The sequence below is a fragment of the Morus notabilis genome, unplaced genomic scaffold (assembly GCF_000414095.1).
Source record: "Morus notabilis unplaced genomic scaffold, ASM41409v2 Scaffold437, whole genome shotgun sequence".
In the NCBI taxonomy this organism is placed as follows: Eukaryota; Viridiplantae; Streptophyta; class Magnoliopsida; order Rosales; family Moraceae; genus Morus; species Morus notabilis.
The window spans coordinates 756,097-814,347 of NW_010363915.1; the positions used below are offsets into that span (position 1 = coordinate 756,097).

A 58,251-nucleotide genomic window follows, 5' to 3' on the forward strand; every position below is an offset into this window, starting at 1 on the left:
TTGCAGCTAGAGACAACAGAACACGAACAGTGTTGATTTTGGCTACAGGTGCGAATGTCTCTGTGTAGTCAATCCCATAGGTTTGAGTGTATCCCTTCGCTACTAGCCTCGCTTTAAAGCGTTCAATTGTGCCGTCAGCTTTGTACTTCACAGTGTAAATCCACCGACATCCAACTATTTTCTTTCCTAGTGGAGGATCAACAAGCTCCCAAGTTTCATTCTTTTGTAGGGATTTCATCTCTTCATTCATGGCTGCTTTCCACCTGGGGTCGGTTAAAGCTTCCTGCACACTGTTAGGAATAGATACACTAGACAATTGATTAACAAATGACATATTTGATTCTGACAAACGGTGGTTAGATATGTAATGACTCATGGGATATTTGACTTTACTAGATAGGTCAGGTTCATATGTGGGTCTAGGGATACCTCTGGTGTGACACTGTGGTAACTGTCGTTTGTATGGCTCAAGAACACCTTCAGGAAGTGATTGGTATGATACGTCGGACAAAGGCAGCTCCACATCTTCAGTTTGTCGAACGAGAATCTCAGATTCAGGCAAACTTGCTTCTTGTGTTACTGGGTGTTCATCACCACTTTGATCCAACATTATACCACTTAAATCCAATTCACCCATCTCATGGTTCACTGGTCCAGCTTGTGAGTTGTCACCACTATAATCCATTGTTATACCACTTATATCCAAGTTGCTCACATCCTGGTTACCAGACTTTGACGATTCAGCTTTATTAGAAGTGGGATAATCATACTCTATAAAGTCGTAATCTAGAGTATGAATTTCCTTCTGGTACTCCCCCTGAAGTTCAGGCTCGGAAAAATACATTGTGTCTTCATGAAAAACAACATCCATTGTAATAAACATTCGACGTGTGGGAGGATGATAGCATCGATATCCCTTTTGATGAGCAGCATACCCAACAAAAACACATCGCAGCGCTCGAGGAGTTAACTTGTTGCGTTGATGCTTATGGAGGTGTACAAATACTACACAGCCAAAAACATGAGGAGGTAAATTTGATACGGCTGGGGCAACAATTGCTTCTGTGAGAGTTTGGAACGGTGTCCGGAAATCAATAATGCTAGAGGGTACCTGATTGATTAAATAGGCTGCTGAAGTAAGCGCTTCTCCCCAGTAGGATAATGGCATATGGGTGTCTATCAATGAAGCTCGAACAACTTCCAATAAGTGTCGATTTTTCCTCTCAGCAATCCCATTCTGTTGAGGTGTGTTAGAACATATTGTTTGATGGACTGTCCCCTGTGCTTCCAAATATTGTTGAAATTCAGTATTCTCATATTCTCCACCGTTGTCGCTGTGAAGAACTCGAACCTTTGCGTTATACTGAGTTTCAACCATTTTATGAAACTTTTGAAATAATAAGTTCACTTCTCTTGTCGCTGTGAAGAACTCGAACCTTTGCGTTGTACTGAGTTTCAACCATTTTATGAAACTTTTGAAATAATAAGTTCACTTCCCCTTTGGATTTCATCAAGCACAACCATGTCATCCTAGTACAATCATCAATGAACGTTACAAACCAACGTGATCCTCCCAAAGTAGTGACATTAGACGGACCCCAAACATCAGAATGTATAATCATAAAAGGAAGTGGACTTTTATTTAAACGTAAGGGAAATGAAGCACGATGGCTTTTTGCCAGTTCACAAACGTCACACCGAAAACTATAAATATCAAATTTTGCAAATAAACTAGGAAACACCTTTTTTAGATATCTAAAGGAAGCATGTCCCATACACCGATGCCATAACCAAATTTCCTCTTTTTTTTATTTTTTCTCCCCCTCATAGCTATCCACCGTCAGAGCTTATTGTAATTTGTCAGAACTTTTGGACACCAAGTCCAAGTAATAGAGCTTTCCCCGCCTAGTACCATAACCAATCGTCTTCCTGGTTTGAATGTCCTTAAACACAGAAAATTCAGGCCAAAAGATTACAATACAAGATAAGGTTTTTGTTATTTGGGAAACTGACAAAAGGTTATAATTTAAAGATGGAACAACTAAAACTGAATCTAAATTTAAGGTATCGGTGAGAGTTAAAGATCCTTCCCCAGATACTGGGGTCGAGGTTCCATTGGCAGTAGAAACAAACTTTTGTAAGGAGGTTTTAAGAGGTGAGACCTGTCTAGAATCAAATGTCATATGATCTGTTGCACCAGAATCAATTATCCATGCACTATTAAAAATAGGTGTAGAAATATTTAAAACCTTACCACCATTATCTGCAGCTATTACCAACGCCGAAGCTTTTTCAGCAATATCTTCTTTTGTTTCAACAACTGTTGCAGTGGATGTTCTGTTTTGATCTTTCTTGGACCGGCTATGATCCCACCATTCTGGATATCCCACCAGCTCGAAACAACGACTTTTGGTATTACCAGTCCGATTGCATTGGGTGCATTTGTAAGTGGACTTGTCAATACCATTGGTCGTTTTACCATTGTTGGGTCGTACTCGGTCTTGTTGATTCTGGTTAGGCTGGTTACGAGCCACCATGGCAGAAGCTTCAGATGTTCTGGACACGCCTTTCAGGGTGATAAGGCGTACACTCTCTCGTCAAATTAAAGAATAACACTCCTCCATGTTTGGAGCTGGGTCACTTCGCAAAATCTCTCGTCGGATTTGATCAAACTCCTCATCTAATCCAGCGAGGAATATGTGAACTCTTAATCGTTCAATGGATTTTCGGTATGCTGTGACATCATCAGGATCCTTCATGACTACCTTATCACGATAGTCCAACTCTTGGAATATTTCAGTGAGCTCCCCATAATAAACAGAGAGTGTTTTGCCTTGTTGTTTGGCAGTAAAGGCCTTTTGGTTCAAAGTGAACACTTGCAATTCATCAGTTCCATCATAGAATGCTTTTGAAATAGCATCCCAAATTTCGTAGGCAGTGGGTAAGCGTAAATAACGCCTCATAATTTCTGGAGACATCGACATCAATAGCCACCTTCTGACCTTTTGATTTTCAGCATACCATTTCTCATAGCCTTCATCCGATTCTGCAGGTGGCTTTATCTTGCCACGAATGTGGGAGATCTTGTCTCTTTCAGCAATTTGCATTTCCATCAATTGGGACCATATGTCATAGTTTGATTCGGTAAGGGTGATTCCTGCATTAAAGACTCCCTCGGACTGAACCAAAACCGGAATGGATTTAATCCCAAACAATTCATGATTTTTTTCACTCATTTTTTTTTTTAAGAATTAATAATACTACAAACGTGAGAACAAACTCTGGAAAGCAAAATTTATAAGCAATAAAAGACAAACTCTGCCGTTTTCCTGAGATTAATCACGAAGCATATGGCTTTGACTGAGAAACACGGAAACAACTCGGAAAGCAAAGAGCCGTGACGGGTGATGACGACGTCTGGCGAGAAGATCGGTGGAGGCAGCGAGTCTGGGCGACGAGTCTGATCGGCGAAGGCAGTGGGTCTGGACGCGATGTCTTCAGACGGTGGCGAGCGACGGCTTCCAACGGCGGGGATGGTTTTGATTTTAAAGATGGCTCCAAATGGAAGAACACGCAGGTATGGGTCTGAGTTCAAACCCCCGTAATTGCACTGTTTATCCCTATTTAAATTGTCATCACGTGTTAGGTCTTTAATATATCTCGGGCTTAAATATTCACGTGTTGGGCTTTCCAATTAATTTACCCACACGATTGCCTATTGTCTAGCCCACACGTGAGGGGGAGTGTTAAAGTATAAAATTATTGTTGGCCCACCTCCTAATAGCTTAAGCTTTTGGGATGGATTGGTAAACTTACACCCCTACCGTCGCTTAATTCTGACGTCCATCTTCATCGCACTCCGACATTGTCTCTAGGGATTGGAGGAAACAAATCCAAAGATTATCAAACTCTAAAAGCTTGACGATTCGAGCTCTAAGACTGGTAAATTAATCTTAAAACATATTCTTTTTTCTTTAAATATTTCTTAGAAGATTGGGATTTCATATTTATGTGTTTGATTTGAGAAAAAACAACAAGATTCATGTCATTTTGATGTTTTCTCAACCTAGAAAATTGGAAATTTCAAAAAAGAACGATAATTAACAGCAATGAGCAGACTCGGAAGACCGATCAAACTAGTTTGAAATTTTTTAACCGGTCCAAATGGTATTTCCAATTTGCTCATTTCTTGAATTCATAGTGATTTTATTTATTTCTAATTTTTTTGTCATTCTCTAATAGTAATATTTTTTTCATTATATTTATAGGAAAATGGCTGAGATTGTCATACATTGTAAATATGATGGGGAATGGAACAAGAAAGAGGATGACTTTTACAAACGGTGCTCGAGGAATAATGAAAGGAGTCTAGTATGATTTGACGATCCAAATAAAATGAAATTTTGTGATATTGTTAAGAATCGAGTAAGTATAGATTTGAAAGTGAGTTCTATTTCTCTTTTTTCGTCAATGTTGGAACCCGTACTTATCTTGGAAGATTTTGATGCTAAGTAATATCTTTTGGACCATTGTGCTTATATAGAAACATAGAAGCATGTTATAAATGTGACTATGACTTTCATGAAGATTGGATTCGATCGTTGATTTTGAATTTAAATTTTGTTATCATAATTCAATAAATTTAAGTGTTCGAAGCACTATTAATGAATTAGAAGTTCGATTTCCTCACGGAACTAAAGAATGGCATGATTGGTCTTTCTGATTCGTCCAGCAGACCGGACTGCGGTACACCCGATTTTCTCAGAACGAAAGAAATCATTTGGATGGAAAGTTATGTTTTATTTTAGATTTTGTGAATGATAATTCCATGAATTTATTAGCTAAGGTAATATTTTCACATCATTACTATTGTAACACTACAATTTTATATTAATTATATTATATTTGTCAATTTTTTCTATTTTGGATATTTTTTATGACTAAATATTTATTTCTTAAATATGTAATATGTTCTTACATGTATTTCTTTGCAATCATCTTATTTGATCACTTAGGTGGTTAATTTTTTTTTCCCAATGGTTAATGGCTTAATAGGTTGTCGTTAGTTTACTTTAGGAGTTACAACACAATTTCTTCTTTATTTTTCGGTAATTCGCTAGATAAATAGACTGCGCAATTTAAATTTATTAAGGAATGAGAATATGTTGACTATCAACTAAAAGCTCAATTTAATAAATTATTGTTGGCAAATCAACATTATGGTTCAAGTCCAATCTTATTATGAAGAAAGTTAATTTTTTTTTAACATGAGACTGGCAAATATGAATATAGATAATATAGAAATTATAGTGCTACAATAGTAATGATATGATAATATTACTTTGGTCAATAAATTTATGGAATTATCATATTACAAAATTTAAAATAAAATTGAATTTTCCATCCTAAAGATTTCTTTCGGACCGAGAAAACGGAGCGTACATCAGTCCGGTCTACTAGGCAGATCAAAAGACCGATCATACCGTTCTTTAGTCTGGTGAGAAAATAAGTCTTCTAATTCACATATAGTGCCCCGAACACTCAAAGTTATTGAATTCTAGTAGCAAAATATAAATTCAAGATCAACTAGTGAATTTAATTTTCATGAAAAATTGAGCTTTCCTTTCCAACCGAGCAAACTGGAGGGAAAATCGATCTTATACAGACGATTCATTTCTGTAACTTATTTGTAATTTTATTTTCTTCCCAATTTAATTGTGATTTTATTTTCTTTCCACTTTTGTGGATTTATTTTCTAATTTTCAGTAACCCCTAAACACTATAAATAGATGGGTGTGCTTAGCTTTGTTTTTCATTTAAGAAGTGAGGGAAATTTCAGAAATAAAAGTTCTATCATTTTTCAATTCTTTTTTCCATAGTTTTTCTTTCGGTAAGAGATGAGTGAGACATCTTTCTGTGAGTGCCACACAACTAAGGAAAAGACGAGTAAAGAGTGCATTTTAAGTCCTCTCATCTTTTATTTATTTCAAAATACCGTGTACCAAACTTTTATATAAGTTTAGTCATGCTTTTTTATGTAATTTTGTCATGCAATGTTTTGGTAGAATTATTTTATAAGTTAATCTTTTACTACAATATTGTCAAGAGATATATTATCAATTTTAGATAACTTATAATAATAATCTTTGTGGAACTAACATTAGGGTTTAATTTATTCTTTCCCTCGTCATTTCTAACATTTATTGTCCGCTAATTTGTCTTGTTTGTTATTTGTCACCTCCTTATAGGATCGACTGTCTATTCTGTGCTATGAAACTACTGCTTTAAAAAACTAGTTTAGGCATGAAACACTACGTCTACTGTACAATTCCTCAAAATAAATCCTTCAACTCATCCCAGCTGGAGATAGACTTTGGGTTTAGCATTCTAAACCATTGGTGGGCCAAATCCATCAAGTGGTTTCAGAAGGCTTGACACATGATTTCTTCAAAATAACCATGTAACAACATGTGCCCTGTATATAGCTCCAAGTGGTCGTCGGGATCTCCTCTCCATCATAGGGAGGAATCGACGGGGCCTTATATTTCTCTGTAAGGGGACGTGCCATAATCTCCGCAGTGAAAGGATGATCATGAACCTTTGTTACCGTTTATGCTTTTAGGAATAAATGTAACAATGTTCTTTGAGACATTTTGACTATTAATAAAGATTTATTTATTTCATATATCTATGTATTGTTCTCTTTATGTTCATATTAGTTGAATGTATGATAAGCAAACTGAAAGTCTGAGACTGTCATTCTAAATCTATAGGTCATGCATGTAATGTGAAGAACATGCGGAAGAAAAAAATCTAAAGATGATAGTCTAAATCATATGATCTACAATCGAGCGAATAAAGTTGGACGCTTTATTCATATTAAGATTGTTATGTTGTCTACTTCCTAATGGAGACGGCTTGTCTTGGTCGTCGGAGGTGGGACTCCATGGGTAGAGACATTGATATAGTTTCTAATGGTGAAATCTATATTGGGTCGGACCAAAGTTGAATTGTTTTAATTAATAATTCTGTTTGAATAAAACAATTCACTTTTGATGAATTATATGTTATCATCTTAATCCTGAGATGGATGATGAACCCATATGCTTGACTTGTATCCTTTGATGTACTAAAGGGAGACATTCTGACATTATGTAAAGGTACGCTTGTCGGTACATTGGGGGTATGACTCGTGTATGCGTAGATTCGTTATTCATAGATAGTGGAATCCATAGCTCCTATAAAGAGTCAATGATATCCTCTTATGCATTATCAGTGGATTGAAAAATACGAGCGCTCAGCCATTAGACTACTCTGTGTTATCTAATGGTTTCCTGTTTGTAATGGTACGAATAATGTTTTTCTGATGGTATTATAATGGAACATTAGATAACGTAATCGGAAAGGTAAAACGGAACTTGACCTCAAGTCGATTATGGATATCCTGTGGGGATGATACACTAATATATTGAGTCATGGACTAGAGCTAATCAGAGCTTTGTAAATACGCTATATAAATCGAGAGTGCAGCTCTAGGCTTTTAGTGGAGTAGCGCTAGAGTTTTATAATCATGAGACGGACTTGTTGGTTTACAAGTAGCGTTGTGATTATAGGAGCTTGATTTATATATGTCCATCGAGTCCTTTTGCTAGCTCACATAATTTCATGTAACGATACGGTGTATTTCCTACATATTGGTAACTTGTGTTATTTCCGTAAAAGATGGTCAAAGTTAATATGAGATTGATTAATTCATGAGTGATTTATCGGTGAATTAATTGATAAATTAATTCTAGATAAGTTAGTTGAATTATTGTTTTAAAAGTTGTTTAATATGGGAAGACTATTATATGACTGTTTTGATCAGGTAATTTCTCTATTGAGTTGCTTGAATCAAAATTGAGGCTCTATGCAAGTTTCCCGTGTTAAAAAACTAAGAAAACAACTTTCGTCAATGCAGACAGGTCAACCGGTCCGGTCGACCGGTGAGTTATAACATCTCTATTACCGGTCGACCGGTTGTAACGTAAAATGCATGTTGACGTGGCAAAATTGACTCTGGATGCGATTAAAACTTTGAGAAACCTAATTATTACGGAAGTATGACTTCCTAAACACTATAAATAGCCTATTAAGTCACTTTATTCATTAGATCACTTGAGAGACTTTTTGGAGGCTATTGATAAAAGATTCCTGAGAGGAAAAATTATTTAATTCTCAAGAACAATTTTTTCTTTAGCTCTCTTGTGATTGGAAGGAGATCAAGAATACCAAGAGGAGATTGAACGACGTATGTCCACCCGTACTCTGATCGTGGAAGCGAGAATAACAAAGAAGACCTATTGGTTGAGGCTCTTCTAGTTGCTGTTTGGAACGCTTTAATCTGTCAGACGTGCAGTTTCCTAAATCTCAAAAGGTATGATTTAGATCTTTAGTATTTATGTTATATAGCATCATGAACATGTTCTTGATTGGCTTTGGCATTGATTTAATTTTTTTAAAAATTCCGCTGCGCACTCGATGCTATTATTTTCCAACAACCTTCACTGGGGGAATGTTGACATTCACTATCCCTGTAACCTGCCCCAAATTCTTCTTTAGGTGACTCACTTGGCTTTTTACATCTTTCTTTAAACCCGCAACATCACCCACAAGTTTCTCCTCTGAGCATGCCTGCTCTCCATAATCTCCTTACTCGCAACTGTTGAGATTGCGAAGTCGACACTTTTTGAAGCAATTTTAGCATTCAGCCTGTTTCTTAGGTTTCCACCCTTATGCACCGATCCTGAGTCTTCTTGGTCATCATTGCCCTGGTTTCCTCGGGATGGCTCCCTTAGGGGAAATCATTGTCCATTTGCAGGAGCAACCTTTTCCTGGGCTCGTCTCCTAGCGGCGCTCTACTCACTTCCTAGCAATTTTGACAGTTAAGGCCTTATATTATTTTCCCTTGTATTTTGGACTCTCTCTAATCCCTTCTAAGACACCACGCTGGTCACCATTATTCTGGTTTCGGGCAACTGGCTGCGTTTGGTGGTCTTGGTTGAGCATCTTCAAGGGGAGGGATTGAATTTCTCCCATCAATTCGCTCTATGGTGGCCACCAAGTGTCTGACCATATTAGTTAAAGAATTCAGTTGCGCTTGCATCTGCACCCAATCTGGCTGAGGCACACTTGGTGTTAGAACCTCTTCATTCACAGCCACAGATTGATTCTCTAGATTAGGTTGATGTTCACCCCTTCCTCCGTTAGCTTGATTGCCTTGGTTCACAGAGTTTTCATCAATTTGGCTGCCTTGATTCGCAGCGTTGCTTCTTATTCTTCTCAGAGGCATGGCTTCAAGTCGATTTTTCTCACCGGAATTCTTTGCGCTAATCGGAGATTCTGGGTTCAGTCCCCAGTAGAGTCGTCAATTGTTGACAGTGAAAATTCATCAATAGAATAATAAAGAATTTATAAACGATTTGAGCAAATTAAATGATCTAAAACTCAATTAAAAGCAAAATTTAAACAAGAACACATAGAAGTTATAGTGGTTTACCCTCAATTCGCGAGCTACGTCCATTGTGGGGAGGAGAGAAATTTCACCATCTTTGGAGAAAGTACACGCACTAATGCTTAGAATGAGACATAAGGATTTTTTTACCTATAATCCTTTATTTATACCTTAGGTCACCGCCCTTAATTGTTTCCCTATTCAAATTCAAGGATATTTTTCAAAAGATAGAGATCACAAATTAGGACGATTTCTTTATTTAAATTTCATATTTCTATATTACAAATAATTAATCTTGGAGGAAATCTTTTGCATGATTATTTTTGCGTAGCCTCGACTCCGTAGATGCTTTCTTTATCTTCTTCGTTATCATCTATGAGTGTGGTCGACCTCATATCCCTTTCTCACAACGGTCAACCTCTTATTTATATCAGATGCTTTCTTATAACAGTTGGCTCTTAAGAATGCTACATGCTGACATGGCTCTTAAAGCTGCGTTGTACTTGATCATTCAATACTCTTCTTTATGGTCGTCAAGCCCCAATAAAGATATAATTTAGAGTTCGGCGTTTTACCCTACAACATACATGGTATTCAAGAATCCCAATTCTAAGCCACAAGATTTTAATGCGCCGTTTTTTGTTTTGTTTTGAAAAAGGATAAAATTTATATTAACTAATGAAAAGGGTATTACAAAAACTAATATTATATCAATACTTACAACCTCCTAATATAAGGCATAAAGCACCGCCACCCACAAACGAGGGTGGGCGACCAGCCTAAAATAATATATTTCTATATTTACGCCACCTCTTTTAGCTTAGTATACTAGTGGAATATCCGTGCGATTGCACGGATATTTAAGACATTGTTTACTTTGCGGATTTGAGTTTTTAATTTGATATGAGATGTGACATTTTCTGAGAGCTTTTCACTGTAACCGAAAAAGTTAGATGTGACATTTTCTGAGAGCTTTTTACTGTAAAAATTTAAAACTGAAAACTCAAATCGGTGAAATGAACGAGGCCTTAAAAAATGAATCCCAAAAGCCCCTCACGGAGAGGAAGAGAGAGAGAAGGGAAAAAATAAATGCACAAAAATGATGAAGTCCAGAAGCTTCACGGAAAGGAAGAGCAAAAGTAAAGAAGATTGAGAGGCAAAATTACAAAAACAAAACAGAGAAGAAAAAGAAACCGGAAAACCAAATAAATTTTTTTTACAGATGGAATCCAGAGCACAACAGAAGAAACGGCAAGAAATAGAAAGGAAATGGAGTTTAGAAGAAAACAGAGAAGAAAGAGAAACCAAAAAATCAAATAAACATAAAAATTAAATCCCAAAAGTCTCACAAAAAAGAAGAGAGAGAAGAAAAAAATAAATAAATACACATAAATGATGAAGTCCAGAAGCTTCACAGAAAGAAGCACGAGAAGCTTCTCAAGAATGGTAAAAAAACAAAATACTGAAAAAACAGAGGTGAAATTACAAAAAAAAACCCGAACAAAATAAAATGAATGAGTAAGAAACTAAGGGTAAAACGATAAAAATAATCAAAAAGACGTTAAAAAAAGGTTGAACAGAAAGAAACAACGGAAAAATCAGAAAGTCCTGCCTCCTTTAGTACCCCTCCCCCGACTACTTTTTCGAGCTCTGCTCCTGACCGTTTCCACCGATGAACCAAAGATCACATTTCCTTTTAACAAAATCTCTCCAGTTGATATAATATTCAATCAACTGTATAAAGAAAATTATAGTACAAAGGTTAAATAAAAAGAGCCATAAAAAACAAATTTAAGAGATTTAAAAACAATCAAACATTAAAAAAAAAAAAAACGAACTAATAAGGTTAATAACCAACGTTATTATAAATGAATAAAAAGAAAATCTATCAGCCAAAATCTCAAAGCAAGAAGTAGAAATATGATGTAAAAAATCGATAGAAAGCTGATGGGTTGGCATGCATGCGCTGCCGCTCCCCACAACTACCGACCAACCCACTACCAGACGATCACTCGCCTTCCCCCACATACCAAAGCCGCCAAAAAACCGCATAAAGATGAACAACATGCTCGAAAACAACTTTTTTGGCCTCGTTCGTTTCGTTGATTTGAGTTTAGAATTCGAGTTGAGATGTGATTTTATGTGAGAGCTTTTTACTGTAACAAAAAAGTTAAATGTGACTGTTTATGAGAGCTTTTTATTGTAACAAAACTTGAATTGTAAACTCGAATCAGCGAAATGAACGAGGCCTTTGTGACACTTGTTCAAGAAATGAAAATTAGTATTCTTTTGTTATCTTATAGAAAAATAAAAAGTTACTATTTACGGATGAATTTGTTATTCAATCCTAATTGGATTTCATTACAATATTATTACTATTTGCGGGTGAATTTGTTAGTCAATCCTAATTGGATTTCATTACATTATTATTACCTTATCCAATTTTTTTTTTTTTTTGAATATCATATTATTACCTTATTCAATTAAGGTAGTTGTTTTTCTTCTTTCTTTCGTTTTTCGTTTAATAGACGTCTATAATAAAGTTTATTTTTATAGTCTACGACTCTTTGGTCTAATGGCATGAGGAGATTGGAGAGGGGTAGAAGAGAAATTTTGGTGGGAGTTATGGGTTTGAATTCATTTATGATATTTTAATTTAGAGAAATCCTTTAGTGCTCCACTCATTAAAAGCACTCATATTAAAAACTCTACCCCTTAATTAATTTTAATAAAGGTAAAAATATATATGTTAATATTAAGTGTGTAAATAAAAAGGAACTCCATTTTAAGTAGTATTTTTTAAAAATTACTTTTTTATTTAGCATTTGTAGGATGACAAATGATAAAATGTACTTTCTTTTAGAAAAAAAAAAAAGGAAAAAAAAAAAGCCATCCAGAAAACTATCTGTGTCCCTTATTTTGGGCTCGTCTAGAAAGTATACCCCCTCAAGAAAAAATTACAAAATTTACTTTTAAAAATACATGAGTCTAAATTTTATTCATAATTCTTAATTAATATCTTTTTATTAGTATAGTTATTTGATTAAAAATATTATCAATTAAGAGTAAAGAATAGAAATCTTAACCCTTACACAAGGAATATTTGTATCCTTTCTCCTATAGTCAAACAATAATTATTGATTCTAACGTTAAAAATTTAAATTTCTCAAAATTAATGATATGAATTTGATTATATGAAACAAACACTTAAATTACCATAAATATTAAACTACAATGCTTTACAATATAGTTTTAATCAGGATTAATTTTATATAGAGAACTTATAAATATAGTATTTCATGAAAAATCAACAACATGGTAACAAATCCTTTAATCAATAACCCAAAGGATGTTGGTCAGGTTGAGCCAACAAGTCTACCTAAAACTATACCTGACTACAAACGCAATGATTGACGGGGTATCCGACTGCAAATCCGAAAGTAATGCATTTTTAGGGGTTATTTAGTTAGAGGATTCGTACCTGATTCAAATCATAATTCATGATTCGTTACAGAATTTTCTCTCACAAAAAATACACGTAAATCGAAAATAATTCTAATATCATGATTCTAATCTATGAACTAAACGTCTCCTTAAAACGGAAAAGAAGTGGAACTAAGTTATGAAGTAATTTTTCAGACTCAAGCCTCATTCATTTTATAGATTCGAGTTTAGAATTCAAGTTTTATTACAGTAAAAATCTCTAAGAAATAGTCACATTTAACTTTTTTACTACTATAAAAAACTCTCACATAAAATCACATATCAATTCGAATTAAAAACTCGAATCAGCGAATTAAACGGGACATCACTACACTCCAGAAATAAAAGGAACTACCCATCTATTTAGTATTTACCATGGTAGGTGTAGTACTCTAAGAACATGATGCTGTCAGCAATTAAGAAGAGTAATGTTTAACTCCTCTACAAGTCTAATTCTTCTAATTCATATTATACTTCTATTTTAGAAAGTGCGTGTGTTTAGTGAAGGCGCAAAACATACACAAACTACAGCATTAAATTAGTTTAAAGTGGCAAATTTAGTCATAGAATATGCAAGTTTTTGGGATATAGACTTTACAGGCTTCAGCATTCAGATATAGCTTATTAGATGTCATTAACTCTGATGGGTTTTGTCTACCCTAGATAAGCTATCACCAGATTAGATACAATGGAAGAAGATAAAAAGCTCTATCACTCTTGGCACCAGTTTATATGTTAAAACTTAAAACTTCAAAAATCCAAGCCCTCCTAAAAAGCGGCAGAGGAACTACAAAATTTAATCAAAATGAAGTTAGCTCTGCTCGTAGAACCCCTCAAGTTTTTACCTTACGAATGGAACACCAGAATGAACGCGTCTTGCATATGCATCGTACTGCAAGCCGAAAAACCGCCTCAAGAAATACTCTTCATATGGTATTTGTTGACAAAAGAAGCGCCAAACAACCATCGCAAACCCAATCGTCGACACCGGATTACAAAGCATTATCTGGGAACCGACTGAACATATGAAGAAACCAGAATATCCAGGATGACGTATATATCTATAGATTCCGTGCGTAACTAGTTTGTGATGCTCATCAGGACGAGTCCTAATCATGTGATTGAAGGCAGTACCGGCAGTTATGATTGCCATCTTACGAACAATTTCCCCAACCACAACCATCACAAGCCCAAAGTAGCTTATCCACCAGTGTTCCTTCAGTTGAGGGAAGAGACGGACTTCAGTCAAATACTCGACCAACGAGAAGATCATCGCGATAAGATAATTTTGGCTGATGAGAAGAGATCCAAGAGTAACATTGGCCCGCCCATGAAAGGTGATCGCTAATAGGTACTCGGAACTATGGAAAAAGAATACTGCCAAAAACATCTCGGACAACTGTATGCGAGCAGTGGGAGTGAGGACTTCCATCATTTTCGACAGTAAGAGTAAAGGCCAATCAAATTCTCTCCAATGTAGCACTTGGGTCAAACCTAAATTACTTAACTGTCTCAGTGAAGGACTAGTTTGTCACTTTTTTTTTGTGAAACCTACATTACCCAACTAGGCAACTTGCCTATGAAAGATTAACTACAGACCTGAAAAATATGAAGAGCCAGTTGGCATCAATGATGGAATTTGTGTCTCCTCATCACTCATAACATCTTTTGCATAAAAGGGATCAAAAAACAGAGGAAAGCACAGGAATGTGTATAGGAATTAAGAAACATTGAGCAACAGCTGATTAAATGACAAGTTAATTAAATTATCCAAAGGAAAAACATTGAGCAAAGTAGTACCACTCTAATTGAATTACCTAAAGAAAAAACAAATTTACATCAACAAACTTCTGAATGTCAAAACAAATTCTTAAAATAAAGCAAAATATGGACAAGCGATGATAAAAAAAAATAATAATAATAATAAAACAAAATAAAATAAAATACTTGTAAATCCATGAGATGAGACTCAAACAGAGAGGATACAATTAGTGATTAAAGGGGCGATGCTATGTTACCTAGAACCGTTAAGAATCGCTAGATATCACTCAGTACCAAAAACATGGAAGGAAGAATTTCTTGTCGATGTTTTCAATTAAGGGTTGTTACATAATAATACACGAATTAAAATAGACAGAATCTTTCAGATTTCCCAATCCCAAACAAACAAACATATCCAAAGTTTCAATAAAATGAGAGAGAGAGAGAGAGACCTTTTCGATCGGAATAGAGGCAATCGAAGGTGGCGTTACTTCCAATTCCTCGGCAGCGAAACTCTACCCCCCAATTCCTCCGAGATTAAAGACGAAAACTTTACCGGATTCTTAGACGAGAGCAGCGAATTCGAACCAGAAGAATTGCTTTACGAGATTGGACTTTAGGAGTTTGGATTTTAGTCACCACATCGAAAAGCAAGAAGAAAATTAGAAGCAGAAGGAGAAGGATCTATTCGAACGTCTTTCCACGTTAGCCCCGTTTTGAATTTTGGGGTTTTAACACAATTGTCGCCCGAACTTATTTATAAATTGTGTTTATAAATTGTGTTTTAGTAAATTATTTCTTAAACTTTTAATTTTAATAATCAACCACCTAAATTTATAAATTTATAAAAATATGTCCCATTTTAATAAATTTATTCAAATTTTTATTAGATTTAATAGATTAAAAATTAAAAAATTAAAAGATTTATTTTATTTTGAATTGAGACGTACTTTTCTAACACTAATTTAACATAATCATCTTTAAAATGTGGCGTCTTACAATTACAAATTCAAGGACAAATGTGGTAAAAACTCTTAAATATTGCTTTTCCATTTATTTTCCTTCAACTTTTGTATCAAAAGACCATATTATCCTTGTTTAAAATTTACAAATTAAGAAGGAAAAACTCATCTTATTTCTTTAAAAAAAAAAACCTCTTCAAACCAAAAACACCTTCCCTTCCTAATCTTTTTGGCTGGCACCCCCTTCCTATTCTTTTTGGCTAGTGCCACCCCCTATCGTCGTTTATCTCTGATTTTCATCTTCGTCGCACTCTGACATTATCTCGGGTGATTGGAGGAAACAAATCCTAAGATTATCAAACTCTAAAAGCTTGACGATTCAAGCTCTAAGGCTGGTAAATTAATCTTATAACCTATTCTTTTTTTCTTTAAATAGTTGTTAGAAGATTAGGATTTCATATTTATATGTTTTATTTGAGAAAAAAAAATAACAAAATTCATGTCCATGTTTTCTTGACCTAGAAAATTGAAAATTTCGAAGAAGAACGATAATGAATAGTAATGAGCAGACTAGGAAGACTGATCAAACCGGTTTGAAATTTTGTAACCGATCTGAACAGTTTGAACGGTCTGAACGGTATTTCTAATTTGCTCATTACTTGAATTCGTAGTCATTTTATTTATTTTAAAATTTTTTATCATTCTCTAATAGTAATATTTTTTTATCATATTTATAAGAAAATGATTGAGATTGTCATACATTGTAAATGTGATAGGGAATGGAACGAGAAAGAGGATGACTTTTACAAATGGTTCTCGAGGAATAATGAGAGGAGTTTGGTATTATTAGACGATCTAAATAAAGTGAAGTTTTGTGATATTTAAAAAGTTTCCTGCATAAGTATAGATTTGAAAGTTAGTTCTATTTCTCTTTCTTCGTCAATGCTGGAAGCGTGTTATAAATGTGACTATGACTTTCATGAAGATTGGATTTGATCGTTGATTTTGAATTTATATTTTGTTATCATAATTTAATAAATTTAAGTATTCGAGACACTATTAATAATTTAGAAGACCGATTTCCTCACAGAATCGAAGAATGGAACGATCAATTTTTTCGATCCGTTCAACAGACCGGACTGAGGTACACTTAGTTTTCTCGGTTCGAAAGAAATCATTAGGATGGAAAGTTATGTTTTATTTTAGATTTTGTGAATGATAATTCTATGAATTTATTAGCTAAGGTAATATTTTCACATCATTACTATTGTAACACTACAATTTTTATATTATCTATATTTATATTTGTCAATTTTTTCTATTTTAGATATTTTTTATGACTAAATTTTTATTTCTTAAATATGTAATTTGATTCTTACATGTATTTCTTTGCAATCATCTTATTTGATCACTTAGGTGGTTAATTTTTTTTTTTCCTATGGTTAATGGCTTATTAGGTTGTCGTTAGTTTACTTTAGGAGTCGCAACACAATTTTTTCTTTTTTTTCGGTAATTCGTTAGAAAAATAGACTGCGCAATTTAAATTTATCAAGGAATGAGAATACGTTGACTATCAACTAAAAGCTTAATTTAATAAATTATTGTTGGCAAATCAACATTATAGTTCAAATTTCAAGTCCGCCTTATGAAGACAGTTAATTTTTTTTTTAAATGAGACTGACAAATATGAATATAAATAATATAGAAATTAGGGAGAAAGAGGGAAATAGACTAAGACTTGAGATGAATTAAAATTAATAGGTCAATAGTTTACATAAGTTAATAAATAGGCCAAAATACTGTTTTTGTCCATAACTTGTCTGGTTATGAACCATAACTTGACAAGTTATTGTCTATAATTCACGGTTTTTGTCCATAACTTGTCTGGCTATGAACCATAACTTGACAAGTTTGTCCATAACTTATTTGGTAACCATAACTTGACAAGTTATGGCCTATTAATTTCTATAACTAAAAATTGGCCTATATACTTTCTTAAGCTTTTCATATTGGCATATTTTCTACTATTTCCGTAGAAATTATAATGTTACAATAGTAATGATGTGATGATATTACCTCGGCCAATAAATTCATGGAATTGTCTTATTACAAAATTTAAAATAAAATTGAATTTTCTGTCCAAATGATTTCTTACGGATCGAGAAAACCGAACGTACAATAGTCTGGTCTACTAGGCAGATCAAAGAGTCTGATCGTACCGTTCTTTGGTCTGGTGAGAAAATTAATCTTCTAATTCACAAATAGTGCCTCGAACACTCAACGTCATTGAATTCTAGTAGCAAAATATAAATTCAAGATCAACAAGTGAATTCACTTTTCATGAGAAAGGGAGCTTTCCTTTCCAACCAAGCAAACTGGAGGGAAAATCGGTCTTATACAACCTCATTTTATTGACATAATGCAATTAAAGTAATTGTGTGATACTATTACCTCGGTGAACTAAGCTTGTGAAATTATGATTAAGAACTCCAACTTAAAGCTCAATTTAAGAAATTTTTGTTGGCAAATCTACATAAAAGTTTAAGTCCGTCTTATGGAGAAAGTTAATTTTTTTAAAATGACACTAGCAATTATGAATATAGATAATATAGAAATTGTAGTGTTACGATAGTAATGATGTGATAATATTATCTCAGCCAATAAATTTATGACATTTCTATCAGACCGAGAAAATCGAGCGTACCGCAGTCCGGTCTGCTAGGTGGATCAAAAAGACCGATCATACAGTTCTTTCTTCTTGTGAGAAAATCATCTTCTAATTCACAAATAGTGCCTCAAACACTCAAAGCTATTGAATTCTAGTAATAAAATCTAAATTCAAGATCAACTAGTTCATTCAATTTTCATGATTAGAGGAGTTTTCCTTTCCAACCGAGCAAACCAGAGGAAAACCCACAATCCAATCTGTTAGGCGGATTGGAAAGACCGATTTGTTTTGTTCTTTGGTTCGGTGAGAAAATCGATCTTCTAACTCTTAAGTTATGCCTCAAATACTCAAATTTATTGAATTATGATAGCAAAATCTAAATTCAAACTCAACGATTGACAATCTATATCTCCTATAAAGATGATAAAAAATATTACTATTGAAGAATGACAAAAAAATATAAATAAATAAAATCGCCATGAATTTAAATAATGAGCAAACCGACAATATCATTCTGACCGGTTAAAAAATTTCAAACTAGTTTGATCAGTCATGTCGGTTTGCCCATTACTATTCATTATCGTTCTTCTTTGAAATTTTAAATTTTACAGATCGAGTAAACATCAAAATGACATGAATCTTGTTGTTTTTTAAATACACAAATATGAAAACCCAATCTTTTAATCACTATTTAAAGCAAAATAATAGATTTTGAGACTAGTTTATCAATTTTAGAGATTGAATCTTCAAGCAATCAGAAACAACACCGGAGTGCGACAGAGATGGACGTCGGACTTGATGAATAGCAGGGGCGGTGGTGTCGGGAGTGGGGGCAGCACCGGTGACCAAGAAAGTGGGGAGCGAAGGGTTTTTGGTTTGATTCCTTCACGCTTTTTTTTTTATTCGAGAGATATAAGAACACGTTTTGAAAAGCCTTTAAAATATAAATACTTATTTAGTTCATGGGTTCAAATCAAGATTTAGACCAATGAATTTGATTATAATTTTTAAATTTTAAATTTTTTGTTGGAGAAATATATTATAACAAAATTAAAACGATGGTTTTAAGCTCATGAAACAAACTTACCCTTAAGAAAGTCTGATGCTTTTACATGAATATAAATACCTGGATTTCTTTGAAATTACCTTTCCAAAACCGAAAGGAATCTCAAAAGAAGAGTTATAGCTTTTTTCTGAGAAATAATGTAGGAACGTCAATTTGAGAATCAAGGCTGAGCAAAGAAGGGCGAAGCTAAGAGAGACAAAACTAGTGGTGCCGTCAATGAGAAATCATCCCATTTTAAATTAGAGTCTGAAATAGAGTACGTATTTAACACTCTTTTTAAAGAATGTTTAAGTTAATAGTTTGGTTTTAACAATAGTTAATAAATAACATTTATAATTTCAAAAGAATATTGTAATAAACGACATTATTTTAAAAGAAGATTGTAAGAGTAAATAATGAGTTTAGTTATTAAATAATTAAGAAATAAAAAGTAAACAGTAAACAATAATAAAGGGCATATATTATTTTGAGGCTTTATCAGACTAAATGGATAAATCTAAAATTTATTAAATTTAATTATAACCCGTAAAATTTTGAATTTTGGTCAAATGGAAAACATAGTAAATTGCGAAAATATCATAATTAAGCAATACGTTAAACCTGAATTTTCAGAGTAAATTCCAAATTCATTAAATTTAGTCCTTGGGTGAATCCAATGAATCTATATTTACTGTAATTAATGGTATTCACAGAATCAATCCAATTCCATGTTTTGGATTAGATTTAAAATAATTTTAGATTGGAGACGGATTTAGATTTTCTAAATCCGAAAGTTTTTTATTAGATTGCAAATTGAACACTTTTCAATCAATAAAATCCATAAATCCGAAACCATATATACATATAATTTTTATAATTATATATATTTTTATAAGTAAATTTTTTTTATTTTTTATTTTTAAAAATCTGGCATATACTTAATGGTACATATTTGATCTCCCTTGTCCCTATTAAAAATTTTTTATTTTTTTTACTTGAAGTAACAATTTGGATGTTTATTAATATTTCATGTTGTGTTTATTTTGTATAGATGTTTATTGGTTTATATTTTTAAATGTCGGAATCCGTGAATCTATGAATCTAATCTAAAAAAAATTTAGATAGGACACGGATTGAAATTTTCCCAATCCGCAGTTCTAGATCGGATTGCAAATTGGCCCTAAATCCGCAGATTGGGATCCGTGAACACTGTAATTTACTAACTTATGTGAAATTAAAAGCTAATTTGTTATTGTGAATGTTTTCTTAATTAAAAAGCTATTTATTTACTTATTTATTTAGTTTTCAGTGACGAGCTCTCTTATGATAAAAAAAAAAAAAAAAAAAAAAAAAAAAAAAAAAAAAACCTTAAAAAAAAAAAAAAAAAAAAAAAAAAAAAAAAAAAAAAAAACCTTCATAAAAATGTACATAGTGGCGCATATGCAAAATTGTTTAGCTTTATGGGGAAAAAATTGACAATTGAAAAACAAGGGGAAGCTTTCAGACTTAAACAAAGCCTAAAACAACAATAAATGACTGATTCATCAAACTTCATAATTTCTAGTTTGAGATTACGGGGCAATGCAATTGAAGCTTTTGCATTCCTAAAGATATGTCACACAAACTCTGCTATAAATATAGCAAGGCCACTCAGAATATAAAAGACACGGACAAAAATTGCACCCTTTGAAGAAAACAGATGAAATAAATCATATGTAAAATATGAAAATCTTGTGGTGTCAAAACATTTCCTTAGTTAGGCAATAGGCACTTTAGGTTGGCCAAAATTCACAAAGGCCTCAGCACGGCCGAGGCGAGCCGACGCCATATTCCAAGACACGAGGTGGTTGATAAACACATTCACATACTTCCCTTTGTCATTCTGCTAGGAAGATGGAGAAGAGGATCACTACACAGAAAATCATACTGGCAAGATTAGGTTAGGCATAAACATAGTGGTTTTACGTACCTTGTAATCCAGGTAATATGCGTGCTGCGTGCAGAGATGAGATATTATTAGATCTCCAAAAATGTTTAGGAAAAGATAATGCGTACATATACATATACATATATATATATATATATATATATATAGAGAGAGAGAGAGAGAGAGAGAGAGAGAGAGAGAGAGAGTACCTCCCACATATCTATCCAAACTGATTATGGGCTGCAAAGAAAGGAATGAAAGATGATCAAATTTCAACTTTTCTCTCCTTTTTTTTCTCTTTTTTCTAGAAAGGAATCTGTTAGTGTACCAATTCATCCCAAAAGCTTAAGCATGTAGGAGGTGGGCCAATAATAATTTTATATTTTAACATAATCATATTTCAACTTAATCGTGAACCTATAAGGAAACTATCCAGAGAATATCGCTTGACTTACTATATCATCCCAGACAAGCGGGGTTACTGCATTTGTTGTTTTAATTATCTCAAGTCGTTTCTCGTTCCTTTTCACTAAAATAATCAAACAAAAAAGGAGACGTTAGTAACCAAAGAAATAAGTAGCAACATAAAGAGACCATATCGTTCGGTTTCGGAGTCATAATTCATGTGTTTTGTGGGAACCTCAAAAGGTCGGACAACCCCATAAGGTGAACTTTGATACATTGATCTTAGTGTTTGCAATGAAAGTGCAACTTACAAGATATAGCTCAAATTTATGAGAGGAAAATGAGAGGAAAAAAAGCTTCAGAAGAAAAGGTAAGGAAGAGCCTGACTCATGAGCAGACCAGGCAAGGTTATGCTTAAAATCACAAATCCCATACACGAGCAATTAGAAACAAGAAGTATGATTTTCTGATAGAATCTGGTAATTTTTAGACAAAATTGGAATGTTGTCCGTATTACTCAATTAAATGAAGAAATTAAGCAATACAAATGGTTGTGAGCTTTCGAGAGGCTCACTCTCTCCCAATGAGGTCCTAATCCAATTAAAACGTATTGGGGGTTTATCAATACCCCCCGCCCTAAAAGTCACCTTGTCCTCAAGGTGAAACTTAGGGAATTGTTGTTGAATCATTTCGAACGGTTCCCAAGTGGCTTCAGAATCAGGCAGCCCTCCCAGCGGATCAACACCTCCACTTGACGAGGAGAACAAGTCCGTAAATCCAGCACTGCTGCAGGCTCCACCAACATTTCAAAGTCCTCGCTCAGCTGGGGAGGAATGTCTGCAGATGCAAGGGAAGTCCCAATGGCCCGACGCAGCTGCGAGACGTGAAACATGGGATGAATGGTCATGCTATCGGGCAATTGTAACCTATAAGCCACATGTCTGATCTTGGCTAGCACCTTGTATGGGCCAAAGAAACGAGGAGCCAGGTTCTCGTCGGTCCGGATAGCTAAGGAACGCTGTCGATACGAACGAATCTTGAGGTAAACCAGATCTCCCACCTCAAAGTGTACGTCCCGACGTCGAGCATCGGCCACCCCTTTCATTTTCTGCTGTGCACAATGCAACTGAGCCTTCAATTCATCCAAGACCGCTTCACACTCCACCAACTGAAGGTCCACAGTGGAGTAAGGAGTTGTGCCTCGTTCAAAACGAACCAAAGGAGGGGGATCCCGACCATATAGAGCTCGGAAAGGGGTAGTGCAGGTAGCCGTGTGATAAGTCGTGTTATACCAATACTTTGCCGAAGATAGCCACCGTGCCCACATTTTCTGTCTCATGGAGACTCAACAATGCAGGTAGGTCTCCAAACAACGGTTGACGACCTCCATTTGCCCATCTGTTTGGGGGTGGTACGCAGTGCTATGCTTGAAGTGGGTCCCTTGTAGCCGAAAAAGCTCTGTCCAAAACTTACTTAAGAACACTTTATCCCTATCCGACACAATGAACTTCAGCAAGCCATGCAAGCGGACAATGTTGCACACGAAATATTCAACCACTGTGTGTGCCGTAAACGGTGTTTGAGCCCAATAAAGTGAGCATATTTGCTCAAATGATTCACTACCACCATAACAGAGTCCACTCCATCGGACAATCATCCCAAACCTGATCCAGAATTGGTAGGGGCTGCAGCAATCCACTTGGGGCAAGGGTGGGGTTCTTATTCTATTGGCAAACGGTACATTGCGCAACAAACTTCTATAAATCAAGCTTCATTCCTTCATAGTACATGTTCGCGGCAGCCCGTTTGTAAGTTTTAAGCACCCCAGAATGCCTTCCCACGCTGCTGTCATGGCATTCATGCATCATCAATTGAACAAAAGGAGAGGTGCGTGGTAAGACGAAGTGTTGCTTGTACAGTAATTGTGCTTGAACCAGGGAGTACCCCGGGCATGGCTGATGGATCGAGTTTGAGCACTGCTACCAGTGGACCCAGCTTCGGATCTGCAACAACTTGGGCTGCAAGCTCATCTAATATAAGCAGGTGAGGAACCGTCAAGGCCATGAGGGAAGGAACCGGCTCCAAACGGGAAAGACCATCAACGGCCTTGTTCTCCAAACCAAGCTTATATTGGATTTCAAAATCAGATCCCAACAATTTGGTTAGCCATTTATGACGTTCCAAGCTAACCTCCCGCTGCTCCAACAAGAATTCTAAGCTACGTTGGTCTGTGCGGACTAAGAACTTACGCCCTAACAAATAGTGTCGCCATTTCCACATTGCAAACACAATGGCCATAAGCTCCCTCTCATACATTGATCTTAAACGCTCTCGCGGTGTGAGAACGCGACTCCCGAAAGCGATGGGACGGTGGGCTTGCATCAGGATTGCCCCAAGGTCCTGACCCGAAGCGTCTGTTTCAACAACAAATGGTTGAGTAAAATTTGGCAAGACAAGAACAAGGACTGATGTCGTAGCAATCTTGAGAGCACAAAAAGCATCCTCTGCTGCCTGATTCGAACTGAAGCTATCTTTCTCCAAGCCAAGCTGCCATACCCGACAGTAACCTGTGAGCCCTAGGAACCCCCGTAGAGGTTTGAGGTTCCGTGGAGTCGGCCATTGGAGCAACGCTTCAATTTTGAACTGATCCGCGGCAACTCCTTGGCCCGAGATGATATGGCCTAACTACTCGAGTTGCTGCAGGCCGAACACGCATTTCTTTCATTGGCATACAATTGATTTGCCGCCAAGATCTGCCCAAGTGCGCTACATGGTCCTCGTTGGTCGGCTGTACACGAGGATGTCATCAAAGAACACTAGAACAAACTTCTAGAGACAGTCCTTGAAAATGTCATTCATGAGGCCTTGAAACGTCACCGGGACGTTGGTTAAGCCAAATGGCATTACAAGGAATTCGTAATGGCCTTCATGAGTGTGGAATGCAGCCTTAGGGATATCCTCGCATCGAACCCGTATTTGATGGTATCCCGACTTAAGGTCAAGCTTCGAGAACACTTGTGCCCCATGCAACTCATCCAACAATTCATCTATCATAGGAATAAGGAATTTATCCGGTACCGTCCTTCTTGACTAGCAAAACCATACTCAAGAACGATTAACACTAGGCTGGATGATCCTTGCCCGTAGGATTTCCAACACCAGCTTCTCGATCTCCCCTTCTGGATGTGAGGATAACGGTAGGGTCGCACATTCACGGGGGCTATTCCTGGCTGTAGTGTAATGGCATCATCCACCTTGGCGGAAGACAACCCGGCCATTCAAAAACCCCCTTAAACTGCTGCAACTGCCCAACTGCCCACATTGTGCCTTCAAGGATTTCATCATAGCCTAAAGGGACACCAACGATCTACAAAGGCTGAGGCCGCCTTGCAAGGTCACCCCTACTCCCCCCACCTTAAACTTCATGGTAAATGTCCTCCAATTCACTTGCATCCCTCCCAATGACTCAAGCCATCATGCCGAGGATCACATCCGCACTTCCCAATTCCAATGGAAGATAATCATTTACCTTCTCAACATTTTGTCACGTCAACACCACTCCGTTAAACATTCCTTCTCTCTATCGACAGCCGAGTTCCCATCAACACCCCATATCCTGTTGTATCCACTCGGGGAATTCCCAATTTCTCTACCAACTCCATTGAAATGAAGTTATGAGTTGCCCTGCAACCCACCATGACATCATCTCCTGCTGACCAATTTGTCCCTTGATCTTCATTGTCTTCAGATTAGTGAGTCCCAATATCGAATTAATTGACAACTCCATTGTTTCCCCCACTTCCGCCACTTCTCTTCCACTCTCCTCTTCTCCCTCCACTCCCTTTTCCTCCTGCTCAGAATCATCATTAACCCCAAGGACGTGCAGCTCCCTGTTTTTACACCTATGGCCTATTGAATACTTTCATCACACTGAAAACATAGTCCCTTTTCTCGCTTTGATTGCAACTCAAAATCTGTGAGCTTCTTTAAGTCAGGGGAAGGTTCTCTGACCTGTGTTCTTGAGCCCAATTGGATGCGTCTTTGGGGATGAAGGAAGCTATGCTATACTAGTAGTTCCCGATGAGCTGAAACTTCCGAGCCCACCCTTCGGCCAAGTCATTTCTGGTCTAACCTGCTTGAGCAGTGCATTTCAATCCTCCGCCCATTGAGCAAACTCAATCAGCCTTGCTAGCCCAATTGGCTTCATCATCCTCACCTCCGCCCTTATTTCTGGCCTTAGTCCATTAATGAAATTACTCTCCAACACATGCTTCGGAACATCCAACAACGGAGAAGCAAGCTCAAACATCCATCGGTACTGTCGAACCGACCCTTCTTGACGTAGTGCTAAACATTTTTCACAAATCGATCCTTCTTATGTGAGCCGGAACCGATCCAAGAGTAAGAGCTTCAATTCCGACCAATTTCGAACTGGACGTCGGCAATCTTCCCATTGAAACCACACGAGAGCCTCCCCTTCCATGCCTAATCGCTGCCGCCGCCAACTTCTCAGCCTCTAACATTCAATTCAAGGAAAAATACTTCTCGGCCTAGTAAATCCATCCTTCCGGATTGTCTCCATCAAAGATTGGCATCTCCAAACGACTTCCCAAAGGCACCGCCGCCATCCTCCCCTCAAAAAACGTCTCCCAAACATCAGCGGTCTTGCTTCCTTCAGACCCTGCACCGCCATCCTCTTCCACTCCAGATCCTCCTTGAGCTGACCCAACGTCTGAAGATCCGCCATTGTTGACTTCTGGGTCGACGCTTCCAAAGCCGGCGAAGTCTCTCCGGTGTGGAGCTTTCCTTTGTCCCCACCGTTTGGGTCCTCCTTGACCACCACCTCCATCCTTTGCAATACCTTCTCCATGCGGTCCAGCACTGTTATCTTCTCCATCACCACCTCCAGATTTTTCTCCATTGCCACGAGTTTCTATAGATCTACTCTTATTGATTCGATCTGAGTTTCCACAGCCGCTAATCCTTTCTCCGCCGCCGTTAGTTGCTCCGGCTCCCCTGGTTTTAGAGCCATGGGATTGGTGCTCTGATACCAAATGATAGAATCTTGTAATTTTGAGACAAAATTGGAATGGTATTACTCAATTAAATGAAGAAATTAAGCAATACAAATGGTTGTGAGCTTTCAAGAGGCTCACTCTCTCCCAATGAGGTCCTGATCCAATTTTTGCCTAAGGAACAGAAACCATGTCCTTCCCCTTTTATATCCCACCCTATGCATTATTTATTTAACAAAAATCACATTCTTTTCCATAAGTTCCCACAATCCCAAACCCACTCCCCCCCCCCAAAACAGCAAAAACAATTCACTTACTGCCCCACATCACGTGCCTTAGCACGCCTCGCATAAGTAAAATGTATTGGGGGTTTATCATTTTCACATTCAACTTTGCCACATGACAATGTTCTAAAACTTAGTCAACTTCATCAGGAAAGGCATCAAGTTTGCTATGAAATTATTAATGTGGCCATCTTAGTCTTCTTATCAGGTGCCATAGATTGTAAAATGATTTGTGAGATGTGGAAGAAAAATGAGATTTCTTTGTTTCTAATTTCCATTCCTGGTCATCAAGCTAATAGCCATTCTATTTCTACATTAGATTAGTGATATTTCTTTGTTTCTAATTTCCATTCCTGGTCATCAAGCTAATAGCCATTCTATTTCTACATTAGATTAGTGATAAGCATTGCCAAATCGAAAAAAATAATGAAGATTTGTCAAAAATTTAAAATACATCAAATCATATCATTCGAAAAATAACTGAGGAAAGGACTTACAGACAAGCCAAACCCAACCAGAGCCAAATAGAGTTAGTGCTGCTTCTTTGAACTTCTCTCTAAAATTTGCAAAGGAACCAAAATCCTTTTCTATTTGGTCAAGTAAGCCTAGCTGGGGCATGTCCCCTCCTTCAGGTTGCATGGATTCCCAAAAGAAGTCATGATTCCAAACCTGGTAATGTAGGATCAGAAATCATTTGGAGCTATAGAATGTTTGCAAAAAAGTTATTCTGCATGGACACATTTAATTTCATGTATTCAAAAAAATGCATGCTTAAAGTAGAACATGATTAGAATGTTAGTACAAATATGTTTAGCTGAAGTCACAGCTGCATGCAGATTTGAGGCCCAACGCAAACATTGAAGGTTTTAAGTATAAGAAAATAAATGCAGCTTCTCTTCTTTTTGTTTTTTTTTTTTTGTTTTTTTCTCTCCCATGCCAACAAAAAGAAACATCTCTGGTAAATTCAACCTCTTGGTTATTACCATCCTAGAGGCTAAATTAGAACTCATTCTATGAAGTTTGCCAAGCCCCAAAATTTGATGATCAGATTTTATGACACTGCAGCTTTAGCTAAGAAGCTTGAAAATCCTTTTCTTTTTCCGATATGGCTGTATTGTTAACAAGCAATGTCCCTTGAGGTACAGACTATGAAAATTTCACCCAGAAAAATACAAAAACGCAATTGAGGGAGTATATGAGTGAGCAAGCAGACATGTAATACCTGGGCAGCATTGTTAAATTCAGGTAAGGGATTCCCATTATTATACGTTACTTTGACAAGTTCATCCATAGTATAGCCATATAGTATGTCACTCTTCGCCAGCTGTTTGTTCAAACCTTCCAAATAATTACGATGATGCCCACCCCAATGCATCTCCAGTGTCTTTTTACTCATATAGGGTTCTAAAGCATCCTACAAACAAGACAATGAAATATTAGTCAGAAGCCTTAACCTGCTACATGTTAAATAGAGCAATTTTCTTTTATCCATGTACTTAGAATTAAGATAGGTTATTTGGAACCAAAACAAAAGACAATTATTCTTTCTTTTTATCTTTTCCTTTTCATCACGATTAAATGTTTTTGGCATGTTATCAACGTACAGAACCAAAATCATGCTGTTATATATTTCTATGTCCATTCACAAAATTTTTCATTCTATGATCAACTCATTGAATATTTAGGGAAATTTTCAAATCTCCATATAATTAGCCATCATCCTCAATGCATCAACCTAGGAAGCAAAACGATTTTTTGTTTCAACAATTGTCTTCTATTTGCTCATGTTTGTACTCTCTCTCTCTCTCTCTCTCTCTCTCTCTCACACACACACACACACACACATCTACATAATCTAGCAATTTAAATTTTTAATACACCATTCACTAAGTGGTTATTTTATGTTGGAAGATTTGCTGATTTTGAAAATGTGTACAGCTGTACAATTGTAGATTTGGGAGATTATGGGTGGATAAATCGTGCTCACAGCGGCCCACTTGATAAAGCGCATTCGTTCCCTAGTTCTTGACGTTAAAAGTCCAATGGAAGTTTTTTTCCAAGTTCTACCCAGATTTCAACACGTCAACTAAACCAGTTCTTAAGGTCTTCGGATGTGTTTAATTTGTTCATGTGCTTGCTCCCAGTCGGGGTAAACTGGATCCTAGTGTAGTTAAGTATGTCTTCACAGGTTATTCATCTACCAAAAACGGGTATAAATGCTACCATCCCATGACTCAAAAAACTTATGTCTCTGCCGATGTCATATTTGCTGAACAAAAAAGCTACTTCTCGCATCCTTATCTTCAGGGGGAGATAGCATCTATGGAAGATAAGGATTTGTTCTTGCGTGAACCATCAATCAGTCCATATGTGCCTCCTATACAATCCAAGCCTTCAGTGGAATCCACTATTGTGCCTATTCCCGAGCCATCTACCTTTAATCCCAGACCAGATAACCCTGTCCAAAACAGTCTTGAAGTTCCGTCTTTGACAATGAATCCAATAAGCACAAAACCGCTGCAACTATACTCAAGGAGGCAAGCTCTCATAGCCGATCCTGTGCAAGTCCAAGAGTCCAACTCCATACCTGGTAATGAGGTAAATTCTTCCTCTATTGGTGCATCACCCACAATTCATGATGTTGAGCTACCAATAGCTGTAAGGAAAGATGTTAGACAACCCATTATCCCACTTTGTATCCTTTAAAAAACTGCCACCCCCACATTATAATTTTCTCACACATCTAAACACCATAGCCATACTCCAAACTATATCTGAGGCACTTCGCAATGATGAGTGGAAGCAAGCCATGAGAGTGGAGATGGAAGCGTTGGAGAAAAACAAGACATGGGAATTGGTGGAATTACCATGTGGAAAGAAACCAGTGGGTTGCAAATGGGTTTTCCCAGTAAAATATAAAGTGGATGGATCACTCGAGAGATATAAGGCAAGGTTAGTAGCTAAAGTATACACCCAAACTTATGGGGTGGATTATCAAGAAACCTTCGCACCGGTGGCGAAGATGAATATAGTGAGACTGTTACTGTCATTAGCGGCTAATTTAGACTGAAGTTTGCAATAGTATGATGTGAAAAATCCTTTCTTGCGTGGTGACCTTGGGGAGGAAATCTATATGGAAATTCCACCTAGATTTGGAGTGAATGTTGGGAGAAACAAAGTATGCAAGCTAAGAAAAGCATTATATGGACTCAAACAATCACCTAGAGTGTGGTTTGGGAGATTTGCAAAGGTGATGTTGAAGATGAAGTATAAGCAGAGCCAAGGGGATCATACACTATTTATCAAACATTCGGCTTCAGGGGGAGTTACACTGTTGATAGTTTATGTGGATGACATAATAGTAACTGGGGATGATCATGAAGAAAAGGAAGCTCTTCGTAAGTGCTTAGCCAAGGAATTCGAGATAAAAAATCTAGGAAAACTAAAGTACTTTTTGGGAATAGAGGTGGCACGGTCCAAAGAAAGGATCTTCATTTCACAACAGAAATACATTCTAGACTTGTTGAAGGAAACAAGCAGACTTGGTTGTAGACCATCACACTCCCATAGAGCCTAACCACAAATTAGGAGAAGCTTCAGACTCGGAATCCGTGGACAGAGGCATGTTTCAACGACTAGTTGGACGATTAATCCTATCTTTCACACACACGACCAGACGTAGCATATGCAATAAGTGTGGTGAGTCAGTTTATGCAGAGTCAGTTTATGCACAATCCAAAGGAAGTACACCTCCAAGCAGTGTATCGAATATTGCGATACTTGAAGGCTACTCCAGGAAAGGGAATTCTCTTTAAAAAAGGGAATAGTTTGACATTAGAAGTTTATACCGACGCATATTATGTTGGCTCAGTCACTGACAGGAGATCAACTTCTGGATATTGCACCTTCTTTGGCGGGAACTTAGTGACTTAGAGGAGCAAGAAGCAACCGGTTGTGGCTAGATCCCGTGCAAAGGCAGAGTTTCAATCAATGGCACAAGGCATTTGTGAGTTACTATGGCTCAAGATAATCTTGGAAGACTTGAGAATCAAATGGGAAATGCCTATGAAACTTTATTGTGACAACAAATCTGCTATCAATATTGCACTTGAGAATCAAATGGGAAATGCCTATGAAACTTTATTGTGACAACAAATCTGCTATCAATATTGCACATAACCCAATGAAAAATGATCGAACAAAAAACGTGGAGGTTGATAGGCATTTCATAGAGGAGAAACTCAAAAGCAGCTTGATTTGTACTCCCTACGTATCTACTAATGGACAATGGGTTGATATCCTTACTATGGGATTGGCTAGTCCAGTGTTTCAAAGAATTGTGAGCAAGCTGGGAATGGAGAACATCTATACCCCAGCTTGAGGGGGAGTGTTGGAAGATTTACTGATTTTGGAAACGTGTACAGCTGTACATTGTAGATTTGGGAGATTATGGGTAGATACCTGATTGATATAGGAATGCCTGCTTTGTAGGGGTTTGACTAGGCAGATTCTAGGGATATTTGTTTTTTAATTTCTCTGATTTTGTGTACAGCGATAAATATACCCTAACATGTAATGTTTTACTCAATCAATATAGAATTCCTCTTTCAGCTTCACTTTACATTTCTTATATAAAGAAAAGGCAAATTAAAACATCAGTGAAGCTCTTCACTACAGATGGCTCATTCTTGAAGCACCTTCTTCCACAGTAGATACTAGAAGCTGATTATAGTAGCACGGCATAATGTCTCTATAAGCATATTATAATAGCATTTGTCCTTGATTAATGGCAAGTTTCAAGCTTTTTACTTGACTAACAGTCTTAGGACGGGTTGTAACACTAGAAGGTAGAGACAACTAAGCTTTTTTCCTTAATGTAATACATACAACTTGATACTCACGAGTTTATAAGGCGGTGTCTTCAGACCATGGTACGCAAAAATTTTGGATGCTCTATGGAACCCATCGGGCCATCTTTTCTGCACACATTCAGCACACATAAATTAATTGCTGAATTCATAAACATGTTGTCAGGTCAATGATATCATCAAGTAATCACTATATACTAAATTAGATGTTAGACTCACTACCAAGAATAATCAAAATTAAACAGCAATGACAGATAACTATTCTAAACCAAATGCATAAAGCCTTTGCTTTTCGGTCAATCTCCTATGTGAAAAACAAGAAAAGGGAAAATGAACGTATCACCGTTGCAACTTTACAGGACCAAAAGGCGCAGTATTTGATGATTAGCTATATTTTATTCAATATTTTGGGATTCTAAAAGTTGCTATGACTCCATTAGTACCTCATAAAAGCAATATAGAATTTCACTGCACCTAAATAAAACTAGTCCAGCAATCAGTTGCACTTAATATATGTTGACATTTTCATTCATTATCAACACAACAATTAGGTACTAATATACTACTCAAATATGACAATCTCAGTAGCCGCATGCCCTCTTAATATATAACATATCCACAAAGAATGGATGTGTTTTGCACTCTGAAAACTAAGATTCTGGATTTACATTCAACATAAGTACGGCATGAGCAAAGATTTCTTGCTAGTTAGAAAAGGATAACATGGAGAAAAATCATTTGAAATAAATTTTACGAAAAATAACGAAATAAAAGCTGTAGGAACAACAGAATTTACCTGATGAGGAAAATTTAGACTCTTGAGTTGCTGAGAAAAGTTGGTGACTAAAAGATGGGAACTTGCAGAAGATGGATTATAACAACAATAGCCCATTTCTACTCTATCCTTCTTGCACCTAATTCAGCATATCTGTAGAGCCATAGTCCAAATCCCATTAAATTAAGAAGAAATATGAATCTACATAATAGGCAAGAATAACACATAAAAATAAATTTCCTTTCATATGAACTTGGAATATATATATATATATATATATATATATATAAGGTGCGCGAAGGCCGCTTGAGATGGTACAGGCATGTCCAACGTAGACTGCTAGAAGCACCAGTTCGTGCTTAGGAGGACATTCTTATACCTAATACTAGGAGAGGGAGGGGTAGACCAAGAATTACGTGGACCGAAATCGTTAGGAAAGACATTCTAGATCTAGACTTTTAGGAAAGTTTAATTTCGAACAGAGCTGTGTGAAAAAATGAAATCTATATAGCCGACTCCAATTAAGTGGGCATTAAGGCTTGTTATATATATATATATATATAATAAGAATAATAATAATACCCTCCTCAAAGGGGGAAAAAACCATTATGTTGTGTTTGACTACACATTTCTAATCTCTATGAGGCATTGTCTCATACACATTGTGAGCTTTAAAAAGGAAAGAAGATATAAATTACGAACATCTTAAATTAGTATTCGTTCTTTGGAAAAAAACAAAAAAAAACAAAAAATAAAAGAACAGTAAACGAGCGTTTAAGCATTATTTTTTTACTCTATTATCCAATCACTTCTGTACTTTTCTCGGCTACCAAACAGAGCCAAACATGTCATCTTTTGTTCATCCTATGTTCATTTCTCATTTTTCTTTTTTTCCCTTTTCTTATTCCAAAATAGGTGGTATTCAAAACCTATATCCATGTGATTCCCAGTTTGTTTTAACACTCCCATCCACAGGAGAAAATCAGAAAACATAAAAGGAAAATTTTATTAAACAAAGAAAGAAAAGAGAAATGCCTTTACTAAACCGAACCAGTGAGCCTTTCCAAAGTCAAGATTCTAACGGCTTGTTATTGTGGCGGTGGAGAAAGTGAGAGCTTTCCAGTTCCTTCCCGCTTAACTCAACTACAACATAGGAGAAGATAAAATGGTCAGTCTTGCTTTAAGTCTTACAAATTTTTTTAGGGAACGTGTCCGCTGAGGAAGTCTTTTTACTATTATTATTATTTTTTTATTTAATTAATTATTATTATTTCCTTTTTGCTGCAAGTTATAAGTACAACGTTTTATGCTCGTGAATTTTTATGAACGGTTTAAATAACTTGCAGCAAAAAAAAAAAAAAGAAAAGAAAAAAAAGTAGTGTCTCTCATTGTAGGCTTTCACGAGGACATTTAGGAGACGTTTGGTTCATGGATTAGAATCATAAGATTAGAACTATTTTTATTTTACGTATATTTTTTATGAGAGAAAATACTGTAGCGAATCATAAATCATGATTCGAATCGGGGTACGAATCCCCCAACCAAACAACCCCTTAGTTGATGGATTAGAATCATGATTCATAATTATTTTTTATTTACGTGTGTTTTTTATGAGAGAAAATACTGTAACGAATCACGAACCATGATCCGAACTATGACACGAATCCTCCAACCAAACGTCCCCAAATTTAAGGATGCAACTATGAGAGCAACTATAGGCTAGGGCCTGTGGACCGACTAATGCCCATGCTGATACACTATTGGATCAACATGATACGGTACGATAGTGTTTAAGGCACGGCCTATCCATCAATATTAATGGGCTGAGCTAGATTAGCATACCTCAGTTCATGAGTCGGCACAACACGGCCTAAATAATTAAACACCCCCTTCCGTAGTGCATTATATCCAAAAATTTGACTTAATTTATTAAAATCGATACAACCATTTTCTTCTCACTAAAACCCCCCAACATGTACAACAGATCCCTAGAATCTCACACCTCAAAACCCCACTCTTTGTACTACCAAATCGACAACAATATGGTACAAGATTAATCATAGAATTTCTCGGTATTGACCGACACTCGAATCGCATCTCCAAAAAAAGTTCAAAAACTCTATTGAGAAAAGCGCAAAACAAAAAACAGGGTGAGATTTTACGACGGTGTAAGAATACTATTATCTGCTTTTCCATCTTCATATGCGGCCTGTTCGGTTCGTTAATTCGAGTTTTTAATTTGAGTTAATATGTGATGTTGTGTGAGAGCTTTTTACTGTAGCAAAAAAGTTAGATGTGACTGTTTCTGAGAACTTTTTACTGTAGCAAAACTCGAATTCTAAACTCGAATCAGCGAAAAAAACGGGGCCATAGTTCTCCTCTTCTACAAACTCGACAAAATTTGGAAGACAAGGAAAATTTTCAACGACAGAAGAAATTTTGAGTGGCAAAGAGTGCGCGAGTACCAAAAGTAAAGTTTTGGGCCTTTTTTTATTTTAATTTAACTCCGAAATAAAAAAAGTTAAAATATAGTTATTTTTCTTATTTTTTCGGTTAAAAAGAATTACATGAGCTTTCAACTGGTTCGTCCGATAACAAGTTACCTTTCACGTGCCAGCATCTTACGAACTGTTTTAATCCTACGGCTTGCTTTTCTGTTAGGCACGCTGCCATGGTTTTTCACCCCGGCACCATAAAACGACACTTAGGTTCTATTTATTTCACCGATTCGAGTTTAGAATTTAAGGTTTGTTACAGTAAAAAACTCTCAAAAATAGTCACATCTAACTTTTTGTTACAATATAAAATTCTTATATAAAGTCACATATTAACTCAAATTAAAAACTTAAATCAGCTAACTAAACAAGCATTTAGAATTGATGTCCCTATTATAACGGTCGGATGCTCAAACAATGAGTTCACTTTATTCAACTCTCATTTTAAAGCATTTAGGGAAACTTACATATGTGTGTATGCGGTGTTAGAATAACAATTCTTTAACTTAAACTCAAGATTTCTAAATTGGATGCTTCTTGGTGATATATTTTGTTTTCTACTAATTCGGTCCCTACTAATTTAGAGCATCTTCAATGTAATATTATAATTGATGTACCAATTGTAAATTTAATATTTGAGTACAAAAAATACTCCTCAATGCAATACTATTTGTCGTGTCAAATTTTTCAAATACTATACTTTGTGACAAATTTCCCTCAAAATATAGCATACCAAAAATTTAGCATTTAATTACTATTGGTTAAAATGTTTACTTTTTCATTAATTATTACAACTTTTACATTTTCTAATTATTTAAGAGTAATTATATTTACACCTTAAAAATTCATTAATACTCCCACTAATTTATAATTTATGCTTATTACAATTTTTCCTACATTAAAACTACACTAAAATCCATTAATATACTCTAAATTAGTTATAAATGGAAATAACATGTCTCTTGAGGAGTAGAGTGTTTTCCACCTCCATAACCTATCCTACCTTGTTTAGAAAACTTGTTGTTAAGAGTGTTTTATGTTATCCTTGTTTTTTTATTTGTTTTCCAACGTCTTTTATTTGTCTTGTATGTGTTGGGTGGACTTTAGTAAGAATAGTTTTGTCGCTTTGTGCCTTTTTATTTTTTTTGCTAGGAGGATTGGTTTCCTCTCGTTCACTTTATAGATTCGAGTTTTCAATTCGAATTGATATGTGACATATTCTGAGAGCTTTTCACTGTAACAGAAAAAGTTAAATGTGACATTTTCTGAGAGCTTTTAACTGTAGAAACCTATAATTAAAAACTCAAATCGGTAAAATGAATGAGGCAGACTTTTTTTCAATCGCATCTAGTTGTTTTTGTGTTATGGCCGCCTTGTTCTTATTTAATGGACATTACAATTAACAAATAAAATTAAATGAAATTGCAATATTTTTAAAAAAGGAAATATAAACATTAATAGTTGAAAGAGATTATATTATCTTATCAATCAAATTGGAAGGGGCATGAGAGAGTTAAATTAGGTATTATGAAAATAATATCTATAAAATGATAGGTTTTTTAAAATTTTATTAGAGGAATATTAATTAGTTGGGGTATTAATGAATTTTTAGGGCGCAAATCTAACTACTCTTATTTTAAACATAAAAGTTTACTTTTACAACTTTTTAAACTTAATAATTATGCAGAAAAGTATATTTAACATTTCAAATAGCATTATGTATTAGAATAAGAATAAAAATAATATATCATATTATACTTTTTAATGATAAATATAAAATTAACATTAACATTTACTCAAAACGACGTCTGTTATATTTTATATAAGCACAGGTGTGTCATGTTAGTCAATTACGTGACCCATTGGCCTCCACTATATATCGTTCAAGAATCTCCAAACTTTCAAGGAAAAAGAGCACAATTTTCTTAGTTAAAAATGTGTTCTTTGCACTCGTGGACGCTTCACTTGGATCTTAATGAGATTTTGTTGCGAGTATGAAAGGATGGCATGGCATTAGCAAATGTTAAAATTCAAAATGGAAATAAGGAAGTAAATAAGAATGAGGGACTACATAAGCAAACAAAAAAGGAAGAAGGATTAAAAAAAAAGGAAGAAAAACAATTAAGAAACAAATAAATAACAAAAATGGGGACTAAAATAATAAGATTAAATAAGAGTAAGAGGAAAAACAAAAACGAATGTATCATTTGCTGCACTTCTAGAATGCAACCTTGACGTCATGTCCAAGTTACACAAGAACGCTTCTTTGCAGCACTTGTTCTTGATGAACAAACAACATGAATTACATGGTGCAGAAAGTGAAAAGATCTGAACTGAAGCGAATATTTGGAAACGAATGGATTAGAGACCACAACTGGAAATGGCGAAAGTATGCAATGGACTATGAAGGGGCCAGTTGGGGTTCAGCACTCTTGTTGTTAAGGTACGAGTTCTACATCGAAAATCATTATCAAGAAAAGGCTCCAGAGCTTCTACCTTACTTTCGAGGAATGTTGTTAAGGTACGAGTTCTACCTCAAAAGTCATTATTAAGCAGAGGCTCCGGAGCTTCTACCTTGCTTTTGAGGAAATTTATAGGACTCAAACAGCATGGACCGTAACAGATAAGGAGTTTAAAGAAGACTCGTAAATCTCAATATCCATCAAGGTAATACAGGCATACAGACATACAAACATTTGTGGGAAGATTTTATCATTGCATAAGTGACAAGTACATCAAGTTCAATGCTGATGATCTGGAGAATTACCTTATGGATCTATTTGAGCGACCCCCAAAATAGTTGTGAAGTCCATGCAGATGGTGATTGCAGAGTATATAGGCCCGTTTAGTTTGTTGATTTCAGTTTTTAATTCGAGTTAAAATGTGACTTTATATGAGAGCTTTTTACTGTAGCAAGAAAAAAATAAATGTGACTGTTTCTGAGAACTTTTTACTGTAACAAAACTCGAATTCTAAACTTGAAACGGTGAAATGAACGGGACAATGTACTCTTCTTCAAGTCAACAAATAAAATAAGGTTCTCTCGAGAGAGATGAATAAACCAATTAGGTTCTCATTCCCCTGAAATCACATATTGTTCTATCTTTATTTGAAACTATTGTCGTATTGCAGAGATGTGAAGTTGAAGCAATACTGCTAATGCACATTGAACGGTGAAAAATGTGTTTGTAATACCAATCTAAGCTCATGCTTCCAGCTTATTTCACTCCTTTTCGCAACGAATTATACCTCACTATTCATTAATCACTAGTTTCGAGCAATCTTTCAAAAATTCAGGGCTTGTTCTTTTGAGTGAAAACTCAAAAAAAAGCAACTCGAGTTACAATTTTATTTGAGTTCATGTTCTTTTAAGTTTAAACTCGAGTTTAAACTCGAGTTCAAGTTTTCCCTTCAACTCGAGTTCAGAAACTCAAACTCAAATGAATGAACAGTATTTTTTCTATTCTTAAAAATGCTATAACTTTTTCGTTTTAATTCTGATTGAGATGATTTTTTTTCTATGCGTTGACAACGAAAAGACGAATAAAACCCGACCCATATACCATATTAAAATTTTTCATCAGCATTGAGTTTTTATTAAAATACTATCTAAATATAAATTCAAGTTTTGACTCACTCAAACACAAACTCAAAAAGATTCTTATCTCAAACCATAACTCCAATGTATACAACCAAACACAAACTCAAGTTACAAGTTCAACTCAAGTTATAACTCAAATTCAACTCAAGAATTATACTCAAATTAAACTCCAAAAGAACAAGCCCTCAGTCTCTTTGTTAGCAATCTTTGCAAAAATTCAGTCTCTTTGTTTTTCTTTTTTTTTTTTCACTTCAAAAAGTATAAACGTAAATCACATAGGGCGCGTTTGAAATTCGTTCCAAAATGATTTTATTTTTTGTATAAAAATGAAAATGAAAACGTTTTCAATCTCAAACAGAAATCATTTTTAAAAATGCATTTAATAGTTTTATTAAGTGATTGTTTTCAGTGTAAAACAAACTCATTAATGTATCTCTTTCTCTCTCTGCTCGAGAGAGAAGAAAACGAAAATAAAAATAAAAAATAACTAAAAGTCATTTTTCATTTCTCTCTCATTTTACACTAAACTAAAAAATCGTTTTCATTTTCATTTTTTGTCTTTATTGCACAAAACGCCGTTTTTAAAACGTTTTCATTTTTTCTTTCTCGAAAAACATGAAAAATAAAAACGAAATCAATTCCAAACACGACCATAATATCACAACAAAGTCGTTAAACACGTGCAAAATTTGGCGCTTAAGGAAATTATTAGAGTTCAGCTCAGACAGCAGGAAGTCTGATTGTGGACAGAGCCTAATTAGTTTTTGGCTACAATAGAAATAAAATGGCCCAATCTGATATTTTATTTCCTAGTGTGATAACTTCATGGAAAGTTGGGGAACAAATGCTTACAAAATTTGACACATTTTACAAGTCAAAAAGCATCTAAAATCTCCACCAACATCATCCACGCCAAAATTGAAGGTGAATTCTCTCAAAAGAATCGAGTTTAAAAAGGAAAAATGAAGACCCATTGTTGAAAAAAGATGAGAAATGAAGACCCATAACACAAAAGTTACACCATTAAGGAATTCGAGATTATTGCTCAGCATATAACACTAGTACAAACTCTTGTATCTTGAAAGGAATCATATTTTGCCCTGAGATCCCGGGTTATCTGCAATCTGCCCCAACTGCTTCAACGATGGACTTGAAGCCATCCCTTTCCAAGCATTCTGCCAATTCGGCCTAGGAAAGAATGGAAAAGGAAAGAGAGAATGAGATCAATAAAAACACCTCACAAAATAATAAGTTACACATTATTACCCACAAATATAGTATCTGGAACAGCGGGGTTCAAACTGGTACCTCTAATACCAAAAATTTCCAATGCTTTGACTATATTTAAGTATCTCGTTCTCCGGTTAAATATATATATATATATATATTCTTAAGTGTGCATATGTACTCTACGTTTCCAAATAAAACTTGAGATTTCAACTGAGGACATTCAAGATTCTAGGTTGTTTGCCTCCAGTATCATTTAGGCAGAGGCAGAGAGCTATAGCTTAACATATATTTACAACTGTTTTTCACGAGAAAGTTCGAGGTAAACATCGTATCAACTTGAATTCCCTTCCTACAATCAACTCCCACCTTGCGCCGCCCAAATCAAACTCCGTTCGATTTAAAAATCCCATACCAAGGTGTATGAGATAAATGAACACCTATTACTTTTTTTGATAAGAAAAACAGCTATTACTTTTGTATGAGATACATGAACGCCTATTACGAATACAAGCAAAAACTGTTTTCGACTTTTCAGCACGCATTAGTAAATACCTTGATCTGGGGAATGAGAGCAGGTCCCCCATAGGCAAATGCAGTATATAGCTGAACAAGAGTTGCTCCAGCTCTTATTTTTTTATATGCATCCTCACCACTGGTAAAGAGGCATAGAAGAAGAGTAAAGAAAGTTAATATTAGTAAATAAATCTTCGAAAAGTACATGGTTTTAGGCAAGACAAAAAGACAAAAATGGTGATATTAGTTGTGAGGGTCTCTGATTTTACCTGCTGACGCCCCCGCAACCTATTAGAGGAATTTTTCCCTGGTGAGAATAATGGAGTCAGCCACTCAATAAAAGAAGGAACAAAAAGGGAAACACCAAATTAACTAGCAAATTAATGGAAGCAACTTAGCAAGGCAGTATTATAAACTATCAAGTGTACTTAGGAATGTGTACGGACATATTGAAGTGTAGTAACAGCCAATCTAGGTGTCATACTCGTCTAGTCAAAAAAATAGTATAAGATATTTATAGCAATATTAATATAAGCTATATTAAATGGACTCTGTATCTCAAATATTCCCGCGCGCGCACACACACAAAATAGAGTAGAAATGACAAGGGGATAGCATTTCCGGCATGGACTTTTTCTTTATGTTCGTGTCATCAGATATTAGCAACGGGGCAGGGAAAGGCTAAAAAGCAAAAAAGGCAGCTTTCAGCCCTCGGGTACTTTGCACATCATTTGCTCTTACATTCCTTTCCCATCAAGAAAGCTTAGTGAAAAACAAGTTACACTCATTACAGCTTAGTGACAAGTCAAAATCACGGCGAAATAGGCGACATACCCTTGTCAAAATGTACATGTCCTTCAATAGATTGGTGGACATACTGAATAGTGGCTTCCCACTTAACCCACCAGATTCTGCAGCCACTGGATTTTTTTCCACTGGTTCTGGTCTTGAAACTGTCGTATTGGATATAATCTAGAAAATAAATAAATGAGGAATGAGCCGTGAAGTTATCATGCACCATGAGGATAGTATTTTGTATAAGTTGACAGAATGCTGCAGCTATTAGAAGCATAAACTCATGAACCAGATAAATATTACTATGAGACGTATGCTGCAGATACTTTATTCCACTAAGCTACAGTCAATCTTTACTATGACAGATATGTAGCAGATACCTTGGTCTGCCATGCATCCGGGCACTTGAGAAGGGAGGATAACTGTGTGAAAATCTTTAGGTTTGTAATTAATTTTTTTTTTTTTTTTTTTCATTTTTGGTAAGAAAAAAAACTTTTATTGATTGAAGAAAAAAAGGAGGGAAAAAAAAAAGTCAATACAACTGAAGGAGAATGAGATATCCTCCAAAAACAAAAGAAAAATACATAAAAATGAAGAAAGGAACACAAGTTCAACTCGGACATTCTAAAATCCGAAAGAGTTCAAATGAAAAGTCTTAAACCCAATATGTCTTTCCAGTAAAGCAAATTAAAGATACAGGAAAATGTTTAAAAACAGAATCAATAGACACCCAAAAGGAGGCCAGAAACTGAGATTGATCAAACAATTTTGACTCCTCAACCTCCTTATCTACAAAAATTATTTGCCACACCACCCAAAATAATGGCAAGGACAATAGAACATGTTTGTTATTGAATTTCAAAAATTAAAGACTTCTCCAAATAAAAGCACACTGTTCTCTTTGTTTTTTATGGAAAGAATATGAATGCATATATGAAGGATATTATTTAGGTTTGTTATTAAGTTTCAAAAATGATATATGTACCACTCATCATATGTTACTATGGCAGAATTGCCAATGCACATGCCATAATGGCTAAGCCATTACAGATCTTCCCAAGTACCTATGTGAAGCAGATGCTGTTGAAGCACTGTTTTCACTAAGAGGGTGTTTGGTACGAGGATTCGTGCCATGGTTAGAATCATGGTTCGTAGCTCACTACAGTGTTTTCTCTCACAAAAAATACACGTAAACCCATAATGGTTCTGAATCTGAACCAAACGTCCACTAAGTGATTCTAGATTTGCATGGCTTCAATTGTGCTGGCAGTCAAAATCAAGCAAAACTCCTAGGGTGGTTCATTTTCAAATTGTGGGAAAGTATGCACATAAGCCTTAGAGAAATCCATAATATTCTGTTTACAAAAGACATGGACCATGCATGCATGACTGACAAAGAAAATAGGTAGAGGAGTTGGGGTAGAAACAACATACCAATCCATCCAAGCGAAGGGCTAGGGCAACCTATAAAAACACAGAATGAAGAAAATCATTAGAAAAAAAAAAAAAAAAAAAAAAAAAAAAAAATTAAAAAAAAAAAAAAAAAAAAAAAAAAACAGAAGTTAAGAATCAATTGGGGGGGAAGCAAAATGAGAAGCACGGGTCATACAGCTGCAATATCTTCAAGGTCTTCTTTAGACAAGTCTGGAGCGATTTTCACAAGCAACGGAGGTGGGCCCTCTTCACCCCACTGCATTTCGTCACGAGCCGCTTGGATCTTGACAAAGAGAAAAATATTGAAAGAGTAAACTTAAACATCAGATTTATTATTACTTTACTTCAACTTGTGATTAGATTTAAAAGTAAGTTGTGCATTGAGCTTCATACCTTCTTCACGAGATCCTTCAGCTGCTTTCTTCCTTGGAGCATACGTAATCCTGGAGTGTTGGGTGATGAAACATTAATCACCTAAAAAAAGGATAGTGGGCACATTGTCAGAAACTTAGACCAAAGCAATAAAATAAAATCGAAACACCAGGCCGCGAAGGCATCGATTGCAGATCATGAATTATACGATTATATTCGCTTAAGGAATAATATAAAGAAACGGTGAAGGACTATTCTCTAGAAATCAAATCCAAATTAGCATATGGCACTTACACACTACTAAGCTTTGTACTGTCAATAAATTTGCTTCAACTACCTAAAATTTGTAGCTTTCTCATGGAAGCCAAATAATTTTGCACAGCATTATCAGGATTCGCATGTCTTCGACGATTTATATACTTTTACTTTGCTAGAATACTATAAACCAAGACTTAGGCCTTTTTTCCTAAAAGAGAACATAAAAAACTACTATGAATTCGATAAAGAATATCTACCAAGTAATCAGCATACTGGGATAACGTATGTACTCCTTGAACATAATCTGCGGCAGCATCTTCACTTGTCTTATTTTTTCCAAGATTCACCCCCAAAATTCCAGGTCCAGCCTTGCCTCCATGTTTGACTTCATCGTTAGGGGAAGGCGAAGCACTTGAAGATTCGTCCAACTTCCTCTTACCATGTTGGGCACCTAACCGCTTTGCAACAACAACAATTCCTTCACTATTGAAGCCACATCGATTGATGATAGCACTGAAAAGATAAAGAATTTTTAAGCACATTAGAAAAAAAAAAAAAAATCAAGTCAAGGTTCAGATATGTGAATAGAACAAAAGCTCAACTCTTACCCTTCCTGCCGCAATCTGAAGATACGAGGTTTGGGATTACCCTCCTGTGGAACGGGAGTTACAGAACCGACCTCTACAAAGCCAAATCCTAAACTAAGCAAGCCATCAACAGCCTCAGCATTTTTATCAAACCCAGCAGCAAGACCTATGGGGTTAGAAAACTTCCTTCCCCAAACTTCTAAACCTAAAATAGGTGGATCGGGCCTCTTCTCCCTTGGAACCCAACCACGCGCTGCGGCTGAGACGGCTAGCGTGTGAGCAAACTCTGGATCCAACAGGGCAAAGAAAGGATTCACCAGTTTTGTACCAGAAAATAGCCAGCCACTGGATAAGTTTTATAATGAAAAGTTAGTCACAAATTGACCTTGCTTTTAAGGTCCATAACAACACAGACCAATCCACAAACTGATATCGGGAATATGCTTTCAAGGGAAGAGAAGTCGAATTCAAAACAAAATATCAACCTTCAGATGCTAATCAACGATAACAACTACATACTAGTGCACAATTGCAAAACCCCGTTACCATGGCAAGGACTAACCATAGCATAACATAGATGCAATGATATTTTTGCATGCGTGTTCACCGTCAGAGCGGATGCCGAACAACAGTTTAAAATTTCAACAAGTGTTATTTTAGCCCATCAACCAAGAGATCAAACTAAAATGAAACAGCACGCTACAGTCTGACTTGGGCTTTGCGTGCTTATTTTCTCCTTTAGCAATATGGTAAGGCTGAAATTCAAATCTACCTCAAGGAAATCACAATACATACTTCCTGACACTGACAGATAAAATCATGACCAAAAGAAAACATGGAAGCAATAAGTTGGAGAATTCCTCATTTTTCCAATCTGATAACTGTAATGTGGAAAAATTTACACATCGAAAATTTGAATTAAGCATTTTAGGCTTCGATCAAAATGAGGTACCAGAAAGTTGCTTCATCCACAGTACTAACGTAAGCTCCTCCAGCTATAGCTAGTCCTATTGTGGCTCCCGTCAGTAACCTCCCCTGCAAGTTCAAAATATTCGGAAACTAGTTCAGAAGACGACAGGAAAATTAAAATGAAAAAAAAAAAGTTTTCAATGTAAATTTGATTAAGCAGGATCAGATAATTCCATCAGAATAACGATAGTAATGATTCACATTTTAAAAGTTAGAGAAACTAGTAATCAAAAACAGAATCCATAAGCAACTAGTGAACAAATAGAGAAATACATAGCTTCGCTTACCAATAAGACAGAAGGAAAAAAAACAAAAACAAAAAACTCCAATTTGGCAACATAAACACAAATACACATACGAGAGAGACAGAGAGAGCATACTTTCTTGGAAAAATGAGGGATTTTAGGAGCAGTTTGTGGGGAAGAAGAGCAATGCCTGTAGCTTCCAAGAGGACTGGAAAACAGCTTTTTCTGCGAAAAGTCCCTGTATAATCTCCTCCAAGCCCTTGAGGCCATGGCTAGTAGAATATTCAATTAACAACGAAAACCCACCAAAAGAAAAGTAATTTAAAGCAAAACCCAGAAGACGACGAACAAGAACAGCTCCAAAAATGCCAAGATTCGGTCTTGGTGGGGTGAGTTAGTACGTGAACAAGGCCTCGCCTTTCATATGAGGTGGTGGCGGTGGCTGCTGCTTCTTATAGCTGTTGCAAATTTTTGGTTCCAAACCCGTAAAACCAAAACCCATCCCCAATTCCCACAATCAATTCGGGTTATGAGTGTGCTTGGATCTTATATCCGACCCAATATGCGATTTTAATTCTTCCCTTCATAAACCGTAGTAAATAGTTTTACGAAACTAATGACACGTTTGGTCATGAATTAAAATTATGATATTAAAATTATTTTTGATTTATGTGTATTTTTTATGAGAAAAAATACTGTAGCGAATCACGAACTATGAATCAAATCGGGGTATGAATCCCCTAACTAAACAACTCTTAAAAAAAAATTACCGTGTAAATTTTCTATTTAAATGTTATTTTTTCAAGTAAATTAATTTACAGTTATTTATTTTAAATAGTTTTATAATTTACTATTTACTTCATTCTCACTTGATTCATTCGGTTTTTATTTTTTAACTTGAATTTTTTCTTCATTTTTACTTTTTGCATGGATAACTCTTAAACATTTTGTATTTGGCAATTCAGTACTTGAACAAAAAATCTTAGCAACTGCCCCCATCTTGATGTTTGTTTCTTGTATTCGTCTCTGATTCTGAAGCATGATTCATAGTTCTCTACAGTGTTTTTCTCTCACAAAAAATACACGTAAAATAAGAATGATTCTGAATCTATGAACCAAACGTCCATTTTATGATTTGTAGCATAATATGTACAGTTCGTCAAAAAATTAGAGTGATTTGTTGAGAGGTTCTTAGGGTGGACTGTGGAGGCAGTAGATTTGTCGCGCTACGGCCTGGTCAAAGTAGGTCATGACCTTTCTCATGGCATCGGCTTGGAAGATCTCCAAGTAGCTTGTCCTTTTGATAATGCATCAAACTTGGCATCGACTTATTCCAAAAATAGCTACTCAAGATGGGGTGAATTAGGTTTTTAAAACTTTTTCAAAAATCAATCAATCATTATTCGAATGTTGACTTAAATCCATGTCTTGCTGCGGCGGCTGCTAGCACGGAGTTAGCCGGGGCTTCTTCCTCGAGTCTAGAACTATGTTGTATGACTCAACAACTACCCCCATTAAATTATTTGGTCACACTCGTTATCAATGGGATCAAGGATACTTCTAATAAGAAATATATTAAAGAGTTAGTGCTAGGGTGCCGAATATTAGAAATAAGCTCTAACGCTTACTCCTGGTTATTATATTGGAGCACATAATTGCTTGAAGATCACATGGCGTTTCGAATAAGAAGAACATATTACTATATACTCTATTCCAAATTGTGTGAACAGTCATTAGTCATTAGACATCCCAATATTTGTATTTAGTCGTTTAAAGTTCTCTTTTATTAGTTTTAATAGCCAAAAAGAAATATATTTTTTTTATTTTATTTGTATATTATCTATCCATACAAAATACTAGACGAGATAGAACAATTGTAGAAAGGATATAATAAAATTTTGTAATTGAGTTCAAATAAAACTAGATGAACAAAGCACAAATGGATAATAGATTAAGCAAGAATATGATATTAGCAAAATCAAGAACAATGACAATATATGAAAGCATCTACAAAACAAAATCACAAGCTACACAATATACCATACAAAAGTAAATAAGTGAGATAAAGATGGAGAGAATGCGAACACTATTTTATAGTAGTTCGGGTATGAGCCTACGTCCACTGTTACCGAGCAAATCATGACTCAGTCTTTTCCACTATGTTGATCGACTTTCAACCCGATCACATTAAGTACAAACCGATGAATTTGTTTCTCAAGGCTAGCCATACCTATTACAATCGCCAAGCTTTAGGAAAGGATGTTGGCCTATCCTATCTTACCAAATTTACAAAAGGGATTGGCAACATAAAGCTTTGGTGGAATAATAACTCGTTTAGTTATATGGGCCGTTATCGGGCCGACATGGCCCAACCCGGCCCGGCCCATTTATTAAGCCCGTTTATATGTTTTTTAGACAAAACCCTACTTCTGACTCTGAGTCTCTGAGGCTTCTCTTTCTCTCATTCTCTCACCCGCCGCTATCTCTTCTCCAGAGTGCTCCACCGTCACTAGCCCGCTAGGTCTCCAGATAGCTCCACCGTTGCTTCTTCTTCTTCTTCCTCTTCTTCTGCTTCTTCTTCTTTCATCTCCGCCCTATTGCTAAGAACCCGGCACAAAAGCTTTTACAGAGGCAAACCAAAGTATTGACGGTAACAATTAGTTTATGAATGTAGTTAGCATTCATGGTAAATATTTATATGTTGATTTTGTTAATTTAACATTCATTGCTTAATACTAATTGTTCTTTATTTGTCTTTTTCATCTTGTTTTATATCTTTGTGGTTGTAGGAGTTCAACAACTTTGAAAGCCAAGAGCAAACTGTTATGCAGAAATCAGAATTAGATGTTTATTTTGATGAGCCAAGAGTACAAAGGGAGTTTTGAGTTGGATGTTCTTGAATTTTAGAAAGAAAACCACTTTCGCTATTCGGAGCTTTCTTGCTTGGCTCGTGATATCCTAAGTATAATAATACTGTAGCATCTGAATCTACCTTTAGTGTTGGAAGATGAGTATTGGATCAATATAGGAGTTCACTTAAACTTGTTGTAGTTGAGGCATTGGTTTGTACTAGGGATTAGCTATTTGGAGGTAAAGGTATATTTATTATTATTATTTTGTTTATTTACTGTCTTAGCTTATGTTATTTTAAGTCTTAACCATATAAGTTATCTAATATGTGTAGAAAACAACAAATCGATTCGTGAAGCTGTGGATGAAATTACTGAAGATGTTTTTACTTTAGATATCAATGAGCCCACTTCTGGTTCATCTCAAAATTCTCACAACCTCAACACGAAGGTAACATAAATTTCCTTGTGGCATGCCCATGCTATAAATTCCCTTTCATTAATAAAATGTTTTCTTTTTCCATGAATAGGTTAAAGCAACTAGAAACTAATTTTGATTTTTAGAGCGTAGTTGGATATTCAACCTCAAAGAAAACATTTTCTTACATTTATTTTATGTTTTATGCACTTAAACATTCAAATGTTTGGTTATGTTTTCAAACTTCTTTGGATGTTTGGCAATTGGTATGTTTTGAAACATATATATATATATATATATATATGATAATTTAGTAGTATCATACATATATATATGTGTGTGTGTTTGATATTTGAATATTTTAATGTGTGTTAAGTATTATGCATGATTTTAACTATAAGTGATATTAAGTAGTCAAATAATATAGTTTTGAATACAACATAAAATTCTACTATTTTTGCTAGTTGGGTTATAAACAGGTTATAAATGTGTTTTTTTTCGTGTCGGCCCGTCCCGGCCCGTTTAATAATCGTGTTCGCGTGTTGTGTCGTGTTAACCGTTATTAGCGTTTCGTATTTGTGTTTGGGTTTTTGACACATTTATTAATCGTATCGTGTTCGTGTTTACTATAATTGTGTCGTACCGTAATCGTGTCGGCCCGAATATGATACGCAAACACGAATTGCCAACCCTAATTTTCCTTGGCATTTCTCCTGAATACGTCTAGCCGGGACCCAATTTAAAGTTGAAGTTTAGAAAAACTAAAAATACTATTAAAAATAATACAAAATATTATTTATATCACTCAATTAAAAAAATAAACAAGTGTCATTCAATTAATAATAATAAAATAAAATATCACAATAACATTTAATTATTTATAATAATAAAATAAAATATCATACTAATATTTAATTATTTAAAATAGTATAAATAGTATGGTTAGAGAAAACAATCTTCAAATTCTCAATTTGAAGACGGCATTTCTTTCTGACTTTCCGTTCGAACAGAAGAGCTAAACTTCCATTCCCGAGCTTCAGTAGCAGACGAAGAAGAAGAAGGAGGAGGAGGAAGGAAAGGAAAGAATAAGAATAATGCCGAAGAGAACAACACACACGTACTCTAGCGAAGATGCAGCTCCCGACGGTCCCGATTCTGACCTCTTCGTTTATTACTGCAAGCACTGTGGATCTCACGTCCTCATTACTGGTTCTCCCTCTCTCTCTCTCTCTCTCTAAAATCCCTCCGAATTGCCCCTTTCTTTGTTTCAATAAGCAATTTCGCTTTTTTAGCTGCTACAGTAGCTGAAATTGATGCAATAACTTATTCAGAAGAAACCCAGGAATTTTGTTTTTCGCTTTTTATATTGAAAATTGAAATTTTCCTGAAAACACAGAATCTAATTGGTAAAGGTCGTTTCCTATACTTTTGTCTCATTTCGTTCTTCTGCAATAATTTCCATTTCCGAGACTGAAATGTTGTTGTTATAAGATACCCAGTTGCAGAAAATGCCAAAAAGGAAGACTGACAAAGCATATGTTTTGGACAAGAATAAACATCTTGCACGATTGAACATTGCTGAGGCTGGAAAGGTTCTTCTGAAGCGGTAATATCACTCATCTGTTCATATTCAGTGTGTTTGATTATGTTTGTTAGATATTGTGATAAAATACTGGGATAAAAAAGTTCAGGAAAAGAAAATAGATTCTTAACAGAATTATCATACGAGTAGCTTATATGATGATCACTTATGTTATGTTGTTCATTGTCTAGGGGTGAAGGGAAATTGGAGAAGCAGTTCCGATTGAACTGTCTTGGATGCGGACTTTTTGTCTGCTATCGTGCTGAGGAAGATTTGGAATTTGCTTCTTTTATTTATGTTGTTGATGGTGCGTTAAGTACGGTTGCCGCGGAGACCAACCCGCAGGTAAGATAAATTTTTTTGGGTATGCTTTAATGTTATCATCTGTTAACTTGATCAGCAATTAGTATAAACTAAACCCCTTCTTTTGGAAGTATATAAATTCCATGCTTTTAGAATCAAAATTTCTTCGTGGTTCATTCTCTGTCTCTGTGTTCCTCCTAGCCATTTCCCATATGGGTTGTAGATGATGGTGTTCTCAATTTCTAGGCGGTTTATTTGTGAAAGAGCAAATTCGTTCACAATGACTTCTATTTGTTTCCATTTTGAAGTTACTAACATTCATGTGGTGTGAGATTGTTTAATATCCCAATCTGATTTTTATTTATGTGCTGTAGGATGCTCCTGTTCCACCCTGCATATCGCAGTTAGAAGGCGGACTAGTTCAAGTGGCTATAGAAGTGGAAGATCGTGCGCAACGCTCAGCAATCACAAGTAAAATAAAATCTATTTTATTTTCAGTTACCCCCATTTTTTTTTTTTATAAGAAAACAACTTTTATTGATCATAATCAATCAATCACAAAAAGAGGGGGAGGATAAGGTATACTCACATAAAACGAAAACAAAGCAAAACAAACCAGAAAATCAGAAACCTATCACATCTTTCCAATTCAAAACAGCCAAAGAAAAAGGAAAGCCCTTAAAGGTTTTGTTAGATGATGCCCATAAGGAAGCTGTAAACTTTGCTTTCTCATAAAGGTCAATGATATCCATCTCCTTTTCCTGAAAGATCCTAGCATTACTTTCCAACCACAGAGTCCAAAAAACTGACAGCACTTTAGCCATCTTATTCAGTTCCAATCCTGCCAAATCTTCCTTCAAAACCGAACTGCATTGAGCTGGAAAAACCCAAGAGAAACCGACTTCTAATACTAATTTCTGCCAAACCGAACTTGCCACCGGACAGTGTAACAGTAGGTGGTCTATGGATTCTTCACTACCTCTACAAAGAACACACCAAGAAGGAGATAGAACCCTATGAGGGTTTCTCTTCTGCACCAAATCACAAGAATTTAATTTCCCAAGCGCAACTAACCAAGCGAAGACTTTAATTCTATGGGGGACACTAGGTTTCCAGATGAATTGAAAAGAATCAAAATTCAAGTTTCCAGGATTATCCACTAAAGAAGAGAAAAAACCCTTAGAATCACACAACCATACTCTTTGATCGGGGTTGGAAGGCTGAAAAGGGGAAGAATTGAGTAATTGAAGTAGAGAATACAAATCCTCTTCTTCCCTATCATTGAGTCCTCTTCTAAAACCAAGGTCCCAATTTGGGTCACCATTATCGGATTGTGAACGGATTTGTGCAATAGAAGCATTAGGAAGGTTTGAGATTGTAAATAAATGAGGGAACAAGACTTCCAAAGATTCATTTCACACCATTTGTCTCTCCAAAACAAAATTTTAGTCCCATCCCCAACTCTCAATTTTGTGTTTTGAAGGAAAACATCCAACACCTGGGAGACAAATTTCCATGGATTCCTAAAAGATCCCCAAGTTACTAGGTTCGAGTCCCATCCACTTGGTTTCAATCCATATTTACTTCGAATGACTTTAGCCACAGAGTTGAGTTCCAAAGGAAACCTCCAAAGCCATTTACCTAACAAAGACAAATTCTTTCTCTTTAAGTTCCCAATCCCCAAACCGCCCTTCTCCTTACTTCTTATAAACTCCTTGATTTATCTCCCTCCTGATTTTTCATTACTTCTGTTATTTCAGTGCTCATGCTTCCTAGTTTTTAAGTATTTGACTTACCCTCACTATGAGTAATTTTGAAACTTCCACACTTTTTGATCCTTGTAAGGCTGAAACACATACCATATTGGAATTATTGTTTTGTATATTTACGAATTAGCAAGATAAGATTAAGAAATCTAGTTGACAAAAACTTTGACGGGGTTATAGGAAATTTCCCTATGTTGTTTCTTTTGTGCTTGATTTAGTTTCTTATAAATTAAATTAGCTAACAGAGGAGTCTAAGTTGGAAATGGAATCACTTACTAACCTTTGACCACCTCATAATTCATAGAAGGCTGATTTCATGGCCTGACAATCACACGATTATGACCCCTTGGCCTGCTCGGCCATGCTGCCAAAACGATATAAAATAAAATATATGACAAAATTTCCCCTTCTGCTTCTTTTTTTATTGTACTTTATTTTGAATCTCGTTTTCTTTAATCCCTTTCCTAAAAGAAACCCTTCCTTTTTTGTTTGGATTGGATCAATCCCTTCTATTGATTGTATCTTAAAATCGCGTACTGTTAGGTCCATGGACATGCTGATGCCATCAATGTTTCATGCCTTGGTGGCTCTATTGCCACACCTTAGTGTACTCTTGCCATACATTTTCTAAAACGACCATCCATTTGAAATCTAAATTTCAATTATTACCTCAAAATTTTGCAACTTTTTTTGTTCTATTTTGCAAATCAAAATTTGCTAATGTCAGCAATTTGCTAATCTCCTTAGTTCAGTATGATTTCTTTTTTCTTTTTTTTCCTGATTTGAGGACATCTTGTCCTCTCTTGTTTTGTTTTCACCTATCTTTATCAATAAAGGTTTCTGTTTCTTTTCAAAAAAGAAAGGAAAAAAAAAAAAGCATAGACTTTGGGCCTTCACAGCCACCATAGAGGGTCCTCCCCCAAAGAGAAATTGGCGGAGATATTCCTCCTAAAAGGATATGTACATAGAGTACTTGCACCACAATTACCCGACTTAGGAACTTCTTTGAAAAAAAGGAGCAGACCAGGTTTAAATACCACTCTACATGCTTCCTCTATTATAGTTGACTTTTTGAAAATTTCAAGCAGGAAATTGTTATTCAAGCAGCATCCTTCTCCCCTTTTCCTTCACCACACTTATTTGTTTGTTTGTTTTTTTTCTCCCTCAGCTTCATTGGAATTTTTTCATTTATACTATGAGATGGGTTTACTTTTTTTGTTTTTTTATTTTCTTCCTTGGTTTCACTTTCTTCTTTAATATATTAAATTTATTAGGGATATTGGCGATCTTTGAAAGGTAATATATTTGAGTTTTAGTCAGGGTCTAAAGTTCATGACTGGTGACTTAAGACTATGCTCCTTCATTTGGTTTTTTAAGAATTTAAAAGTTGAAATTTGAACGTATATACCATAATCTTGACGAGTTTAATACTTGTATAAATATTATTGTAATAGTAATTGCGTTTAAGAGAGTTGTGTGAAGAGTAATGTGTTTTGCGTGAGAGGTGGGTGAGGAGGATTTTTTTTTTTTTTTAACTTGCGTACTTTAATGTATTTTTATCAAGGTTTTTCTCTATATTACAATGTGTTAAAATGAGGTATGAGAGTAGGTTGAGGGTGTGGTAATAGAGCCACCGTTCCCTGATCTTGTGTTTTCCTTTTCTCTGAATTTGTCATTTTGTTGTTATACGCATACACTTATAACGAGAAGAGCAGAACCTATTTTGCTTGGAAACTATGTTTCTTTCGGATGTAAAAGCTTCCTCAAATGAGCTTACTTTATCTCTTGTTTTCTTTGTTCGTTCAAAATAGACGGTGGAAAACAAAAATACGTGTTACTTGACCGAAATACAGTCGCACATACACTGCGTCATGAATTTAGTAGTTCCGACAATAACAGACATAATCCTGCATCTAGTTTGATTCTAAGTTTAGTTTCATGGATTTTTCTACACTGAAATCACGTGAAAGAGTTTTGTGAGAGTCAAAGTTGTTTTCTTGACAGGTTGACTGCTAGTTTCTTTGTACACTACTCCTTTCAGAATTGAATTTTTGCTAACCTGATATAAAACTTTCTTTAATTTATTGAATTTTTCTTTGCCTTGTATTTTCGTTCTGGATGCAAGGAGTGAATGCTGATGATGTTCGAGTGACTGTAGCTGCACCTGCTGCCCGTGGAGAAGCGAACAACGAACTTTTGGAATTCATGGGCAAAGTATTCTTCGGATTCTGTTTCATTTCATCTGTGTGCCATGCCAATAATGTGTGTGCGCGCATTGTTTTTTTTTTTCAAATTTGGAACCATATGTGACTCGCGAAATTGTTTGTCGATTCCTGCTTTTTACGTAGGTGTTGGGTTTGAGGTTGAGCCAGATGACTCTTCAAAGGGGATGGAATAACAAATCAAAACTCCTTGTGGTCAGTTAAACACAAAACTCTATTCTCTTTTAGTTTGGCTCATATTTCCTGCTCTTTTCCTTTTGTGTGCTGCAAACTAATATGTGAATATCTACTACTTCAGGTGGAGGATATGTCTGCCAGACAAGTTTATGAGAAACTTCTGGAGGCTGTGCAGCCTTGAAGCTGCAGGAACTACATCTTGGTGTCTCAAAACTAAAGAGAAATTCGAAACCCAACAACTGTAATTTGATTTCCGAAAAGAAAAAAAAAAAAGTTTATTTATTTTGCCAATCTTCCATTAGATACCATAAATGTATTGCTAAAAAAGTTTATTTATGTTGCAAAAGCACAAATGTATTTACCTTTGCAGCATTTTACTAGTATGATCAAGCACGTGCTAGCTTTGATACTTTGAATGATCAAATAAATATGATTGTGAAAATTTAAGAAAAACTTGAGTCAAGCTATTTAAAAATAATTAAATTATATATATAAAAAAGAAACCTTTCAAAATCATATTTGAAAACAATTGTTTAGCTTGGATAATTAGGAAAAAGTTATAGTTTAAGTGTGAAAAATTAAAAATATATATCTAGAAAGGTTATGCTTACTAAAACAATATTTTGAAGAATTGTTAGAGAAATATTAAATTAGGTATATTATAGATTATTTTAATAGGGGCACATTAAAAGAGAATAAAGTATTGAATTAAGTGCTTCCAAAGTGAAAAATTTTAAGAAGAAAAAAGCAATATATATATATGTATATATATATATATATATGATCAAGTAAACACCAAAAATAAGGAGATATAAATGGGAAAAAATGTCAATGGTAGTAGTTCCCAACATTGGAATCTATTTCTAAAGAGCTCAATCGATTTGTGTTGGAGAGTTTTGTGCTGATGCCCCTTAACAGTGGGTTAAGGTTTTGGGATTCACTCTATATCTTGGATGTCATGTGAAATTCTTTAAGCTCGAATTGAAAATTCGAATCCGCGAAGCGAACGAGGCCTAAGTTTTTCATTATTTATTTACATGTATTATTAAATACTTATAAATATCATTGAAAATTTTGCGATTATTAATATAACTTTAAATATTGAATATAAGTGTTATATATGAAAGTATAATATTTAAGGATAATAATCGAAATATGTTCGTAAGGAACTTAATTAAAGTTATAAAATCTTTAATTAAAATATTACTAATACACATCATTTCTATTAAGAATGGAATGGTACGCATCATTAATATAGAGAAATATTGAATGAGTGTATTGTTAGTTTTCGAAACGATTTCAGATGCGGAAGCGTGTAAGTAGCGGATCGTGTATAATAAAAATGTTCATAAAAATTTTGTGATACTCTATATATTATATTAATTTATGCACAAATAAATTAATCACATTAATTTATTTACCAAGAATCGGATTAGGAATTATACCTAGCAACCGATCAGGAAGATAACTTGTGTTCTTTGACCTCGAACGTTCTTTGCTCCAATGCTAGTTTGAAAACCTGAATCTTCCTCGTCAATTCCTTGAATCTATAAAGACGTGTGTGTGGACATACCTAAAACAAAACGAGATTAGCAAGAACACTCAAGATTTCTACGAACACCAAGATATGCACGACATGGAATTTTTAGAGAAAATTTCTCTCTTCCTCACTCTATAAAATTCGGCTACTTTAGCTTTTTGAGAGCAAAAATTATATGTCATAATTTTCTACAATCTCTTATTTTATAGAGTAACAATCAGACTCTCAAAATGAGTCTTATCTTTATCTCTAAGATAAAGCTTGTTAATTATCTCCCACTTTAAATTTGATTTTGAAACAAAATCAACTCTCCCTTATCCAATAGAGCCAGCCACCACAGGGATATCCCCTCCCTATGGTAGGCGCATATTTGCAGGGAATTAGGGCAAGATTCTGTATTTATCTAACAGTCCAATTTTGACTCAAATTCTAATTTTAATTTAAGTCAAACTTAAATCAATTTGAATTTCAAATTGAACAACTTATCAAAGAAGTTAATTGGATAACTATGAGGAGCAAGCAATTAGAATCCCAAAGGGAGTCACACTATGCTGTGAGTTAGTGGTGCAACTTCGGGCGGCGGGCATGCCCGGTGCCTGAAAATTTTCGGGCACGGTGGGCAAGTGCCATTCACCGCCCGTCCGAGTTATTTGGTCAAGCATGGGCTCGGGCAGCTAAAAAAAAATCAATTCCGGCAGCCCGCCGCCGGTGGAGAAGTCGACCTCGCCGCCCACCGGATTTTTTTTGAATTTTCTGGCGTAACTCGAATTTGCCCGAATTTTGCCTGAATTTTGCCCGAATTTTTTGACCGTTAGCCCGAATTTTGCCCGTTGCCCAGATCTGCCATAATTTTTTTTACCGTTAGCCCGAATGTTGAACCCAACAGATTTTTTTTGCCCGACCTGACCGCCGCCCGATTTTTGCTCGAAAATACAAACCCCAACGGCTATTTTTTTAACCATTGCCCGAATTGTCTGAGTTTCACCCGACCCGACCTGAGTGCACGAATTCTACTAGCCGTTGGAACTGAAAATTTGGGGGAAAATTTTTTTGTTTCAAGCTAAAAATTTTCCTATAAATACCCTCCCTCCCCCAACCATTTTTCTCACCCAAAAACTATCATTCTCTCTCAATTTCTCTCAATCTCTCTCAAATCTCTCTTAATCTCTCATAATCTCTCATAATCTCGCTTAAATCTCTCTCGATCTCTCTTAATCTCTCTCAAAGTGCTCACAATCTCTCTTATTTTTTATAATGGCTACTTCTGGTTATGGTGGTGATATTCCCATTGATGCCCAATTCAACATCGAAGAAGGGCAATTTCCTAATGTTTTTCAAACGCATGAATCGCAAACTACGGAAAGAGTTGCTGAGGAAACTGCAAATCCGAGCTCTGGTGGACGTACTAGAGGTCGTGGACGTAATGGTGGTGGCACTGGTGGGCGTGGAGGAGAGGCAAGCGGTAGTGCTAGTGCAAGTGTTGCAAGTTCTAAGAAGAAATTCAAGCGTACCTCAACAGTTTGAGAGCAGTTCAACACATTCGAGGAGGTCGACAATAACGGTAACATTAAATACATAGCTCAATGTAAATATTGTGGTGATAAATTACAATGTAACACTATTCACAGCACTACACACTTTAGAAGACACTCTGAAAAGTGTCTTCAAAAGCAAGGAGGCGGAGCCGATCTCCGCCAAACACAATTATCGTTTGACTGCCAAACCGGCGGTCTAAGCACGTGGAAATACGATCCGCAAGTTGATCGTATGGAAATGGCACGATTAGTAGCCACATTAGATTAACCATTTAGTTTTACTGAACAAAGAAATTGATAGTGTTATATTAAAATTGTACATAATCCTAATGCACAAATTTTTTTCTAGAACTACTCTTAGGAAAGATGCATTAAAATTATATAAACAAGAAAATGAAGCATTAATCAACCTTTTACACTCTACTAGTGGTTGCGTTGCGTTAACAGTGGATATTTGGTCCGCCGTTGCCAACAAAGATTATTTAGCTATAACCAGACATTATTATAAAGGTTTTGATTTGGATAAGAGAATCTTAGGTTTTAAATGTGTTATAGGATGACATACTGCCAATTTAATATATAACACAATTTTATCTGTCATTGATGAATATAGTTTAAGAGATAGAATAATGGCCATAACATTAGATAATGCAACTGCAAATACTAAAGCAATA

General features: G+C 35.5%; 4 protein-coding genes across 5 annotated transcripts; 1 reads left to right on the forward strand and 3 right to left on the reverse strand.

The window, feature by feature from the left end:
• Positions 1-13,506: 13,506 nt before the first annotated feature.
• On the reverse strand, positions 13,507-15,450 carry LOC21405892 (protein-S-isoprenylcysteine O-methyltransferase A). Its single transcript, XM_010105316.2, has 2 exons — positions 15,190-15,450; positions 13,507-14,575 (listed from the first exon to the last, which is right to left on the reverse strand). The coding sequence occupies exon 2, from the start codon at positions 14,409-14,411 to the stop codon at positions 13,818-13,820; it is 594 nt and encodes a 197-aa protein (XP_010103618.1). The 5' UTR covers positions 14,412-14,575; positions 15,190-15,450; the 3' UTR covers positions 13,507-13,817.
• A 5,763-nt stretch (positions 15,451-21,213) lies between these two features.
• LOC21405894 (superoxide dismutase [Fe] 3, chloroplastic) lies at positions 21,214-33,867 on the reverse strand. Of its 2 annotated transcripts, none has more exons than XM_024170245.1 (9): positions 33,738-33,867; positions 32,708-32,839; positions 31,945-32,022; positions 28,266-28,457; positions 27,541-27,712; positions 21,795-21,868; positions 21,549-21,579; positions 21,382-21,405; positions 21,214-21,294 (listed from the first exon to the last, which is right to left on the reverse strand). In XM_024170245.1, exons 2-9 carry the CDS (start codon positions 32,801-32,803, stop codon positions 21,290-21,292), a joined length of 672 nt encoding a protein of 223 aa, XP_024026013.1. In that variant the 5' UTR covers positions 32,804-32,839; positions 33,738-33,867; the 3' UTR covers positions 21,214-21,289. The 2 variants fall into 2 exon arrangements, with proteins under 2 accessions (XP_024026013.1, XP_024026012.1); XM_024170244.1 differs by having other exon boundaries at positions 33,722-33,866.
• Positions 33,868-39,567: 5,700 nt separating this feature from the next.
• Positions 39,568-45,595, reverse strand: LOC21405896 (dihydroorotate dehydrogenase (quinone), mitochondrial). Its single transcript, XM_010105320.2, has 11 exons — positions 45,321-45,595; positions 44,924-45,006; positions 43,993-44,316; positions 43,642-43,897; positions 43,148-43,228; positions 42,930-43,037; positions 42,755-42,784; positions 41,360-41,497; positions 40,795-40,832; positions 40,565-40,664; positions 39,568-39,970 (listed from the first exon to the last, which is right to left on the reverse strand). Exons 1-11 carry the CDS (start codon positions 45,453-45,455, stop codon positions 39,896-39,898), a joined length of 1,368 nt encoding a protein of 455 aa, XP_010103622.1. The 5' UTR covers positions 45,456-45,595; the 3' UTR covers positions 39,568-39,895.
• A 3,839-nt stretch (positions 45,596-49,434) lies between these two features.
• On the forward strand, positions 49,435-54,898 carry LOC21405897 (UPF0235 protein At5g63440). The gene is made up of 7 exons (XM_024170239.1): positions 49,435-49,661; positions 49,944-50,058; positions 50,226-50,379; positions 50,712-50,808; positions 54,229-54,317; positions 54,452-54,520; positions 54,624-54,898. The coding sequence occupies exons 1-7, from the start codon at positions 49,547-49,549 to the stop codon at positions 54,681-54,683; spliced, it is 699 nt and encodes a 232-aa protein (XP_024026007.1). The 5' UTR covers positions 49,435-49,546; the 3' UTR covers positions 54,684-54,898.
• The last annotated feature ends 3,353 nt before the right edge of the window (positions 54,899-58,251 follow it).

Coding starts and splice junctions, on each gene's coding strand:
- LOC21405892 (XM_010105316.2), bottom strand. CDS start 14,411: ATGATGGAAGTCCTCACTCCCACTGCTCGCATACAGTTGTCCGAGATG.
- LOC21405894 (XM_024170245.1), bottom strand. CDS start 32,803: ATGGGCTATTGTTGTTATAATCCATCTTCTGCAAGTTCCCATCTTTTA. Junction 28,458..31,944: donor AGACACCGCCTTATAAACTC/GTGAGTATCAAG, acceptor TCTTGTTTGTAG/GATGCTTTAGAACCCTATAT. Junction 21,580..21,794: donor CGCTTGTCTGGGATGATATA/GTAAGTCAAGCG, acceptor CTTTCTTTGCAG/CCCATAATCAGTTTGGATAG.
- LOC21405896 (XM_010105320.2), bottom strand. CDS start 45,455: ATGGCCTCAAGGGCTTGGAGGAGATTATACAGGGACTTTTCGCAGAAA. Junction 43,898..43,992: donor TTCAGATTGCGGCAGGAAGG/GTAAGAGTTGAG, acceptor TTATCTTTTCAG/TGCTATCATCAATCGATGTG. Junction 41,498..42,754: donor CCCTTCGCTTGGATGGATTG/GTATGTTGTTTC, acceptor TTTATTTTCTAG/ATTATATCCAATACGACAGT.
- LOC21405897 (XM_024170239.1), top strand. CDS start 49,547: ATGCCGAAGAGAACAACACACACGTACTCTAGCGAAGATGCAGCTCCC. Junction 50,809..54,228: donor GCAACGCTCAGCAATCACAA/GTAAAATAAAAT, acceptor TCTGGATGCAAG/GAGTGAATGCTGATGATGTT. Junction 54,521..54,623: donor ACAAATCAAAACTCCTTGTG/GTCAGTTAAACA, acceptor CTACTACTTCAG/GTGGAGGATATGTCTGCCAG.